The sequence below is a fragment of the Oncorhynchus gorbuscha genome, unplaced genomic scaffold (assembly GCF_021184085.1).
Source record: "Oncorhynchus gorbuscha isolate QuinsamMale2020 ecotype Even-year unplaced genomic scaffold, OgorEven_v1.0 Un_scaffold_2606, whole genome shotgun sequence".
Classification (NCBI taxonomy): domain Eukaryota; kingdom Metazoa; phylum Chordata; class Actinopteri; order Salmoniformes; family Salmonidae; genus Oncorhynchus; species Oncorhynchus gorbuscha.
In genome coordinates this window covers 1-60,000 of record NW_025747070.1, presented here as the reverse complement: position 1 = coordinate 60,000, position 60,000 = coordinate 1, and the positions used below count along the sequence as shown (strand labels likewise).

At 44.7% G+C, this 60,000-nt stretch overlaps 1 long non-coding RNA gene across 1 annotated transcript; it reads left to right on the top strand.

Moving 5' to 3' along the window:
* The first annotated feature begins 32,955 nt into the window (after positions 1-32,955).
* On the top strand, positions 32,956-33,535 carry LOC124026116. Its single transcript, XR_006837260.1, has 3 exons — positions 32,956-33,008; positions 33,371-33,422; positions 33,488-33,535. It is a non-coding gene; the product is annotated as an uncharacterized LOC124026116 (long non-coding RNA).
* The last annotated feature ends 26,465 nt before the right edge of the window (positions 33,536-60,000 follow it).

Below are 60,000 nucleotides of genomic sequence, written 5' to 3'. Positions count from 1 at the left end.
CTGTAACCCTACCCTGACCAACCTGTACCCCTACCCTGACCTAACCTGTACCCCTACCCTGACCTAACCTGTACCCCTACCCTGACCTAACCTCTATCCCTATCCTACCCTGACCTAACCTGTAACCCTACCCTGACCTAACCTGTACCCCTACCCTGACTTAACCTGTACCCCTACCCTGACCTAACCTGTACCCATACCCTGACCTAACCTGCATCCCTACCCTGACCTAACCTGTACCCCTACCCTGACCTAACCTGTACCCCTACCTTGACTTAACCTGTAACCCTACCCTGACCTAACCTGTACCCCTACCCTGACCTAACCTGTACCCCTACCCTACCCTGACCTAACCTGTACCCCTACCCTGACCTAACCTGTATCCCTACCCTACCCTACCCTGACCTAAACCTGTACCCCTACCCTGACCTAACCTGTATCCCTACCCTACCCTACCCTGACCTAACCTGTACCCCTACCCTGACTTAACCTGTACCCCTACCCTGACCTAACCTGTACCCCTACACTGACCTAACCTGTACCACTACCCTGATCTAACCTGTAACCCTACCCTGACCTGACCTATCCCTACCCTACCCTGACCTAACCTGTACCCCTACCCTGACCTAACCTGTACCCCTACCCTGACCTAACCTGTACCCCTACCCTGACCTAACCTGTACCCCTACCCTGACCTAACCTGTATCCCTACCCTACCCTACCCTGACCTAACCTGTACCCCTACCCTGACTTAACCTGTACCCCTACCCTGACCTAACCTGTACCCCTACCCTGACCTAACCTGTACCACTACCCTGATCTAACCTGTAACCCTACCCTGACCTAACCTACACCCCTACCCTGACCTAACCTGTAACCCTACCCTGACCTAACCTGTAACCCTACCCTGACCTAACATGTACCCCTACCCTGACCTAACCTGTACCCCTACCCTGAACTAACCTGTACCCCTACCCTGACTTAACCTGTACCCCTACCCTGACCTAACCTGTACCCCTACCCTGACCTAACCTGTAACCCTACCCTGACCTAACCTGTATCCCTACCCTGACTTAACCTGTACCCCTACCCTGACTTAACCTGTACCCCTACCCAGACCTAACCTGTACCCCTACCCTGACCTAACCTGCACCCCTACCCTGACCTAACCTGCACCCCTACCCTGACCTAACCTGTAACCCTACCCTGACCTAACCTGCACCCCTACCCTGACCTAACCTGCACCCCTACCCTGACTTAACCTGTAACCCTACCCTGACCTAACCTGTACCCCTACCCTGACCTAACCTGTACCCCTACCCTACCCTGACCTAACCTGTACCCCTACCCTGACCTAACCTCTATCCCTATCCTACCCTGACCTAACCTGTTCCCCTACCCTGACCTAACCTGTACCCCTACCCTGACCTAACCTCTATCCCTATCCTACCCTGACCTAACCTGTACCCCTACCCTGACCTAACCTGTACCCCTACCCTGACCTAACCTGTAACCCTACCCTGACCTAACCTGTACCCCTACCCTGACCTAACCTGTACCCCTACCCTGACTTAACCTGTAACCCTACCCTGACCTAACCTGTATCCCTACCATACCCTACCCTGACCTAACCTGTACCCCTACCCTGACCTAACCTGTACCCCTACCCTGACCTAACCTGTACCCCTACCCTGACTTAACCTGTAACCCTACCCTGACCTAACCTGTATCCCTACCATACCCTACCCTGACCTAACCTGTACCCCTACCCTGACCTAACCTGTACCCCTACCCTGACCTAACCTGTACCCCTACCCTGACCTAACCTGTAACCCTACCCTGACCTAACCTGTACCCCTACCCTGACTTAACCTGTACCCCTACCCTGACCTAACCTGTACCCATACCCTGACCTAACCTGCATCCCTACCCTGACCTAACCTGTACCCCTACCCTGACCTAACCTGTACCCCTACCTTGACTTAACCTGTAACCCTACCCTGACCTAACCTGTACCCCTACCCTGACCTAACCTGTACCCCTACCCTACCCTGACCTAACCTGTACCCCTACCCTGACCTAACCTGTATCCCTACCCTACCCTACCCTGACCTAACCTGTACCCCTACCCTGACCTAACCTGTATCCCTACCCTACCCTACCCTGACCTAACCTGTACCCCTACCCTGACTTAACCTGTACCCCTACCCTGACCTAACCTGTACCCCTACACTGACCTAACCTGTACCCCTACCCTGACCTAACCTGTACCCCTACCCTGACCTAACCTGTACCCCTACCCTGACCTAACCTGTACCACTACCCTGATCTAACCTGTAACCCTACCCTGACCTAACCTGTACCCCTACCCTGACCTAACCTGTACCCCTACCCTGACTTAACCTGTACCCCTACCCTGACCTAACCAGTACCCCTACCCTGACCTAACCTGTACCCCTACCCTGACCTAACCTGTACCCCTACCCTGACCTAACCTGTATACCTACCCTACCCTACCCTGACCTAACCTGTACCCCTACCCTGACTTAACCTGTACCCCTACCATGACCTAACCTGTATCCCTACCCTACCCTACCCTGACCTAACCTGTACCCCTACCCTGACCTAACCTGTACCCCTACCCTGACCTAACCTGCACCTCTACCCTGACCTAACCTGTACCCCTACCCTGACCTAACCTGTACCCCTACCCTGACTTAACCTGTAACCCTACCCTGACCTAACCTGTACCCCTACCCTACCCTGACCTAACCTGTACCCCTACCCTGACCTAACCTGTATCCCTACCCTACCCTGACCTAACCTGTACCCCTACCCTGACCTAACCTGTATCCCTACCCTACCCTACCCTGACCTAACCTGTACCCCTACCCTGACCTAACCTGTACCCCTACCCTGACCTAACCTGTACCCCATACCCTGACCTAACCTGTACCCATACCCTGACTTAACCTGTTCCCTTACCCTGACCTAACCTGTACCCCTACCCTGACCTAACCTGTACCCCTACCCTGACCTAACCTGTACCCCTACCCTGACCTAACTTGTACCCCTGCACATTGACTTCGTACCGGCGTCTCCTAGTACATTGACTTGGTACCAGCGTCTCCTAGTACATTGACTTGGTACCGGCGTCTCCTAGTACATTGACTTGGTACCAGCGTCTCCTAGTACATTGACTTGGTACCGGCGTCTCCTAGTACATTGACTTGGTACCGGCGTCTCCTAGTACATTGACTTGGTACCAGCGTCTCCTAGTACATTGACTTGGTACCAGCGTCTCCTAGTACATTGACTTGGTACTGGCGTCTCCTAGTACATTGACTTGGTACTGGCGTCCCCTAGTACATTGACTTGGTACCGGCGTCTCCTAGTACATTGACTTGGTAACAGCGTCTCCTAGTACATTGACTTGGTACCAGCGTCTCCTAGTACATTGACTTGATACCAGCGTCTCCTAGTACATTGACTTGGTACCAGCGTCTCCTAGTACATTGACTTGGTACCAGCGTCTCCTAGTACATTGACTTGGTACCAGCGTCTCCTAGTACATTGACTTCATACCGGCGTCTCCTAGTACATTGACTTGGTACCGGCGTCTCCTAGTACATTGACTTGGTACCGGCGTCTCCTAGTACATTGACTTGGTACCGGCGTCTCCTAGTACATTGACTTGGTACTGGCGTCTCCTAGTACATTGACTTGGTACCAGCGTCTCCTAGTACATTGACTTGGTACTGGCGTCTCCTAGTACATTGACTTGGTACCAGCGTCTCCTAGTACATTGACTTGGTACCAGCGTCTCCTAGTACATTGACTTGGTACTGGCGTCTCCTAGTACATTGACTCGTTATTGTTATTTTATTGTTTTACTTTTTATTATGTCTTATTTACTTTCCTTTATTTGGTAAATATTTTCTTAACTCTTTCTTGAACTGCACTGTTGGTTAAGGGCTTGTAAAGTAAAGCATTTCACAGTAAGACCTACACCTGTTGTATTCGGGCACATGTGACAAATAAAGTTTGATTTGATTTGAAACTGAGCTGCACTTTCTAACGTCCTGCCCAATGTAATGACCATATTAGAGATACATATTTCCCTCAGATTACACAGATCCACAAAGAATTTGAAGACAAACCCGATTTTGATAAACTCCCATATCTATTGGGTGAAATACCACAGTGTGTCATCACAGCAGCAAGATTTGTGACCTGTTGCCACAAGAAAAGGGCAAACCAGTGAAGAACAAACACCATCTCAAATACAACCCATATTTATGTTTATTAATTTTCCCTTTTGTACTTTAACAGCGAGAGAGAGAGACTAGAGAGAGAGAGAGAGACTAGAGAGAGAGAAAGACTAGAGAGCAGGAGAGAAAGGAAAAGGGAGAGAAGAGAAAGACTATAGAGAGCAGGAGAGAGGAGGAAAAGGGAGAGAGAAGAGAGACTAGAGAGCAGGAGAGGGAGGGAGGAAAGGGAGAGAGAGAGAAAGACTAGAGAGAGCAGGAGAGAGAGGGAGGAAAAGGGAGAGAGAGAGAGAAAGACTATAGAGAGCAGGAGAGAGAGGGAGGAAAAGGGAGAGAGAGAGAAAGACTATAGAGAGCAGGAGAGAGGGAGGAAAAGGGAGAGAGAGAGAAAGACTATTATAGAGAGCAGGAGAGAGGGAGGAAAAGGGAGAGAGAGAAAGACTACACTATTATGGACTACACTATAGAGAGCAGGAGAGAGGGAGGAAAAGGGAGAGAGAGAGAAAGACTATGAGAGCAGGAATATATTAGATTATGGACTACACTAGACAGTAATATAGAGAGCAGGAGAGAGAGGGAGGAAAAGGGAGAGAGAGAGAAAGACTTATAGAGAGCAGGAGAGAGGGAGGAAAAGGGAGAGAGAGAAAGACTATGAGAGAGGAGGAGAGAGAGGAGGAAAAGGGAGAGAGAGAGAAAAAGACTAGAGAGAGCAGGAGAGAGAGGGAGGAAAAGGGAGAGAGAGAAAAGACTATAGAGAGCAGGAGAGAGAGGGAGGAAAAAGGAGAGAGAGAGAAAGACTATAGAGAGCAGGAGAGAGGGGAGGAAAATGGAATATATTAGAGAGCAGGAGAGAGAGGGAGGAAAGGGGAGAGACATTATGGACTACACTATTATGGACTACACCAAGGCAGTAATATATTACATTATGGACTACACTAAGGCAGTAATATATTACATTATGGACTACAGTAATATATTACATTATGGACTACACTAAGACAGTAATATATTACATTATGGACTACACTAAGACAGTAATATATTACAGTAATATATTACATTATGGACTACACTAAGACAGTAATATATTACACATTATGGACTACACTAAGACAGTAATATATTACACATTATGGACTACACTAAGACAGTAATATATTACACATTATGGACTACACTAAGACAGTAATATATTACACATTATGGACTACACTAAGACAGTAATATATATACACATTATGGACTACACTAAGACAGTAATATATTACACATTATGGACTACACTAAGACAGTAATATATTACACATTATGGACTACACTAAGACAGTAATATATTACACATTATGGACTACACTAAGACAGTAATATATTACACATTATGGACTACACTAAGACAGTAATATATTACACATTATGGACTACACTAAGACAGTAATATATTACACATTATGGACTACACTAAGACAGTAATATATTACATTATGGACTACACAAAGACAGTAATATATTACATTATGGACTACACTAAGACATTAATATATTACACATTATGGACTACACTAAGACATTAATATATTACACATTATGGACTACACTAAGACATTAATATATTACACATTATGGACTACACTAAGACAGTAATATATTACACATTATGACAGTAATATATTACACATTATGGACTACACTAAGACAGTAATATATTACATTATGGACTACACTAAGACAGTAATATATTACACATTATGGACTACACTAAGACAGTAATATATTACATTATGGACTACACTAAGACAGTAATATATTACACATTATGGACTACACTAAGACAGTAATATATTACACATTATGGACTACACTAAGACAGTAATATATTACACATTATGGACTACACTAAGACAGTAATATATTACACACTTATGGACTACACTAAGACAGTAATATATTACACATTATGGACTACACTAAGACAGTAATATATTACACATTATGGACTACACTAAGACAGTAATATATTACACACTAAGACAGTAATATATTACTTACACTAAGACAGTAATATATTACACATTATGGACTACACTAAGACAGTAATATATTACACATTATGGACTACACTAAGACAGTAATATATTACATTATGGACTACACTAAGACAGTAATATAAGACAGTAATATATTACACATTATGGACTACACTAAGACAGTAATATATTACACATTATGGACTACACTAAGACAGTAATATATTACATTATGGACTACACTAAGACAGTAATATATTACACATTATGGACTACACTAAGACAGTAATATATTACACATTATGGACTACACTAAGACAGTAATATATTACACATTATGGACTACACTAAGACAGTAATATATTACACATTATGGACTACACAAAGACAGTAATATATTACACATTATGGACTACACTAAGACAGTAATATATTACACATTATGGACTACACTAAGACAGTAATATATTACACATTATGGACTACACTAAGACAGTAATATATTACACATTATGGACTACACTAAGACATTAATATATTACACATTATGGACTACACTAAGACAGTAATATATTACACATTATGGACTACACTAAGACAGTAATATATTACACATTATGGACTACACTAAGACAGTAATATATTACACATTATGGACTACACAAAGACAGTAATATATTACACATTATGGACTACACTAAGACAGTAATATATTACACATTATGGACTACACTAAGACAGTAATATATTACACATTATGGACTACACTAAGACAGTAATATATTACACATTATGGACTACACTAAGACAGTAATATATTACACATTATGGACTACACTAAGACAGTAATATATTACACATTATGGACTACACTAAGACAGTAATATATTACACATTATGGACTACACTAAGACAGTAATATATTACACATTATGGACTACACTAAGACAGTAATATATTACACATTATGGACTACACTAAGACAGTAATATATTACACATTATGGACTACACTAAGACAGTAATATATTACACATTATGGACTACACTAAGACAGTAATATATTACACATTATGGACTACTAAGACAGTAATATATTACACATTATGGACTACACTAAGACAGTAATATATTACACATTATGGACTACACTAAGACAGTAATATATTACATTATGGACTACACTAAGACAGTAATATATTACACATTATGGACTACACTAAGACAGTAATATATTACACATTATGGACTACACTAAGACAGTAATATATTACATTATGGACTACACTAAGACAGTAATATATTACATTATGGACTACACTAAGACAGTAATATATTACACATTATGGACTACACTAAGACAGTAATATATTACACATTATGGACTACACTAAGACAGTAATATATTACACATTATGGACTACACTAAGACAGTAATATATTACACATTATGGACTACACTAAGACAGTAATATATTACACATTATGGACTACACTAAGACAGTAATATATTACACATTATGGACTACACTAAGACAGTAATATATTACATTATGGACTACACTAAGACAGTAATATATTACACATTATGGACTACACTAAGACAGTAATATATTACATTATGGACTACACTAAGACAGTAATATATTACATTATGGACTACACTAGACAGTAATATATTACATTAATATATTATGGACTACACTAAGGACTACACTAAGACAGTAATATATTACACATTATGGACTACACTAAGACAGTAATATATTACATTATGGACTACACTAAGACAGTAATATATTACATTATGGACTACACTAAGACAGTAATATATTACACATTATGGACTACACTAAGACAGTAATATATTACATTATGGACTACACTAAGACAGTAATATATTACATTATGGACTACACTAAGACAGTAATATATTACACATTATGGACTACACTAAGACAGTAATATATTACATTATGGACTACACTAAGACAGTAATATATTACATTATGGACTACACTAAGACAGTAATATATTACACATTATGGACTACACTAAGACAGTAATATATTACACATTGCAGACTACACTAAGACAGTAATATATTACACATTGCAGACTACACTAAGACAGTAATATATTACACATTGCAGACTACACTAAGACAGTAATATATTACACATTATGGACTACACTAAGACAGTAATATATTACACATTATGGACTACACTAAGACAGTAATATATTACATTATGGACTACACTAAGACAGACAGTAATATATTACACATTATGGACTACACTAAGACAGTAATATATTACATTATGGACTACACTAAGACAGTAATATATTACACATTATGGACTACACTAAGACAGTAATATATTACACATTATGGACTACACTAAGACAGTAATATATTACACATTATGGACTACACTAAGACAGTAATATATTACATTATGGACTACACTAAGACAGTAATATATTACACATTATGGACTACACTAAGACAGTAATATATTACACATTATGGACTACACTAAGACAGTAATATATTACATTATGGACTACACTAAGACAGTAATATATTACACATTATGGACTACACTAAGACAGTAATATATTACACATTATGGACTACACTAAGACAGTAATATATTACACATTATGGACTACACTAAGACAGTAATATATTACACATTATGGACTACACTAAGACATTAATATATTACACATTATGGACTACACTAAGACAGTAATATATTACACATTATGGACTACACTAAGACAGTAATATATTACACATTATGGACTACACAAAGACAGTAATATATTACACATTATGGACTACACTAAGACAGTAATATATTACACATTATGGACTAGACTACACTAAGACAGTAATATATTACACATTATGGACTACACTAAAACAGTAATATATTACACATTATGGACTACACTAAAACAGTAATATATTACACATTATGGACTACACTAAGACAGTAATATATTACACATTATGGACTACAATAAGACAGTAATATATTACACATTATGGACTACACTAAGACAGTAATATATTACATTATGGACTACACTAAGACAGTAATATATTACATTATGGACTACACTAAGACATTAATATATTACACATTATGGACTACACTAAGACAGTAATATATTACACATTATAGCCTACTTTACATACAGTATAGTATCTCTTATTCTTCTTGTGCTGAGACGTTTTTTTCCTCTAGAAGATAAGAGAGAGAGAGAGAGAGAGAGAGAGAGAGAGAGAGAGAGAGAGAGAGAGAGAGAGGAGGGCTCTTTATCGCAGATACAACAGTCCACAGCACTGTGTCTCTGTATAGTACATCATGTCCCGATCTAACTTTGTTTTTAACGAGGTCACGATTCTGGCGCTCTGGAACGCATCGGTATCCAATGGATAAGCAGCTGCAAGACGACACACCCCTTTATGCATGAAGTTGGGCACGCCCCCAGCATGGAAACAGCTTCTCGTCGACTCGGCACATTGACCTGTCACAATGCAGGAGACAACTAGGGAAATATCACTGGGATGGAGTATGTTCATTTGGCTACAGAAAGAAAGAAAAGTTATCATCATTTCATAACTGTTTAATTTCCAAAGACCGGAAAGGGATTCATACTCGACGTGTTTACGTTTAGATTTTATTTTGGGATCTAGGATGGCAATTCCATGGAGAAGCCGGTAACCTGTATTATGTGAGTTGTTTCCTATTGATGGCATACTGAGACCAAAGCTACCTCCATAATCACATAAAGGGATCAAACCCGACTGAAATCCTTTATACCTTGAATGTCACCAATTACGCATCGGTGTTCGGTTTGAAGCGACATGGATCATTTCGCCGCTGAGTGCCTTGTGTCTATGTCCAGTCGGGCTGTCGTTCACCCTAAAGAGAACAGAGAGTTCAAAACAGAACCAGCCTGCTGTCCAAGGAACGACGGAGAAGACGTGGTCAAAGACAACTCCTCTCTTTTCGTGGTGGCGAGGATTCTAGCGGATTTTAACCAGCAGGCACCCACGACCACTAGCGCTATTGCCGAGCAGGCAAAAATAGCAGAAGGGTGCGTATCGCCAGCTCCAGTCACAGAGGATGGGAATACTGCCACACCTATCCTCGTCAGCCCCGCCGCCGACCTCACACAAAGAGGCAGTAAACGTGTCAGAGGTCGATCCGAACCGGAATCGCCTCAGAAAAAGCACAAATGTCATTATTCAGGTTGTGAAAAAGTTTACGGGAAGTCGTCCCACCTCAAAGCGCACCTAAGGACACACACAGGTCAGTTCCCGTTAAAACTATTTACATTCAAATACATTATTTATAGTGACATTAAACTCGCCATTATTTATTTTGTTCAGTTTCACTAGTAGCCTAGTATTGTGAAGAACTGGGTGTGAATAGGGACGAATAGTGACCCTAAATTGGATGTGAGCCAACGCATTGATGCAATGCACAACGTGTCACACATACGGTCGCTCACGGTTAACTATTCTATGGACCCGTTTTGCACATATAAAACGCTTTTAAAAAACACCACATGATCTAACTATTCTGTTAATATACACTTAACCCTGTAAACAATCCTCTCTGAAACAATGTTGAGAGCTGCAGTGAATGAGAGAGCTGCGTTTCATTGTAGCCTTGTCGGTATTTTAGTGGCCGGTGAATAAGTTGAGCGCGTGGAGAAAACACTCAACTCAATGACCTGCTGTATGGTTGATGTAGAACAGCAGGTGCAGCGTAATGGGATTCATACAACTCATCTATACCACTATGGGCTTTGTTTCAGTTGATAGAAAAACACGAGAAACACCGCGAACATGACAACAACAACAAACACTATTGGACTTTTATCAGAAAACGTTTCTGAGAAAGTCAAATCAATGTATTAACTGTAAACTATAAATCCAATAGGAAAGGATGGAGGGAGGGAGAGAAAGAGAGAGAGATAGACAGAGAGGGTAAAGAGAGAAAGAGTGGGAGAGAGAGAGAGAGAGAGATGGTAAGTGTGACTCTAAGCTCTTTGTTTTGCTGTGGGAGGATGTACCACACCCCCTTCACTGGCTCCTCACTAGTTACCACAGCCACAGAGTCATAATTATGGAAAAACCGCGCCTATTTCTGCAATTTATCTCATTAAAATCGGATTTTAACCCCAACCTTAAATTAAGACAAAAATCTATTTTTGTTTTCATGAATTTGTAAAAATATAGGCAATTTTTCACTTCGTGCTTGTGGTAACTAGTGACAACCCCTTCCCTGCCAAAACCAGAGTTCTCTGTCTCAGTCTCTCTCTCTCTGTCTCTCTCTCACCCTCTCTCTCTCTGTCTCTCTCTCAGTCACAGTCTCTCTCTTTCTCTCTGTTTCTGTTTCTCTCTCTCTTTCTCTCTGTTTCTGTTTCTCTCTCTGTCTCTCTCTCTCTTTCTCTCTGTTTCTGTTTCTCTCTCTGTCTCTCTCTCGGCTCCAGGCCCAGCCCCAGACACACACTCTGCCTGCTTTACAGCCGATCTGTCCAGCAACAGACTCAGCTAGCAGAGCTCAGACACAGATGAGTGTTCCCCATAAGATGCTTCATATCATATCATTAGGTGGGACATATAAACTCCACAAGCGTAATCCATGTTATTACCACGTGATAAAGCAGTGTGTCAGAGCTCAGACACAGGGAGTGTTTCCCAGAGGATAAGATGCTTCACGTCATTAGATGGAGAACATAATGTCCTCGATCTGCCATCCTATAGCTTTCTGAGACCCAGCAGTTCATTGTTGTCCTCTCTAGTGGACATGTTGTTTTTCTCTGTGTCCCCGAGGACATACATGTCACTGTGTTGGGACTTGTTGTACCTTTGAGAGGTACATTCTGGGCTTTTCAATGACATCACGTGTGTGAGGCTTCGGTATCTTTTCTTCTCTGTTCTTCAAAATAGCTACCATCACAAGTACCATCACAATTACCATCTCAAATACCATCACAATTACCATCTCAAATACCATCACAAGTATCATCACAATTACCATCACAAGTATCATCACAATTACCAGCACAATTACCATCTCAATTACCAGCACAATTACCACCTCAATTACCAGCACAATTACCATCACAAGTATCATCACAATTACCATCACAAGTATCATCACAATTACCAGCACAATTACCATCACAATTACCATCTCAATTAGCATCACAATTTGCACATTTTATGGTAAGTGTGTGTAATTGTGTAAATATAATTTTTGTGAGTTTGATATTCACATGCTTTCTAACAGGTAAATACCTCAGGAATAGTTTGTTTTCAGAGCAATGTAATCATGTTGTCCCATTGAAATCAGAACTGCCCTCTGTATCTATGTTTTCTACCTACTGACCCAGGTTACAGTAATGTTAAATGTCCACACACACAACCCCCCACCCCATTCCCACACACAACCCCCCCCCCTCCCCTCACACAACCCCCCACACCCCCTCCCCATACACAACCCCCCACCCCTCCCCACACCCAACCCCCCACCCCCTCCCCATACACAACCCCCCCTCCCCTCACACAACCCCCCCCACCCCTCCCCATACACAACCCCCCACCCCTCCCCACACACAACCCCCCCCCCCCCACCCCACACAACCCCCCACCCCCCCCCACACACCCCCCCCTCCCCACACACAACCCCCCACCCCTCCCACACACAACCCCCCACCCCTCCCCACACACTACCCCCCCACCCCTCACACAAACAACCCCCACCCCTCACACAAACAACCCCCTCCCCTCACCCCCTCCCCACATACAACCCCCCCATGTAATTTTCCTCCCAACCCTTATGTTGATGAGGATAGAGCATGTTATGAAGAGGTATTCATCAAATGGATAGCCGGACTGTTTGCATACGCTGCTACTACTCTCTGTTATTATCTATGCATAGTCACTTTAATAACTCTACCTATATGTACATATTACCTCAGCTAACAGGTACCACCTGTACATAGCCTCCACATTGACTCTGTACCGTAACACCCTGAGTATCAGAGATGTGTAGATGGATAGGGTTAGGGTTAGAGGGGAGTATCAGAGATGTGTAGATGGATAGGGTTAGGGTTAGAGGGGAGTATCAGAGATGTGTAGATGGGGTTAGGGTTAGAGGGGAGTATTAGAGATGTGTAGATGGATAGGGTTAGGGTTAGAGGGGAGTATCAGAGATGTGTAGATGGATAGGGTTAGGGTTAGAGGGGAGTATCAGAGATGTGTAGATGGACATAGAGGGGAGTATCAGAGATGTGTAGATGGGGTTAGGGTTAGAGGGGAGTATTAGAGATGTTGGATAGGGTTAGGGTTAGAGGGGAGTATCAGAGATGTGTAGATGGATAGGGTTAGGGTTAGAGGGGAGTATCAGAGATGTGTAGATGGACATAGAGGGGAGTATCAGAGATGTGTAGATGGGGTTAGGGTTAGAGGGGAGTATCAGAGATGTGTAGATGGGGTTAGGGTTAGAGGGGAGTATCAGAGATGTGTAGATGAGGTTAGTGTTAGAGGGGAGTATCAGAGATGTGTAGATGGATAGGGTTAGAGGGGAGTATCAGAGATGTGTAGATGGGGTTAGGGTTAGAGGGGAGTATCAGAGATGTGTAGATGGATAGGGTTCAGGTTAGAGGGGAGTATCAGAGATGTGTAGATGGGGTTAGGGTTAGAGGGGAGTATCAGAGATGTGTAGATGGATAGGGTTGGGGTTAGAGGGGAGTATCAGAGATGTGTAGATGGGGTTAGGGTTAGAGTGGAGTATCAGAGATGTGTAGATGACATAGAGGGGAGTATCAGAGATGTGTAGATGGATAGGGTTAGGGTTAGAGGGGAGTATCAGAGATGTGTAGATGGGGTTAGGGTTAGAGGGGAGTATCAGAGATGTGTAGATGGATAGGGTTAGGGTTAGAGGGGAGTATCAGAGATGTGTAGATGGATAGGGTTAGGGTTAGAGGGGAGTATCAGAGATGTGTAGATGGGGTTAGTGTTAGAGGGGAGTAGCCCTAACCCTATCCTAGTGCCAGGTTAAATAAAGGTTAAATAAAATAACATTTGAAAAACTATCAGATCAGAACATCTGAACAATACTGTAAAGTAAGGATCTCCTGACCTCGGTCCCCAATATCAAGTGAGTGTAGACCTGCAGTCAAAATCCTGAACATAGCACTTTAATGATCAACATTCATATTCTGTGAGTTTGGGTGTGAACTCCTGAAATATAATCGTCCTTCCACTCACTTTGTTATTCTAGTGAGACGACGCTGCACCACACCACGGGGACAATCAGCCATTTTGTCTAGACTGCTGTGCTAAGCTAGTGTTCTACGTGTGGAGAAGAGAGACTGGTCCTTAAGCTGCTGATAGACAGCAGGGGGGGGCATTCATTTTCAATGAAGACTAGACGTGGTTTTGAGGGGGGCAGAGTGGTCGGGGCGGTGCTCGTGCCGATGACTGCCACTCAAGTGAGGCTGAGAAAATAGAAACCTGTCCTATTTATGAAGCAGTGGTGTCATCGTTGACCAATCACGGGAGACGACTCAGTTGGGGCGATACGTCAGCGCCGTACGGCCTTTGACCTCTTTAGCTAGCTGGCTAACACACTATATACAGGGTCAGTTAATACCATACTATATACAGGGTTAGTTAATACCATACTATATACAGGGTCAGTTAATACCATACTATATACAGGGTCAGTTAATACCATACTATATACAGGGTCAGTTAATACCATACTATATACAGGGTCAGTTAATACCATACTATATACAGGGTTAGTTAATACTATATACAGGGTCAGTTAATACCATACTATATACAGGGTCAGTTAATACCATACTATATACAGGGTCAGTTAATACCATACTATATACAGGGTCAGTTAATACCATACTATATACAGGGTCAGTTAGTACCATACTATATACAGGGTCAGTTAATACCATACTATATACAGGGTCAGCTAATACCATACTATATACAGGGTCAGTTAATACCATACTATATACAGGGTCAGTTAATACCATACTATATACAGGGTCAGTTAATACCATACTATATACAGGGTCAGTTAATACCATACTATATACAGGGTCAGTTAATACCATACTATATACAGGGTCAGTTAATACCATACTATATACAGGGTCAGCTAATACCATACTATATACAGGGTCAGTTTAATACTATATACAGGGTCAGTTAATACCATACTATATACAGGGTCAGTTAATACCATACTATATACAGGGTCAGTTAATACCATACTATATACAGGGTCAGTTAATACCATACTATATACAGGGTCAGTTAATACCATACTATATACAGGGTCACTATATACAGGGTCAGTTAATACCATACTATATACAGGGTCAGTTAATACCAGACTATATACAGGGTCAGTTAATACCATACTATATACAGGGTCAGTTAATACCATACTATATACAGGGTCAGTTAATACCATACTATATACAGGGTCAGTTAATACCATACTATATACAGGGTCAGTTAGTACCATACTATATACAGGGTCAGTTAATACCACACTATATACAGCGTCAGTTAATACCATACTATATACAGGGTCAGTTAGTACCATACTATATACAGGGTCAGTTAATACCATACTATATACAGGGTCAGTTAATACCATACTATATACAGGGTCAGTTAATACTATATACAGGGTCAGTTAATACCATACTATATACAGGGTCAGTTAATACTATATACAGGGTCAGTTAGTACCATACTATATACAGGGTCAGTTAATACCATACTATATACAGGGTCGGTTAATACTATATACAGGGTCAGTTAATACCATACTATATACAGGGTCAGCTAATACCATACTATATACAGGGTCAGTTTAATACTATATACAGGGTCAGTTAATACCATACTATATACAGGGTCAGCTAATACCATACTATATACAGGGTCAGTTTAATACTATATACAGGGTCAGTTAATACCATACTATATACAGGGTCAGTTAGTACCATACTATATACAGGGTTAGTTAATACCATACTATATACAGGGTCAGTTAATACCATACTATATACAGGGTCAGTTAATACCATACTATATACAGGGTCAGTTAATACCATACTATATACAGGGTCAGTTAATACCATACTATATACAGGGTCAGTTAATACCATACTATATACAGGGTTAGTACCCTATTAACAATGTACAGGAATACTGGAGTGATGGAGGTAGATGTGTATAGGGGGTAAGGTGACTATGTGTGTGTGTGTGTGTGAGTGGGTGTGTGTGTATGTATGTGTGTGTGTGTGTGTGTGTGTGTATGTGTGTGTATGTGTATGTGTGTGAGTGAGTGAGTGTGTGTGTGTGTGGGTGTGTGTGTGTGTGTATGCATAATATGTGTGAGTCAGCAGATTCTATAAATCATTGTTTTCTAATCTATTTTTTTGGTATCCATCATTTCTGTTGCACGTACAGGTAAATATGTTTTTTTTTAACGCACAGCTGCGGCGCTGTAGGGAGTCAACGTGCGCACGTCGTGTTGTTTATTACGTTGCTATGGTCACCAGTGGCTATGGAGACACCGGCTGCCTGACGAGACGTTGCACTCAGTGGGGAACTCTGCCGTATCCCGGTGGGGGTGTCTGCACACAGGGCTTTATAGTTACCATTAATGGTTAGACTTTTGCCTCTTCGTTCTTTATTAACTGTGCTCGTTGTCTCTGAGGAGTTCTTCAGACTATAGAGTTTAAATTATATGTTGGGCAACAGGGTTTGATCTCGTTTCGCTTCAAGTAAACAAGAGGAGTTGAGTGATTTGTGGCAACGTATTGTAGCCTGCCTGCGCGTGTGTGTGTTTGTGTGCGTGTGCACGTGCACGTGCGCGTGCATGTTTGTGTTTGTGTGTGCGTGTGTGCGTGTGTGTGTGTGTGTGCCACGGGTTACGCCAGGGTACGTGTTGGTCTGAGGTTAGTGGATGTTGTGTTGTCTTAGGTTTCTGTGACAGCGGCCCAGATGGGAACAGCAGATCGTGGAACAGAGCACTGTCTGGTGTGTGTGTGTGTGTGTGTGTGTGTGTGTGTGTGTGTGTGTGTGTGTGTGTGTGTGTGTGTGTGTGTGTGTGTGTGTGTGTGTGTGTGTGTGTGTGTGTGTGTGTGCGTGTGTGTGTGTGTGCGTGTGTGTGTGTGTGTGTGTGTATTTCCTGCTGTTGTTGAAACACACGCCATCCTTTTGTGTCCCAAATGGCTCCCTTTTTCCATTATAGTGCACTACTTTTGACCAGTACCCTGTGGTGAGAAGCCAAAAAGTAGTGCACTATATAACGAATAGGGTGCAATTTGGGACGTATTCTCTTCTTTGAAAAGAGCTTCTATTCTTCCTCATGACATCACTCTCTCGGGTAGTCTATACAACTACCTCCTCCTCCAGGTAGTCTCTACAACTACCTCCTCCACTTTACCTCGGGTAGTCTATACAACTACCTCAGGTAGTCTATACAACTACCTCCTCCACTTTACCTCGGGTAGTCTATACAACTACCTCCACTTTACCTCAGGTAGTCTATACAACTACATCCTCCACTTTACCTCAGGTAGTCTATACAACTACCTCCCTCCTATACAACTACCTTCCACTTTACCTCAGGTAGTCTATACAACTACCTCCTCCACTTTACCTCAGGTAGTCTATAACAACTACATCCTCCACTTTACCTCAGGTAGTCTATACAACTACCTCCTCCACTTTACCTCGGTAGTCTATACAACTACCTCCTCCTCACTTTACCCTCCACTTTACCTCAGGTAGTCTATACAACTACCTCCACTTTACCTCAGGTAGTCTATACAACTACATCCTCCACTTTACCTCAGGTAGTCCTTTTCCTCAGGTAGTCTATACAACTACCACCTGCACTTTACCTCAGGTAGTCTTAGTAAATACAACCACCTCCTCCACTTTACCTCAGGTAGTCTATACAACTACCTCCTCCACTTTACCGCAGGTAGTCTATACAACTACCTCCTCCACTTTACCTCAGTTAGTCTATACAACCACCTCCTCCACTTTACCTCAGGTAGTCTATACAACTACCTCCTCCACTTTACCTCAGGTAGTCTATACAACTACCTCCACTTTACCTCAGGTAGTCTCTACAACTACCTCCTCCACTTTACCTCAGGTAGTCTATACAACTACCTCCTCCACTTTACCTCAGGTAGTCTATACAACCACCTCCTCCACTTTACCTCAGGTAGTCTATACAACCACCTCCTCCACTTTACCTCGGGTAGTCTATACAACTACCTCCTCCGCTTTAACTCAGGTAGTCTATACAACTACCTCCTCCGCTTTACCTCAGGTAGTCTTAGTAAATACAACTACCTCCACTTTACCTCAGGAAAATAGGGACAGTGTTTTATACAATGCCAAACTGTGAGGCCTTATTGGTTCTGTTCATGAAGTAGCTCACGGATAACATTTATCCCCGTGAAGTTTGAACCTGACCTTTCGGGTGAAGAAAGAAAGTGTCAGTTGGTCTTTGTCAATGTTATAGCTGCTAAGCTGAAGCAGACACGTCTGTACCTCTCTCTCAATTCTCTCTCTGTCATTCTGTCCAGTTGGGAACGTTCAACACATGTTGTGTTTGGCTCAGTGTTCACACAGCTGTTTAAGTACACAGAGAAATTATGGCGCATGGAAGTGAAAGCAACAGTTTCCAGTTGTTGGTTAACCCTCTCTCTCTCTCTCTCTCTCTCTCTCTCTCTCTCTCTCTCTCTCTCTCTCTCTCTCTCTCTCTCTCACACACTATTTAGGTCTCTTTCTCCCCCATACTCTCTCTCTCTCTCTCTCTCTCTCTCTCTCTCTCTCTCTCTCTCTCTCTCTCTCTCTCTCTCTCTCTCTCTCTCTCTCTCTCTCTCTCTCTCTCTCTCTCTCTCTCTCTCTCTCTCTCTCTCACACACTATTTAGGTCTCTTTCTCTCTCTCTCTCTCTCTCTCTCTCTCTCTCTCTCTCTCTCTCTCTCTCTCTCTCTCTCTCTCTCTCTCTCTCTCTCTCTCTCTCTCTCTCTCTCTCCGTCTCTCTCTCTCTCTCTCTCTCTCTCTCTCTCTCTCTCTCTCTCTCTCTCTCTCTCTCCTCTCTCTCTCTCTCTCTCTCTCTCTCTCTCTCTCTCTCTCTCTCTCTCTCTCTCTCTCTCTCTCTCTCTCTCTCTCTCTCTCTCTCTCTCTCTCTCTCTCTGTCTCTCACACTATTTAGGTCTCTTTCTCCCCAATACTCTCTCTCTCTCCTGGCTCTTGACTGCTCAGCACTGCAACTGGCTCGGTCAGATAATGTTTTCGTCTCGCTCTCCTCTCGTTGGGTAATCAGAGAATGTGGGTTATTTGAGTTCAGCTCTGGCTCAGCCAACACAGTTTGTCCCCGAAGTAGCTCTCTCTCTCTCTGTCTCTCTGTCTCTCTGTCTCTCTGTCTCTGTCTCTGTCTCTGTCTCTCTCTCTCTCTCTCTCTCTCTCTCTCTCTCTCTCTCTCTCTCTCTCTCTCTCTCTCTCTCTCTCTCTCTCTCTCTCTCTCTCTCTCTCTCTCTCTCTCTCTCTCTCTCTCTCTCTCTCTCTCTCTCTCAGGACCTTTCTCACCACTCCAGTGTGTAGCAGCAGAGCAGAGAGAACAGGGAGTTCCCTCTTAGCGTGAAGCCGTTTAAGTACTAGGAACTCCCTATCTTTTTAAAAGCTTTTTTTTGCGTGTCAAATGTCAATGAAAGCTGGTTTGTGTCTATTTACCTTTATTGACTTCATTGACATTTGACTTTAAAATGTATTTTGACTCGTAAGAACCTGACTGAACTTGAAATGTAAACGTTGCAGTGAATCGGTTAACATCGCTATGCTGATTAATGTCCAAATGTATAAAAATAGTCACGGAACACAGCTGAGAGCCAATGGAATAGTGTTGGACTAGTAACCAGCAGTCTTCTGTTCTATGTGCCCTCCAGTCACGGAACACAGCTGAGAGCCAATGGAATAGTGTTGGACTAGTAACCAGCAGTCTTCTGTTCTATGTGCCCTCCAGTCACGGAACACAGCTGAGAGCCAATGGAATAGTGTTGGACTAGTAACCAGCAGTCTTCTGTTCTATGTGCCCTCCAGTCACGGAACACAGCTGAGAGCCAATGGAATAGTGTTGGACTAGTAACCAGCAGTCTTCTGTTCTATGTGCCCTCCAGTCACGGAACACAGCTGAGAGCCAATGGAATAGTGTTGGACTAGTAACCAGCAGTCTTCTGTTCTATGTGCCCTCCAGTCACGGAACACAGCTGAGAGCCAATGGAATAGTGTTGGACTAGTAACCAGCAGTCTTCTGTTCTATGTGCCCTCCAGTCACGGAACACAGCTGAGAGCCAATGGAATAGTGTTGGACTAGTAACCAGCAGTCTTCTGTTCTATGTGCCCTCCAGTCACGGAACACAGCTGAGAGCCAATGGAATAGTGTTGGACTAGTAACCAGCAGTCTTCTGTTCTATGTGCCCTCCAGTCACGGAACACAGCTGAGAGCCAATGGAATAGTGTTGGACTAGTAACCAGCAGTCTTCTGTTCTATGTGCCCTCCAGTCACGGAACACAGCTGAGAGCCAATGGAATAGCAGCAGACTGTCTGCTGATAAGTGCTCAACGTAATAATGAGTGTCTGAGTATCTTCAAGGTGTGTCTGCTGTAAGAGACAGTCACAACAACCCCGAGGAGCGCAGGGCTTCGGGTACTTAGACACTTGAGGTGTCAGTTAAGAATTAACGACGGCCCAGCAACCCTCCCCTTCCCTTTCAGGATCTAAAGACAAGGAACTACATCCCAAATGGCACCCTATTCCCTACATAGTGCACTACTTTGGTGCCCTGGTCAATAGGGCTCTGGTCAAAAGTAGTGCACTATATAGGGAATAGGGTGCCATTTGGAAAGGTAAACAGGGAGAACTCTAATCTTGAGAACAAGTTTAAATGGCTGACACTGGAACATAGCGTATCCTTTGTGGACTTTAAAGGGATACTTCACCCATTTTAAACATCGTATATATCTCCACTATCTTCAGTAACTTACCAGTGATACAGGACAGGATGTTGCAATAGGGATTGGTTTGAAACATACTGCTCTCCTTTGGAAACAGAGAGAGAGAGCTAACAGGAGCCTCTCTCAGAGGGGGATTGTGGGAACAATTGTGATGTTCACTGTTTTTCTCTTGTTTAACTCCTAAAGCACATGTTGATACCCGGCTTATTGAGTCAGAGGTTTCCCTTTGTAAGGTAGTACAGTCTGTACTATAGTAGAGTAGTCAGTCTTCAGTCTGTACTATAGTAGAGTAGTCAGTCTTCAGTCTGTACTATAGTAGAGTAGTCAGTCTTCAGTCTGTACTATAGTGGAGTAGTCAGTCTTCAGTCTGTACTATAGTAGAGTAGTCAGTCTTCAGTCTGTACTATAGTGGAGTAGTCAGGCTTCAGTCTGTGCTATAGTGGAGTAGTCAGGCTTCAGTCTGTACTATAGTGGAGTAGTCAGTCTTCAGTCTGTACTATAGTAGAGTAGTCAGTCTTCAGTCTGTACTATAGTGGAGTAGTCAGGCTTCAGTCTGTGCTATAGTGGAGTAGTCAGTCTTCAGTCTGTACTATAGTAGAGTAGTCAGTCTTCAGTCTGTACTATAGTGGAGTAGTCAGGCTTCAGTCTGTACTATAGTGGAGTAGTCAGTCTTCAGTCTGTACCATAGCACAGTAGTCAGTCTTCAGTCTGTACTATAGCACAGTAGTCAGTCTACAGTCTGTACCATAGCACAGTAGTCAGTCTACAGTCTGTACCATAGCACAGTAGTCAGTCTCCAGTCTGTACCATAGCACAGTAGTCAGTCTCCAGTCTGTACCATAGCACAGTAGTCAGTCTCCAGTCTGTACCATAGCACAGTAGTCAGTCTCCAGTCTGTACCATAGTACAGTAGTCAGTCTACAGTCTGTACCATAGCACAGTAGTCAGTCTTCACCATAGCACAGTAGTCAGTCTCCAGTCTGTACCATAGCACAGTAGTCAGTCTCCAGTCTGTACCATAGTACAGTAGTCAGTCTGTACCATAGCACCGTAGTCAGTCTCCAGTCTGTACCATAGCACAGTAGTCAATCTTCAGTCTGTACTATAGTGGAGTAGTCAGGCTTCAGTCTGTGCTATAGTGGAGTAGTCAGTCTTCAGTCTGTACTATAGTAGAGTAGTCAGTCTTCAGTCTGTACTATAGTGGAGTAGTCAGGCTTCAGTCTGTACTATAGTGGAGTAGTCAGTCTTCAGTCTGTACTATAGTGGAGTAGTCAGTCATCAGTATGTACTATAGTGGAATAGTCAGTCTTCAGTCTGTACTATAGTGGAGTAGTCAGTCTTCAGTCTGTACTATAGTAGAGTAGTCAGTCTTCAGTCTGTACTATAGTGGAGTAGTCAGTCTTCAGTCTGTACCATAGTACAGTAGTCAGTCTACAGTCTGTACTATAGCACAGTAGTCAGTCTTCAGTCTGTACTATAGTACAGTAGTCAGTCTGCACCATAGCACAGTAGTCAGTCTTCAGTCTGTAACATAGCACAGTAGTCAGTCTTCAGGCTGTACTATAGCACAGTAGTCAGTCTGTACCATAGCACAGTAGTCAGTCTACAGTCTGTACTATAGTACAGTAGTCAGTCTACAGTCTGTACTATAGCACAGTAGTCAGTCTTCAGTCTGTACTATAGTACAGTAGTCAGTCTGCACCATAGCACAGTAGTCAGTCTTCAGTCTGCACCATAGCACAGTAGTCAGTCTCCAGTCTGTACCATAGCACAGTAGTCAGTCTACAGTCTGTACCATAGCACAGTAGTCAGTCTCCAGTCTGTACCATAGCACAGTAGTCAGTCTCCAGTCTGTACCATAGCACAGTAGTCAGTCTCCAGTCTGTACCATAGTACAGTAGTCAGTCTACAGTCTGTACCATAGCACAGTAGTCAGTCTTCACCATAGCACAGTAGTCAGTCTCCAGTCTGTACCATAGCACAGTAGTCAGTCTCCAGTCTGTACCATAGTACAGTAGTCAGTCTGTACCATAGCACCGTAGTCAGTCTCCAGTCTGTACCATAGCACAGTAGTCAATCTTCAGGCTGTACTATAGCACATTAGTCAGTCTGTACCATAGCACAGTAGTCAGTCTGTACCATAGCACAGTAGTCAGTCTCCAGTCTGTACCATAGCACAGTAGTCAGTCTGTACCATAGCACCGTAGTCAGCCTACAGTCTGTACCATAGCACAGTAGTCAGTCTGTACCATGGCACCGTAGTCAGTCTACAGTCTGTACCATAGCACCGTAGTCAGTCTACAGCCTGTACCATAGCACAGTAGTCAGTCTCCAGTCTGTACCATAGCACAGTAGTCAGTCTGTACCATAGCACAGTAGTCAGTCTGTACCATAGCACCGTAGTCAGTCTACAGTCTGTACCATAGCACAGTAGTCAGTCTGTACCATAGCACCGTAGTCAGTCTCCAGTCTGTACCATAGCACAGTAGTCAGTCTGTACCATAGCACAGTAGTCAGTCTCCAGTCTGTACCATAGCACAGTAGTCAGTCTCCAGTCTGTACCATAGCACAGTAGTCAGTCTGTACCATAGCATAATAGTCAGTCTCCAGTCTGTACCATAGCACAGTAGTCAGTCTCCAGTCTGTACCATAGCACAGTAGTCAGTCTCCAGTCTATACCATAGCACAGTAGTCAGTCTGTACCATAGCACAGTAGTCAGTCTCCAGTCTGTACCATAGCACAGTAGTCAGTCTGTACCATAGCACAGTAGTCAGTCTGTACCATAGCACAGTAGTCAGTCTCCAGTCTGTACCATAGCACAGTAGTCAGTCTGTACCATAGCACAGTAGTCAGTCTGTACCATAGCACAGTAGTCAGTCTGTACCATAGCACAGTAGTCAGTCTGTACCATAGCACAGTAGTCAGTCTGTACCATAGCACAGTAGTCAGTCTGTACCATAGCACAGTAGTCAGTCTGTACCATAGCACAGTAGTCAGTCTGTACCATAGCACAGTAGTCAGTCTGTACCATAGCACAGTAGTCAGTCTGTACCATAGCACAGTAGTCAGTCTGTACCATAGCACAGTGCACGGTGGAGGCCAACATCAGCAGGGTTCAGGTTACAGAGGACCGTCACCAGACAGGCATTTCCAGGAAAATGAGGAGGTTCTTCCCTGTGGAGCTACACACACACACACACACACACACACACACACACACACACACACACACACACACACACACACACACACACACACACACACACACACACACACACACACACACACACACACACACACGGAATAATGCAGCTACAGCAATCTTTTATCTCACCTTCATTTGACCAGGAAGTCTCTTGAGGTTTGAATTGTTCGTCTCACCAGGAAGTCTCTTGAGGTTTGAACCATACGTCTCACCAGGAAGTCTCTTGAGGTTTGAATTGTTCGTCTCACCAGGAAGTGTCTTGAGGTTTGAACTGTTCGTCTCACCAGGAAGTCTCTTGAGGTTTGAATTGTTCGTCTCACCAGGACGTCTCTTGAGGTTTGAATTGTTCGTCTCACCAGGAAGTCTCTTGAGGTTTGAATTGTTCGTCTCACCAGGAAGTCTCTTGAGGTTTGAATTGTTCGTCTCACCAGGAAGTGTCTTGAGGTTTGAATTGTTCGTCTCACCAGGAAGTGTCTTGAGGTTTGAACTGTTCGTCTCACCAGGAAGTGTCTTGAGGTTTGGGTTTAGGTTCAATAAGCATCCTAAGGATAGGTTCTACTTCTGTAATTTACAATCAGCTCTCCAATTGACTGGCCGACTCTGGTATTTTCCTGCGAGAACCCATCAAGTCATAGGCTACATATATTTCACACAAAACTACTATTAAAACCCTTTCCTGTCCACAGTGTCCAGTCTCCTAGTCTCCATTACTATGTAGCACAGTGTCCAGTCTCACAGTCTGCCACTACTAGGTAACACAGTGTCCAGTCTCCTAGTCTACTAGGTAACACAGTGTCCAGTCTCCTAGTCTCCACTGCTAGGTAGCACAGTGTCCAGTCTCCTAGTCTACTAGGTAACACAGTGTCCAGTCTCCTAGTCCCCACTGCTAGGTAGCACAGTGTCCAGTCACCTAGTCTCCACTGCTAGGTAGCACAGTGTCCCGTCTCCCACTGCTAGGTAGCACAGTGTCCAGTCTCCCACTGCTAGGTAACACAGTGTCCAGTCTCCCACTGCTAGGTAACACAGTGTCCAGTCTCCTAGTCTACTAGGTAGCACAGTGTCCAGTCTCCCACTGCTAGGTAACACAGTGTCCAGTCTCCTAGTCTACTAGGTAGCACAGTGTCCAGTCTGCCACTGCTAGGTAACACAGTGTCCTAGTCTCCACTGCTAGGTAACACAGTGTCCAGTCTCCTAGTCTCCACTGCTAGGTAACACAGTGTCCAGTCTCCTAGTCTACTAGGTAACACAGTGTCCAGTCTCCCAGTCTTCCAGGTAACACAGTGTCCAGTCTGCCACTGCTAGGTAACACAGTGTCCAGTCTCCTAGTGTACTAGGTAACACAGTGTCCAGTCTCCTAGTGTACTAGGTAACACAGTGTCCAGTCTCCTAGTGTACTAGGTAACACAGTGTCCAGTCTCCCAGTCTTCCAGGTAACACAGTGTCCAGTCTGCCACTGCTAGGTAACACAGTGTCCAGTCTCCTAGTCTACCACTACTAGGTAACACAGTGTCCAGTCTCCCAGTCTACCACTACTAGGTAACACAGTGTCCAGTCTCATAGTCTCCCAGTCTACTAGGTAACACAGTGTCCAGTCTCATAGTCTCCCAGTCTACTAGGTAACACAGTGTCCAGTCTCCCAGTCTACAAGGTAACATAGTGTCCAGTCTCCCAGTCTCCTAGGTAACACAGAGGGACAATCCTTCCTCTCTAACACTTTAAACTCCCCTTCCCTCCGCCCCCTAATCACACACAGAAACTGCTACATACAGAAGTCCTGCTACGTTGACCAATGAGGTAATACCATAGGGCTGATTCTCACTCTATAGAGTTATCGGGACAACATTTACATAATATTTACATACAGAAGTCCTGCTACGTTGACCAATGAGGTAATACCATAGGGCTGATTCTCACTCTATAGAGTTATCGGGACAACATTTACATAATATTTACATACAGAAGTCCTGCTACGTTGACCAATGAGGTAATACCATAGGGCTGATTCTCACTCTATAGAGTTATCGGGACAACATTTACATAATATTTACATACAGAAGTCCTGCTACGTTGACCAATGAGGTAATACCATAGGGCTGATTCTCACTCTATAGAGTTATCGGGACAACATTTACATTTACATAATATTTACATACAGAAGTCCTGCTACGTTGACCAATGAGGTAATACTATAGGGCTGATTCTCACTCTATAGAGTTATCGGGACAACATTTACATAATATTTACATAATATTTACATACAGTTTTCAATTCACAGTAGCGACGGGAACGTTCAGCTCATTGGCTGAAAAGTATTCCTAGTTATCTACCAATAACCTTGTACCCCTGCCCATCGACTCGGTAATGGTACCCCGTGTATATAGCCAAATGATTGTTACTCATTGTGTAGTTATCAAGTAATGTTGGCCTATCAGAAATGAACTCTTACCCCTCTAATACGAATATAAAATACAGCAGGTCTGCTTTACAACATTACAACAAACCAGGCTTCTTTTCTATCAATATCATGCAAAACATTAGGCCAGGAACCAGCAGGTAGTCTAGTGGTTAGAGCGTTGGACTAGTAACCAGCAGGTAGTCTAGTGGTCAGAGCATTGGACTAGTAACCAGCAGGTAGCCTTGTGGTTAGAGTGTTGGACTAGTAACCAGCAGGTAGTCTAGTGGTTAGAATGTTGGACTAGTAACCAGCAGGTAGACTAGTGGTTAGAGCGTTGGACTAGTAACCAGCAGGTAGTCTAGTGGTCAGAGCATTGGACTAGTAACCAGCAGGTAGCCTTGTGGTTAGAGTGTTGGACTAGTAACCAGCAGGTAGTCTAGTGGTTAGAATGTTGGACTAGTAACCAGCAGGTAGACTAGTGGTTAGAGCGTTGGACTAGTAACCAGCAGGTAGCCTAGTGGTTAGAGTGTTGGACTAGTAACCAGCAGGTAGCCTAGTGGTTAGAGTGTTGGGCCAGTAACCAGCAGGTAGCCTAGTGGTTAGAGCGTTGGGTTAGTAACCAGCAGGTAGCCTAGTGGTTAGAGTGTTGGACTAGTAACCAGCAGGTAGAATAGTGGTCAGAGCGTTGGGCCAGTAACCAGCAGGTAGACTAGTGGTTAGAGTGTTGGACTAGTAACCAGCAGGTAGCCTAGTGGTTAGAGTGTTGGACTAGTAACCAGCAGGTAGTCTAGTGGTTAGAGCGTTGGACTAGTAACCAGCAGGTAGCCTAGTGGTTAGAGTGTTGGACTAGTAACCAGCAGGTAGACTAGTGGTTAGAGCGTTGGACTAGTAACCAGCAGGTAGTCTAGTGGTTAGAGCGTTGGACTAGTAACCAGCAGGTAGCCTAGTGGTTAGATTTTAACCAGGAGTTTAACCGGGAGTTTAACCAGGAGTTTAGCCAGGAGTTTAGCCAGGAGTTTAACCAGGAGTTTAGCCAGGAGTTTAGCCAGGAGTTTAACCAGGAGTTTAGCCAGGAGTTTAACCAGGAGTTTAGCCAGGAGTTTAGCCAGGAGTTTAACCAGGAGTTTAACCAGGAGTTTAGCCAGGAGTTTAGCCAGGAGTTTGTTTAGCCAGGAGTTTAACCAGGAGTTTAGCCAGGAGTTTAACCAGGAGTTTAGCCAGGAGTTTAGCCAGGAGTTTAGCCAGGAGTTTAGCCAGGAGTTTAGCCAGGAGTTTAGCCAGGAGTTTAAAACCATATGACCTAGTTAGAAACAATCTGGTCCCATCAACTGATGTGTTACTATGTTGTACCCAGAGTTTTCCCTGGTTAGCTTAGCCTGCCAGAATAGGGAAAACTCTGGGCCCCAGGAAAACACCCCAGCCCCCAGCAATCTGGGACCTGTGGTGCCACCTCTGAGATCACCAGACAATGTTACACATGAGAAAACATATTCTGTTTGAATGATCTCATATCTCAACATGTTGACTTAGTTTGACTTGTGTATCTAAACATTTTTGACTAACATGTCTCGACCATTTTTGAGCTTCCATAGATTTACGTGGCTCAGTGCAGCCGGCAGGCAGGCGGCAGCTACTGCGACAATTTCAGAAAGTACAGTAACAGGCTCTTACTGTATTTTCAGAATGTACAGTAACAGGCTCTTACCCTAATTTCAGAATTTACAGTAACATGCTCTTACTGTAATTTCAGAATGTACGGTAGCAGGCTCTTACTACAATTTCAGAATGTACAGTAACAGGCTCTTACTGTAATTTCAGAATGTACAGTAAAAGGCTCTTACTGTAATTTCAGAATGTACAGTAACAGGCTCTTACTGTAATTTCAGAATGTACAGTAACATGCTCTTACTGTAATTTCAGAATGTACAGTAAAAGGCTCTTACTGTAATTTCAAAATGTACAGTAACAGGCTCTTACTGTAATTTCAGAATGTACAGTAACAGGCTCTTACTGTAATTTCAGAATGTACAGTAACAGGCTCAGGGAAAAACTAAATAAAAAAAGACTCAAATGTAGGGAAAATGTCTATTACATTTCAGCTGTTTCAAAAAGCTTCGCTCTGCTATTACAATTTTCACTGAAAACGCGTGTTGATCGGAACAAGACAATTCTGTTTCCAACGCCCTGCTCGGCGGCGGGGAGCAACTGTCTGGCGAGTGTGGTGCTCGACCTCCGGAGGTAGCTCTCCAGACGTTTACACGACAGTATTGTCTCTCTGAAGAACCTCTAGAAAATGTCCCTTTACTCTCGTCAATAGTCCGCCCCCCCCCCCCCCCCGTTGCCCAACTCCCTCCCTCTCTCCCAGCCCTCCAAGACACAGACCAGTTGGGGGACATACATTTAAGCCCCTAGCAGCTTTATTAATTAAGAGCATTAGAGACGGAAAAGTACCAGCCTTGAGTCCAAAATTGGCACCCTGTTCCCTAACACAGTTTTTGAGGGATTCCCTATGGGCCTGGGTCAAACGTTGTGCACTATATAGGGAATAGGCTACCATTTAGCACGAATCCCCAGCCTCATCCACCCTCCTCCATCTCCAGAAGGGATGAATCAGCATAGTTTTTACTCAGCAACAGGCAGCAGTAGCCAGGCTTTAGCAAAGTGGGGCGGCGTCCCCAACGGCATCCTATTCCCTATATAGTGCACTACCTTTGACCTGGGACCATAGAGCTCTGGTCAAAAGTAGTGCACTATGTAGGGAATAGGGGGGCCGTTAGGGATATAGTTTAGATGTCTGACTGCCAAATCCACATTTTCACTCGCTCTGAATAGTGTGTGTCGTCCATCTCCTCCCATCTGTCTCTCCCAGCTCTCTCTCTCTCTCTCTCTCTCTCTCTCTCTCTCTCTCTCTCTCTCTCTCTGTCTCTCTGTCTCTGTTTCTCTGTCTCTCTGTCTCTCTCTCTCTCTCTCTCTCTCTCTCTCTCTCTCTCTCTCTCTCTCTCTCTGTCTCTCTCTCTCCCAGTCTCTCTCTCTTTCTTCTCTGGTCTTTCTCTCTCTCTCTCTCTCTCTCTCTCTCTCTCTCTCTCTCTCTCTCTCTCTCTCTCTCTCTCTCTCTCTCTCTCTGTCTCTGTCTCTGTCTCTCTCTCTCTCTCTCTCTCTCTCTCTCTCTCTCTCTCTCTCTCTCTCTCTCTCTCTCTCTCTCTGTCTCAGTCTCTCTCTCTTTCTTCTCTGGTCTTTCTGTCTCTCTCTATCTCTGTCTCTCTCTCTTCTGTCTCTCTCTTTATGTCTCTCTCTTTTTCTCTCTGTCTCTGTCTCTCTCTCTCCCTCTCTCTTCTGTCTCTCTCTTTATGTCTCTCTCTCTGTCTCTGTCTCTGTCTCTGTCTCTCTCTGTCTCTGTCTCTGTCTCTGTCTCTGTCTCTGTCTCTGTCTCTGTCTCTGTCTCTCTCTCTCTCTCCCTCTCTCTCTCTTCTGTTTCTCTTTCTTCTTTGGTCTTTCTGTCTCTCTCTCCCTGTGCATCTCTCTCTTCCTTTTCCTCCCCCTGTAGACACCATGCCAGGTTACAGATGCAGAAAGTCCAACGTTCAGTCAGAAGGTCAGTGTGTGTTCCTTCACTCTGTTGGCAGGCCACATGACAGACAGATTGATACTCACTGTGAGTTCTGGCTGTAGAGAGCGGGGGTGAGGATGTGTGTTGGGCTAACCCAGGTGTTTTACAATCCCTAGTGTTATCCTCCCTGACTCCCCTCTCCTCTCCATGGAAACAAACCCAACCCTAGTGTTATCCACCCTGACTCCCCTCTCCTCTCCATGGAAACAAACCCAACCCTAGTGTTATCCACCCCGACTCCCCTCTCCTCTCCATGGAAACAAACCCAACCCTAGTGTTATCCACCCTGACTCCCCTCTCCTCTCCATGGAAACATGTGTTTGTCCTCTGTTGTTACTAGATCTCTAGACCGTGGACTAGGATCCACTACTCTGTTGTTACTAGATCTCTAGACCGTGGACCAGGATCCACTACTCTGTTGTTACTAGATCTCTAGACCGTGGACCAGGATCCACTACTCTGTTGTTACTAGATCTCTAGACCGTGGACCAGGATCCACTACTCTGTTGTTACTAGATCTCTAGACTGTGGACCAGGACCAGGATTCACTACTCTGTTGTTACTAGATCTCTAGACCGTGGACCAGGATCCACTACTCTGTTGTTACTAGATCTCTAGACCGTGGACCAGGATTCACTACTCTGTTGTTACTAGATCTCTAGACCGTGGACCAGGATTCACTACTCTGTTGTTACTAGATCTCTAGACCGTGGACCAGGATTCACTACTCTGTTGTTACTAGATCTCTAGACCGTGGACCAGGATCCACTACTCTGTTGTTACTAGATCTCTAGACCGTGGACCAGGATTCACTACTCTGTTGTTACTAGATCTCTAGACCGTGGACCATGATCCACTACTCTGTTGTTACTAGATCTCTAGACCGTGGACCAGGATTCACTACTCTGTTGTTACTAGATCTCTAGACCGTGGACCAGGATCCACTACTCTGTTGTTACTAGATCTCTAGACCGTGGACCAGGATTCACTACTCTGTTGTTACTAGATCTCTAGACCGTGGACCATGATCCACTACTCTGTTGTTACTAGGTTTAGACCATGTCCCAGGATCCACTACTCTGTTGTTACTAGATATAATAATAATAATATATAATATATGCCATTTAGCAGACACTTTTATCCAAAGCGACTTACAGTCATGTGTGCATACATTCTACGTATGGGTGGTCCCGGGGATTGAACCCACTACCCTGGCATTACAAGCGCCATGCTCTACCAACTGAGCTACAGAAGGACCACATCTCTAGACCGTGGACCATGATCCACTACTCTGTTGTTACTAGTGCTGAGACAGCTCCATACCGGCTGACCATCCATTCTGAGACGGTACAACAATGTGACAACAGAGTACAGTAGAGCCCCATCACATGTAATACGGTTACCTCAGTCAGTATTCTCATCAGGTAAACTCATCAGGTTAACTCAGTCAGTATTCTCATCAGGTAAATTCATCAGGTTAACTCAGTCAGTATTCTCATCAGGTAAACTCATCAGGTTAACTCAGCCAGTATTCTCATCAGGTTAACTCAGTCAGTATTCTCATCAGGTAAACTCATCAGGTTAACTCAGCCAGTATTCTCATCAGGTTAACTCTGCCAGTATTCTCATCAGGTTAACTCAGTCAGTATTCTAATCAGGTTAACTCATCATGTTTACTCTGTCAGTATTCTCATCAGGTTAACTCAGTCAGTATTCTCATCAGGTAAACTCATCAGGTAAACTCTGTCAGTATTCTCATCAGGTTAACTCAGTCAGTATTCTCATCAGGTTAACTCAGTCAGTATTCTCATCAGGTTAACTCAGTCAGTATTCTCATCAGGTTAACTCATCAGGTTAACTCAGCCAGTATTCTCATCAGGTTAACCCAGCCATTATTCTCATCAGGTTAACTCAGTCAGTATTCTAATCAGGTTAACTCTGTCAGTATTATCATCAGGTTAACTCTGCCAGTATTCTCATCAGGTTAACTCAGCCATTATTCTCATCAGGTTAACTCAGTCAGTATTCTAATCAGGTTAACTCTGTCAGTATTCTCATCAGGTTAACTCAGTCAGTATTCTCATCAGGTTAACTCATCAGGTTAACTCTGCCAGTATTCTCATCAGGTTAACTCAGTCAGTATTCTCATCAGGTTAACTCAGTCAGTATTCTCATCTGGTTAATTCATCAGGTTAACTCAGTCAGTATTCTCATCAGGTAAACTCTGCCAGTATTCTCATCAGGTTAACTCTGTCAGTATTATCATCAGGTTAACTCTGCCAGTATTCTCATCAGATTAACTCAGCCAGTATTCTCATCAGGTTAACTCATCAGGTTAACTCAGTCAGTATTCTCATCAGGTTAACTCTGCCAGTATTCTCATCAGGTTAACTCAGCCAGTATTCTCATCAGGTTAACTCATCAGGTTAACTCAGTCATTATTCTCATCAGGTTAACTCATCAGGTTAACTCAGTCAGTATTCTCATCAGGTAAATTCATCAGGTTAACTCAGTCAGTATTCTCATCAGGTTAACTCTGCCAGTATTCTCATCAGGTTAACTCAGTCAGTATTCTAATCAGGTTAACTCATCATGTTTACTCTGCCAGTATTCTCACAGGTTAACTCAGTCAGTATTCTCATCAGGTTAACTCATCAGGTTAACTCAGTCAGTATTCTCATCAGGTTAACTCAGTCAGTATTCTAATCAGGTTAACTCATCATGTTTACTCTGCCAGTATTCTCACAGGTTAACTCAGTCAGTATTCTCATCAGGTTAACTCAGTCAGTATTCTCATCAGGTTAACTCATCAGGTTAACTCAGTCAGTATTCTCATCAGGTAAACTCTGCCAGTATTCTCATCAGGTTAACTCAGTCAGTATTCTCATCAGGTTAACTCAGTCAGTATTCTCATCAGGTTAACTCTGTCAGTATTATCATCAGGTTAACTCAGTCAGTATTCTCATCAGGTTAACTCAGTCAGTATTCTCATCAGGTTAACAAAGTCACTATTCTCATTAGGTTAACTCATCAGGTTAACTCAGTCAGTATTCTCATCAGGTTAACTCAGTCAGTATTCTCATCAGGTTAACTCTGCCAGTATTCTCATCAGGTTAACTCAGTCAGTATTCTCATCAGGTTAACTCATCAGGTTAACTCAGTCAGTATTCTCATCAGGTTAACTCAGTCAGTATTCTCATCAGGTTAACTCAGTCAGTATTCTAATCAGGTTAACTCAGTCAGTATTCTCATCAGGTTAACTCTGCCAGTATTCTCATCAGGTTAACTCAGTCAGTATTCTCATTAGGTTAACTCATCAGGTTAACTCAGTCAGTATTCTAATCAGGTTAACTCTGTCAGTATTCTCATCAGGTTAACTCAGTCAGTATTCTCATCAGGTTAACTCTGCCAGTATTCTCATCAGGTTAACTCAGTCAGTATTCTCATCAGGTTAACTCATCAGGTTAACTCAGCCAGTATTCTCATCAGGTTAACCCAGCCATTATTCTCATCAGGTTAACTCAGTCAGTATTCTAATCAGGTTAACTCTGTCAGTATTATCATCAGGGTAACTCTGCCAGTATTCTCATCAGGTTAACTCAGCCATTATTCTCATCAGGTTAACTCAGTCAGTATTCTAATCAGGTTAACTCTGTCAGTATTCTCATCAGGTTAACTCAGTCAGTATTCTCATCAGGTTAACTCATCAGGTTAACTCTGCCAGTATTCTCATCAGGTTAACTCAGTCAGTATTCTCATCAGGTTAACTCATCAGGTTAACTCAGTCAGTATTCTCATCAGGCAAACTCTGCCAGTATTGTCATCAGGTTAACTCAGTCAGTATTCTCATCAGGTAAACTCTGCCAGTATTCTAATCAGGTTAACTCAGTCAGTATTCTCATCAGGTTAACTCAGTCAGTATTCTCATCAGGTTAACTCTGCCAGTATTATCATCAGGTTAACTCATCAGGTTAACTCAGTCAGTATTCTCATCAGGTTAACTCAGTCAGTATTCTCATCAGGTTAACAAAGTCAGTATTCTCATTAGGTTAACTCATCAGGTTAACTCAGTCAGTATTCTCATCAGGTTAACTCAGTCAGTATTCTCATCAGGTTAACTCTGCCAGTATTATCATCAGGTTAACTCATCAGGTTAACTCAGTCAGTATTCTCATCAGGTTAACTCAGTCAGTATTCTCATCAGGTTAACAAAGTCAGTATTCTCATTAGGTTAACTCATCAGGTTAACTCAGTCAGTATTCTCATCAGGTTAACTCTGCCAGTATTCTCATCAGGTTAACTCAGTCAGTATTCTCATCAGGTTAACTCATCAGGTTAACTCAGTCAGTATTCTCATCAGGTTAACTCAGTCAGTATTCTCATCAGGTTAACTCAGTCAGTATTCTAATCAGGTTAACTCAGTCAGTATTCTCATCAGGTTAACTCTGCCAGTATTCTCATCAGGTTAACTCAGTCAGTATTCTCATTAGGTTAACTCATCAGGTTAACTCAGTCAGTATTCTAATCAGGTTAACTCTGTCAGTATTCTCATCAGGTTAACTCAGTCAGTATTCTCATCAGGTTAACTCTGCCAGTATTCTCATCAGGTTAACTCAGTCAGTATTCTCATCAGGTTAACTCATCAGGTTAACTCAGCCAGTATTCTCATCAGGTTAACCCAGCCATTATTCTCATCAGGTTAACTCAGTCAGTATTCTAATCAGGTTAACTCTGTCAGTATTATCATCAGGGTAACTCTGCCAGTATTCTCATCAGGTTAACTCAGCCATTATTCTCATCAGGTTAACTCAGTCAGTATTCTAATCAGGTTAACTCTGTCAGTATTCTCATCAGGTTAACTCAGTCAGTATTCTCATCAGGTTAACTCATCAGGTTAACTCTGCCAGTATTCTCATCAGGTTAACTCAGTCAGTATTCTCATCAGGTTAACTCATCAGGTTAACTCAGTCAGTATTCTCATCAGGCAAACTCTGCCAGTATTGTCATCAGGTTAACTCTGTCAGTATTATCATCAGGTTAACTCTGCCAGTATTCTCATCAGGTTAACTCAGCCAGTATTCTCATCAGGTTAACTCATCAGGTTAACTCAGTCAGTATTCTCATCAGGTTAACTCTGCCAGTATTCTCATCAGGTTAACTCAGCCAGTATTCTAATCAGGTTAACTCATCATGTTTACTCTGCCAGTATTCTCACAGGTTAACTCTGCCAGTATTCTCATCAGGTTAACTCTGCCAGTATTCTCATCAGGTTAACTCAGTCAGTATTCTCATCAGGTTAACTCATCAGGTTAACTCAGTCAGTATTCTCATCAGGTAAACTCTGCCAGTATTCTCATCAGGTTAACTCAGTCAGTATTCTCATCAGGTTAACTCAGTCAGTATTCTCATCAGGTTAACTCTGCCAGTATTATCATCAGGTTAACTCATCAGGTTAACTCAGTCAGTATTCTCATCAGGTTAACTCAGTCAGTATTCTCATCAGGTTAACAAAGTCAGTATTCTCATTAGGTTAACTCATCAGGTTAACTCAGTCAGTATTCTCATCAGGTTAACTCTGCCAGTATTATCATCAGGTTAACTCATCAGGTTAACTCAGTCAGTATTCTCATCAGGTTAACTCAGTCAGTATTCTCATCAGGTTAACTCAGTCAGTATTCTCATCAGGTTAACTCATCAGGTTAACTCAGTCAGTATTCTCATCAGGTTAACTCAGTCAGTATTCTCATCAGGTTAACTCAGTCAGTATTCTCATCAGGTTAACTCAGTCAGTATTCTCATCAGGTTAACTCAGTCAGTATTCTAATCAGGTTAACTCAGTCAGTATTCTCATCAGGTTAACTCTGCCAGTATTCTCATCAGGTTAACTCAGTCAGTATTCTCATTAGGTTAACTCATCAGGTTAACTCAGTCAGTATTCTCATCAGGTTAACTCTGTCAGTATTCTCATCAGGTTAACTCAGTCAGTATTCTCATCAGGTTAACTCTGCCAGTATTCTCATCAGGTTAACTCAGTCAGTATTCTCATCAGGTTAACTCATCAGGTTAACTCAGTCAGTATTCTCATCAGGTTAACCCTGCCAGTATTCTCATCAGGTTAACTCTGCCAGTATTCTCATCAGGTTAACTCAGTCAGTATTCTCATCAGGTTAACTCTGCCAGTATTCTCATCAGGTTAACTCAGTCAGTATTCTCATCAGGTTAACTCATCAGGTTAACTCTGCCAGTATTCTCATCAGGTTAACTCAGTCAGTATTCTCATCAGGTTAACTCATCAGGTTAACTCAGTCAGTATTCTCATCAGGCAAACTCTGCCAGTATTCTCATCAGGTTAACTCTGTCAGTATTATCATCAGGTTAACTCTGCCAGTATTCTCATCAGGTTAACTCAGCCAGTATTCTCATCAGGTTAACTCATCAGGTTAACTCAGTCAGTATTCTCATCAGGTTAACTCTGCCAGTATTCTCATCAGGTTAACTCAGCCAGTATTCTAATCAGGTTAACTCATCATGTTTACTCTGCCAGTATTCTCACAGGTTAACTCTGCCAGTATTCTCATCAGGTTAACTCTGCCAGTATTCTCATCAGGTTAACTCAGTCAGTATTCTCATCAGGTTAACTCATCAGGTTAACTCAGTCAGTATTCTCATCAGGTAAACTCTGCCAGTATTCTAATCAGGTTAACTCAGTCAGTATTCTCATCAGGTTAACTCAGTCAGTATTCTCATCAGGTTAACTCTGCCAGTATTATCATCAGGTTAACTCATCAGGTTAACTCAGTCAGTATTCTCATCAGGTTAACTCAGTCAGTATTCTCATCAGGTTAACAAAGTCAGTATTCTCATTAGGTTAACTCATCAGGTTAACTCAGTCAGTATTCTCATCAGGTTAACTCAGTCAGTATTCTCATCAGGTTAACTCTGCCAGTATTATCATCAGGTTAACTCATCAGGTTAACTCAGTCAGTATTCTCATCAGGTTAACTCAGTCAGTATTCTCATCAGGTTAACAAAGTCAGTATTCTCATTAGGTTAACTCATCAGGTTAACTCAGTCAGTATTCTCATCAGGTTAACTCTGCCAGTATTCTCATCAGGTTAACTCAGTCAGTATTCTCATCAGGTTAACTCATCAGGTTAACTCAGTCAGTATTCTCATCAGGTTAACTCAGTCAGTATTCTCATCAGGTTAACTCAGTCAGTATTCTCATCAGGTTAACTCAGTCAGTATTCTCATCAGGTTAACTCAGTCAGTATTCTAATCAGGTTAACTCAGTCAGTATTCTCATCAGGTTAACTCTGCCAGTATTCTCATCAGGTTAACTCAGTCAGTATTCTCATTTGGTTAACTCATCAGGTTAACTCAGTCAGTATTCTCATCAGGTTAACTCTGTCAGTATTCTCATCAGGTTAACTCAGTCAGTATTCTCATCAGGTTAACTCTGCCAGTATTCTCATCAGGTTAACTCAGTCAGTATTCTCATCAGGTTAACTCATCAGGTTAACTCAGTCAGTATTCTCATCAGGTTAACCCTGCCAGTATTCTCATCAGGTTAACTCTGCCAGTATTCTCATCAGGTTAACTCAGTCAGTATTCTCATCAGGTTAACTCTGCCAGTATTCTCATCAGGTTAACTCAGTCAGTATTCTCATCAGGTTAACTCATCAGGTTAACTCTGCCAGTATTCTCATCAGGTTAACTCAGTCAGTATTCTCATCAGGTTAACTCATCAGGTTAACTCTGCCAGTATTCTCCATTGATGAAGGTGATCTGTTCTCCATCTGAAAAGAGTTAACCATATTGGACTTCACGTGAAGGAAAGCAAACGGGCGTTTGATGTGTCAAAGCCAGTCAGACCCAGCCCTGCGTCTGGTAGGTTGAATATGTCCTTACTAATAAAACAACTGTAATGTATATGAGCTGTGTGATACAGACTGACTGAAACAGAGAGGTCTTTCTCCCTGCTGACCCACCATATTGACTTTGTACTGGGAGGTTTGTACGGTTCCGAGACTGTACACACACACACACACACACACACACACACACACACGCAGGCACGCACACACACACACACACACACACACGCACGCACGTAGGCACACACACACACACACACACACACACACACACACACACACACACACACACACACACACACACACACACACACACACACACACACACACACACACACACACACACACACACACACACACACACACACACACACACACGTAGGCAAGCATGCATGCACACTCACACTGAGAGTAATGAATCAGATGGTCTGGGCTCCATGTCACCACGGAAGAAAAGGAGCATTCAGCAGATGGAGGAGAGGAGGGATGGAGGGGGAGAGGAGAGATGGAGGGGGCAGGGGGTGAGGAGAGAAGGAGGGGGCAGGGGGTGAGGAGAGAAGGAGGGGACAGGGGGTGAGGAGAGATGGAGGGGGCAGGGGGTGAGGAGAGAAGGAGGGGGCAGGGGAAGAGGAGAGGAGGAAGGGGAGGAGGAGGGGGAGGGAGAGAGGAGAGGAGAGGAGGGATGGAGGGGGAAAGGAGAGATGGAGGGGGCAGGGGGTGAGGAGAGAAGGAGGAGGCAGGGGGTGAGGAGAGAAGGAGGGGGCAGGGGAAGAGGAGAGGAGGAAGGGGAGGAGGAGGAGGAGGGAGAGAGGAGAGGAGGGCTTGAGGGAGGAGGGGGATAGGAGAGATGGAGGGGGCAGGGGAGAGGAGAGATGGAGGGGGCAGGGGGAGAGGAGAGATGGAGGGGGCAGGGGGAGAGGAGAGATGGAGGGGGCAGGAGGTGAGGAGAGAAGGAGGGGGCAGGGGGTGAGGAGAGAAGGAGTGGGCAGGGGGTGAGGAGAGAAGGAGGGGGCAGGAGGTGAGGAGAGAAGGAGGGGTTGGCAGGGGGTGAGGAGAGAAGGAGTGGGCAGGGGGTGAGGAGAGAAGGGGGGCAGGAGGTGAGGAGAGAAGGAGGGGGCAGGGGGTGAGGAGAGAAGGAGTGGGCAGGGGTGAGGAGAGAAGGAGGGGGCAGGGGGTGAGGAGAGGGGGAAGGGGAGGAGGAGGGGGAGGGAGAGAGGGAGGATGGGGATAGGAGAAGAGAGATGGAGAGGAGGAGGGGGCAGAGGGTGAGGAGAGATGGAGGGGGCAGAGGGTGAGGAGAGATGGAGGGGGCAGGGGGTGAGGAGAGAAGGAGGGCTTGAGGGAGGAGGGGGATAGGAGAAGAGAGATGGAGAGGAGGAGGGGGTACTGTTGTGTGTCTCTGAGCCCTGTTCCTCATTGTCACCAACACCACTCCCAGGCTGTTGTGTCTCTGAGCCCTGTTCCTCATTGTCACCAACACCACTCCCAGGCTGTTGTGTCTCTGAGCCCTGTTCCTCATTGTAACCAACACCACTCCCAGGCTGTTGTGTCTCTGAGCCCTGTTCCTCATTGTAACCAACACCACTCCCAGGCTGTTGTGTCTCCTCTGAGCCCTGTTCCTCATTGTAACCAACACCACTCCCAGGCTGTTGTGTCTCTGAGCCCTGTTCCTCATTGTAACCAACACCACTCCCAGGCTGTTGTGTCTCCTCTGAGCCCTGTTCCTCATTGTCACCAACACCACTCCCAGGCTGTTGTGTCTCTGAGCCCTGTTCCTCATTGTAACCAACACCACTCCCAGGCTGTTGTGTCTCCTCTGAGCCCTGTTCCTCATTGTCACCAACACCACTCCCAGGCTGTTGTGTCTCCTCTGAGCCCTGTTCCTCATTGTAACCAACACCACTCCCAGGCTGTTGTGTCTCCTCTGAGCCCTGTTCCTCATTGTAACCAACACCACTCCCAGGCTGTTGTGTCTCTGAGCCCTGTTCCTCATTGTAACCAACACCACTCCCAGGCTGTTGTGTCTCCTCTGAGCCCTGTTCCTCATTGTAACCAACACCACTCCCAGGCTGTTGTGTCTCCTCTGAGCCCTGTTCCTCATTGTCACCAACACCACTCCCAGGCTGTTGTGTCTCCTCTGAGCCCTGTTCCTCATTGTAACCAACACCACTCCCAGGCTGTTGTGTCTCCTCTGAGCCCTGTTCCTCATTGTCACCAACACCACTCCCAGGCTGTTGTGTCTCCTCTGAGCCCTGTTCCTCATTGTCACCAACACCACTCCCAGGCTGTTGTGTCTCCTCTGAGCCCTCTGTGAGAGCCAGTTTCATCAAAACATCAGCGTTGGCGAGGCCTCTGGCCTCTGGGACTGGTGCCATTGTGCATCCGATGGCGTCGTTCATTAAAGCTTTGTGTTGTCAACAGCACCACAGTTGAGCGTTTTGTCACATTAATGTATAATGTGTTCTGGGTAAAACTCTTTGGATTAATAATATATGCCATTTAGCAGACACTTTTATCCAAAGCGACTTACAGTCATGTGTGCATACATTCTACGTATGGGTGGTCCCGGGGATCGAACCCACTACCCTGGCATTACAAGCGCCATGCTCTACCAACTGAGCTACAGAAGGACCACTAAAGAGTCCATGGTACTTATCATATGAGTAGGGGTGTTAACCCTGGTGGCCTGACTCTCTGTGGACACTAAAGAGCCCATGGTACTTGTCATATGAGTAGGGGTGTTAACCCTGGTGGCCTGACTCTCTGTGGTCAATAATAATAATAATAATATATGCCATTTAGCAGACGCTTTTATCCAAAGCGACTTACAGTCATGTGTGCATACATTCTACGTATGGGTGGTCCCGGGGATCGAACCCACTACCCTGGCGTTACAAGCGCCATGCTCTACCAACTGAGCTACAGAAAGATTAAATCATCTCTGAGCCCCAGTACTATCATGGTATTATGGTGATTGCTAGCAGCGTCCGTTGGGGTTAACTGTTTACTAGCTGTGTTAACCTTCTCCTCCTTGTAGCGTTAACTAGCGTTTACTAGCGTTAACTAGCGTTTACTAGCGTTAACTAGCGTTTACTAGCGTTAACTAGCGTTTACTAGCGTTAACTAGCGTTGAAGAGACTAAGGCCGGGGTTACATTAACATAACACTGCTTTTAAAAGGGCTTTTCCCATTGGGCGGTATTTACTGTGACTACGGTCTCCACAAACACTGCTTTTAAAAGGGCTTTTCCCATTGGGCGGTATTTACTGTGACTACGGTCTCCACAAACACCGCTTTTAAAAGGGCTTTTCCCATTGGCCGGTATTTACTGTGACTACGATCTCCGCAAAAACACGTAAATATCGCTTTTAAAAGGGCTTTTCCCATTGGGCAGTATTTACAGTGACTTCGATCCCCGCAAAAACACGTAAACATCACTTTTAAAAGCTGCATTGTGGACAGCGCTCCAAGGGTTGAATCCTAGCCATGAAGTGGCCACAGCAGAGAAGAACAGGGTGAGGTTAAAGACTAGACGAGAGCAGAGTGGAGCCGGGTTAAGATGAGTTAGACCAGACTAGACGAGAGCAGAGCAGAGCCAGGTTAAGATGGGTTAGACCAGACTAGACGAGAGTAGAGCAGAGCCAGGTTAAGATGAGTTAGACCAGACTAGACGAGAGCAGAGCAGAGCCAGGTTAAGATGAGTTAGACCAGACCAGACTAGACGAGAGCAGAGCAGAGCCAGGTTAAGATGAGTTAGACCAGACTAGACGAGAGCAGAGCAGAGCCAGGTTAAGATGTGTTAGATAGACTAGACGAGAGCAGAGCAGAGCCAGGGTAAGATGAGTTAGAACAGACGAGAGCAGAGCAGAGCCAGGTTAAGATGAGTTAGACCAGACTAGACGAGAGCAGAGCAGAGCCAGGTTAAGATGAGTTAGACCAGACTAGACGAGAGCAGAGCAGAGCCAGGTTAAGATGAGTTAGAACAGACTAGACGAGAGCAGAGCAGAGCCAGGGTAAGGTGAGTTAGACCAGACTAGACGAGAGCAGAGCAGAGCCAGGTTAAGATGAGTTAGACCAGACTAGACGAGATCAGAGCTGTGCCAGGTTAAGATGAGTTAGACCAGACTAGACGAGAGCAGAACAGAGCCAGGTTAAGATGAGTTAGACCAGACTAGACGAGAGCAGAGCAGAGCCAGGTTAAGATGAGTTAGACCAGACTAGACGAGAGCAGAGCCAGGTTAAGATGAGTTAGACCAGACTAGACGAGAGCAGAGCCAGGTTAAGATGAGTTAGACCAGACTAGACGAGAGCAGAGCAGAGCCAGGTTAAGATGAGTTAGACCAGACTAGACGAGAGCAGAGCTGTGCCAGGTTAAGATGAGTTAGACCAGACTAGATGAGAGCAGAGCAGAGCCAGGTTAAGATGAGTTAGACCAGACTAGACGAGAGCAGAGCTGTGCCAGGTTAAGATGAGTTAGATAGACTACTAGAGGGCAGAGCCTATTGATCATGGGACTGTTTCATGTGTTCACAGTGATTACACAACTGCTACTCCATTAAAGAAAGGACTTGTGTTGAGGTTAGACTGATGTGTAAACAGAGCTGTGCCTTGTTGACGTGAGTTTGTTGTTGTTCGACGAGAGCTGTTCCTCAGCCATTGGTTTTGAGTTAGCCAGACTATATGTGACAGAGCTGTGCAGTGTTTAACTAGCTGAGTTATATGTGACTATAATGGACATAAACAGTGTTTAACTAGGTACAGTATATATGTGACTGTAATGGATATAAACAGTGTTTTAACTAGCTACAGTATATATGTGACTGTAATGGATATAAACAGTGTTTTAACTAGCTACAGTATATATGTGACTGTAATGGATATAAACAGTGTTTTAACTAGCTACAGTATATATGTGACTGTAATGGATATAAACATTGTTTTAACTAGCTACAGTATATATGTGACTGTACTGGATATAAACAGTGTTTTAACTAGCTACAGTATATATGTGACTTACTGGATTGAACAGTGTTTTAACTAGCTACAGTATATATGTGACTATAATGGATATAAACAGTGTTTTAACTAGCTACAGTATATATGTGACTATAATGGATATAAACAGTGTTTTAACTAGCTACAGTATATATGTGACTATACTGGATATAAACAGTGTTTTAACTAGCTACAGTATATATGTGACTGTAATGGACATAAACAGTGTTTTAACTAGCTACAGTATATATGTGACTGTAATGGATATAAACATTGTTTTAACTAGCTACAGTATATATGTGACTATAATGGATATAAACAGTGTTTTAACTAGGTGCAGTATATATATATATAGCTACTATATATATATATATATATATATATATATTTATATATATGTGACTATTTAGTATTTAGTATTTTAGTCAGCAGCTACTCTTCCTGGGGTTTATTAGGATCCTCATTAACTGTTGCCATAGCAGCAGCTACTCTTCCTGGGGTTTATTAGGATCCTCATTAACTGTTGCCATAGCAGCGGCTACTCTTCCTGGGGTTTATTAGGATCCTCATTAACTGTTGCCATAGCAGCAGCTACTCTTCCTGGGGTTTATTAGGATCCTCATTAACTGTTGCCATAGCAGCAGCTACACTTCCTGTGGTTTATTAGGATCCTCATTAACTGTTGCCATAGCAGCAGCTACTCTTCCTAGGGTTTATTAGGATCCTCATTAACTGTTGCCATAGCAGCAGCTACTCTTCCTGGGGTTTATTAGGATCCTCATTAACTGTTGCCATAGCAGCAGCTACTCTTCCAGGGGTTTATTAGGATCCTCATTAACTGTTGCCATAGCAGCAGCTACTCTTCCTGTGGTTTATTAGGATCCTCATTAACTGTTGCCATAGCAGCAGCTACTCCTCCTGTGGTTTATTAGGATCCTCATTAACTGTTGCCATAGCAGCAGCTACTCTTCCTGGGGTTTATTAGGATCCTCATTAACTGTTGCCATAGCAGCAGCTACTCTTCCTGGGGTTTATTAGGATCCTCATTAACTGTTGCCATAGCAGCAGCTACTCTTCCTGTGGTTTATTAGGATCCTCATTAACTGTTGCCATAGCAGCAGCTACTCCTCCTGTGGTTTATTAGATCCTCATTAACTGTCCATAGCAGCAGCTACTCTTCCTGGGGTTTATTAGATCCTCATTAACAGTTGCCATAGCAGCGGCTACTCTTCCTGGGGTTTATTAGGATCCTCATTAACTAGGTTGCCAAGCAGCGGCTACTCTTCCTGGGGTTTATTAGGATCCTCATTAACTGTTGCCATAGCAGCAGCTACCTTCCTGGGGTTTATTAGGATCCTCATTAACTGTTGCCATAGCAGCTTACTCTTCCTGGGGTTTATTAGGATCCTCATTAACTGTTGCCATAGCAGCGGCTACTCTTCCTGGGGTTTATTAGGATCCTCATTAACTGTTGCCATAGCAGCTAACTACTCTTCCTGGGGTTTATTAGGATCCTCATTAACTGTTGCCATAGCAGCGGCTACTCTTCCTGGGGTTTATTAGGATCCTCATTAACTGTTGCCATAGCAGCGGTACTCCTCCTGTGGTTTATTAGGATCCTCATTAACTGTTGCCATAGCAGCGGCTACTCTTCCTGGGGTTTATTAGGCCCTCATTAACTGTTGCCAGTTTATTAGGATCCTCCATTAAGAACAGACTCTTCCTGGGGTTTATTAGGATCCTCATTAACTGTTGCCATAGCAGCAGCTACTCTTCCTGGGGTTTATTAGGATCCTCATTAACTGTTGCCATAGCAGCAGCTACTCTTCCTGGGGTTTATTAGGATCCTCATTAACTGTTGCCATAGCAGCAGCTACTCTTCCTGGGGTTTATTAGGATCCTCATTAACTGTTGCCATAGCAGCAGCTACTCTTCCTGGGGTTTATTAGGATCCTCATTAACTGTTGCCATAGCAGCAGCTACTCTTCCTGGGGTTTATTAGGATCCTCATTAACTGTTGCCATAGCAGCGGCTACTCTTCCTGGGGTTTATTAGGATCCTCATTAACTGTTGCCATAGCAGCGGCTACTCTTCCTGGGGTTTATTAGGATCCTCATTAACTGTTGCCATAGCAGCGGCTACTCTTCCTGGGGTTTATTAGGATCCTCATTAACTGTTGCCACCAGCAGCTACCTTCCTGGGGTCCACATAGAACATGACATAATACATAACATTTGGAATAGACAAGAACAGCTCACAGGACTGAGCACCCTATTCCCTACATAGTGCACTACTTTAGACCACGGTCAGTAGGATTCTGGCACCCTATTCCCTACATAGTGTACAAAAAGACCTGGTGACAGTTACTCTACACATGAGTACAGGTCCATATTTTTTAAAATTTCACCTTTATTTAACTAGGCAAGTCAGTTAAGAACAAATTCTTATTTTCAATGGCGGCCTGGGAACAGTGGGTTAACTGCCTGTTCAGGGCAGAACAACAGACCTTGTCAGCTCGGGGATTTGAACTTGCAACCTTTCGGTTACTAGTCCAACACTCTAACCACTAGGCTACCCTGTCGCCCCTCCACTCTAACCACTAGGCTACCCTGTCGCCCCTCCACTCTAACCACTAGGCTACCCTGTCGCCCCTCCACTCTAACCACTAGGCTACCCTGTCGCCCCTCCACTCTAACCACTAGGCTACCCTGCCGCCCCTCCACTCTAACCACTAGGCTACCCTGTCGCCCCTCCACTCTAACCACTAGGCTACCCTGTCGCCCCTCCACTCTAACCACTAGGCTACCCTGTCGCCCCATATGCCTCAGAGTTAATTAGGTCTGATAGAGGAGAGGTGTTGTGATGTGTTTTATTCATTTTTTAAAGCTCATTTAGCTGTTTGCTTGAGTAATCTGAGATGGAATGGAGTTCCATGCATTCAGGGCTCTATATAATCCTGTGAGTTTCCTTGAATTTGTTCTGGATTTGGGGACTGTGAAGGGTGGCCTGTCTGGTGGCCTGTCTGGTGGCCTGTCTGTTGACCTGTCTGGTGACCTGTCTGGTGACCTGTCTGGTGACCTGTCTGGTGACCTGTCTGGTGGCCTGTCTGTTGACCTGTCTGGTGACCTGTCTGGTGGCCTGTCTGGTGGCCTGTCTGTTGACCTGTCTGGTGACCTGTCTGGTGACCTGTCTGGTGACCTATCTGGTGGCCTGTCTGTTGACCTGTCTGGTGACCTGTCTGGTGGCCTGTCTGGTGACCTGTCTGGTGGCCTGTCTGGTGGCCTGTCTGGTGACCTGTCTGGTGGCCTGTCTGGTGACCTGTCTGGTGGCCTGTCTGGTGGCCTGTCTGGTGACCTGTCTGGTGGCCTGTCTGGTGACCTGTCTGTTGACCTGTCTGGTGACCTGTCTGTTGACCTGTCTGGTGACCTGTCTGGAGGCCTGTCTGGTGGCCTGTCTGTTTGCCTGTCTGGTGACCTGTCTGTTGACCTGTCTGGTGACCTGTCTGGTGGAGTAACTATGTCTGTCAGAACTACGGTATATGTAAATCGATTGTACAGTCAATTTGGAATTTTCAACACAAGAAAATTTTCTCACAATTGAACAAGAATTGATGCAGTCAATCTCTCCTCTCAACTCTGACCCAAGAGAGGCTGACATGCATACTGCTGACATTAGGTCTCTGTGTCCATCAAAGAGCAAGAGCTGATTCTCTGTTGCAGATTTTCTAGGTCCTTCTTTGTAGCACTTGGCCAATATCACCCGACAATAGTCAAGATGAGATAAAACTAGAGCCTACAGAACTTGTTTGGTGCTGAGCATCTCTTTAAAACCGCCACCTCTGTGTTTGACCTCTCTAACAGTGTTATAATCTGTGTGTTTGACCTCTCTAACAGTGTTATAATCTGTGTGTTTGACCTCTCTAACAGTGTTATAATCTGTGTGTTTGACCTCTCTAACAGTGTTATAATCTGTGTGTTTGACCTCTCTAACAGTGTTATAATCTGTGTGTTTGACCTCTCTAACAGTGTTATAATCTGTGTATTTGACCTCTCTAACAGTGTTATAATCTGTGTGTTTGATCTCTCTAACAGTGTTATAATCTGTGTGTTTGATCTCTCTAACAGTGTTATAATCTGTGTGTTTGAACTCTCTATGAACTAACAGTGTTTTAATCTGTGTGTTTGACACCTCTAACAGTGATATAATCTGTGTGTTTGACACCTCTAACAGTGATATAATCTGTGTGTTTGACCTCTCTATGAACTAACAGTGTTATAATCTGTGTGTTTGACACCTCTAACAGTGTTATAATCTGTGTGTTTGACACCTCTAACAGTGTTATAATCTGTGTGTTTGACACCTCTAACAGTGTTATAATCTGTGTGTTTGACACCTCTAACAGTGTTATAATCTGTGTGTTTGACACCTCTAACAGTGTTATAATCTGTGTGTTTGACCTCTCTATGAACTAACAGTGTTATAATCTGTGTGTTTGATCTCTCTAACAGTGTTATAATCTGTGTGTTTGACCTCTCTAACAGTGTTATAATCTGTGTGTTTGACCTCTCTAACAGTGTTATAATCTGTTTGTTTGACCTCTCTAACAGTGTTATAATCTGTGTGTGTGACCTCTCTAACAGTGTTATAATCTGTGTGTTTGACCCATGGGACCTCCTGTCTCCCCTGTCTCTCCTGTGTCCCCCGTCTTTCCTGTCTCCCCTGTCTCCTCTGTCTCTCCTGACTACCTGTCTCTCCTGTCTCTCCTCTCCCCTGTCTCCCCTGTCTCCCCTGTCTCTCCTGTCTCTCCTGTCTCCCCTGTCTCTCCTGTCTCCCCTGTCTCCCCTGTCTCCTCTGTCTCTCCTGTCTCTCCTGTCTCCCCTGTCTCTCCTGTCTCTTCTGTCTCTCCTCTCCCCTGTCTCTCTTGTCTCCCCTGTCTCCCCTGTCTCTCCTGTCTCTCCTGTCTCTCCTGTCTCCCCTGTCTCTCCTGTCTCCCCTGTCTCTCCTGTCTCCCCTGTCTCTCCTGTCTTCCCTGTCTATCCTGTCTCTCCTGTCTCTCCTTTCTCCCCTGTCTCTCCTGTGTTCCCTGTCTCTCCTGTCTCTCCTGGCTCCCCTGTCTCCCCTGTCTCTCCTGTCTCCCCTGTCTCTCCTGTCTCCCCTGTCTCTCCTGTCTCTCCTGTCTCTCCTGTCTCTCCTTTCTCCCATGTCTCTCCTGTGTTCCCTGTCTCTCCTGTCTCTCCTGGCTCCCCTGTCTCTCCTGTCTCCCCTGTCTCTCCTGTCTTCCCTGTCTCTCCTGCCTCCCCTGTCTCCCCTGTCTCCCCTGTCTCTCCTGGCTGTGAATGAGGGTGTTTACATAAGAGAGCAGCTACTGTGACATAATGAGAGTTAGGGCCTGAGGGGAGATTCTGCTGTTTGGCCACATATGTACTGGAGCTACTGTACACACACACACACACACACACACACACACACACACACACACACACACACACACACACACACACACACACACACACTACACACACACACATACAGGTCTTATGTCACACACACTCACAGTTATACACACACACACACACAGGATTGACGTAACGGCCTCACAATAGAAGTGGGTCAATGTGTTCATTGTAACGAATGAAATCGTCCCTGATTACCACTGGCTCTCCCATTCCCAGAAAGGGTGTGTGTTTGCCTGTGGCAGAACACCAGAGAAGGGCCACTTATCAGGAAGTTAAGAAGGCATCACGGAGCACTGTGCCCTAACGACTAGGAACACGCACACAGAGGTCACACAAGGCAAAAGACATGGGTCTGAAATAAATATTTGTTTTCATATTCCGGCATGAATCAGTTGTAGTCTATGACTGTTAGCATCGTCTAGCATGAATCAGTTGTAGTCTATGACTGTTAGCAGCATAGCATCATGAATCAGTTGTAGTCTATGACTGTTAGCAGCATAGCATCATGAATCAGTTGTAGTCTATGACTGTTAGCAGCATCTGGCATCATGAATCAGTTGTAGTCTATGACTGTTAGCAGCATAGCATCATGAATCAGTTGTAGTCTATGACTGTTAGCAGCATAGCATGCCTCATGCTAGTTTTGTTTGTCCTGGAACAATCAGCCCACTTGACTGTAAGTTCATCCCAAATGGCACCCTATTCCCTTTATAGTGCACTACTTTTGACTAGGACCCATTGCCTACATAGTGCACGATACAGGGAATAGTGTGCCATTTGGAACAGAGGCTGTGGCTTCCCTCATTGTTTCCCTCTTTAAGGACAAAGAGCTGTTCTCAAAGCGTCTCCCTCCACAGCGCCGTTCTGTTTCTACCATCCTGACCAGGAAAACAACCCCTGCGTGTGTGTGTGTGTGTGTGTGTGTGTGTGTGTGTGTGTGTGTGTGTGTGTGTGTGTGTGTGTGTGTGTGTGTGTGTGTGTGTGTGTGTGTGTGTGTGTGTGTGTGTGTGTGTGTGTGTGTGTGTGTGTGTGTGTGTGTGTGTGTGTGTGTGTGTGTGTGTGTGTGTGTGTGTGTGTGCCTGTTCTTGTTTTGTTACCAAAACAGCCAGTACAACCCAGGCCAAGCCTGACCTTATGTCAGGGTGACTAGTTCTCTGTAGTTATAGCAGGTCTTATGTCAGGGTGACTAGTTCTCTGTAGTTATAGCAGGTCTGACCTTATGTCAGGGTGACTAGTTCTCTGTAGTTATAGCAGGTCTTATGTCAGGGTGACTAGTTCTCTGTAATTATAGCAGGTCTTATGTCAGGGTGACTAGTTCTCTGTAGTTATAGCAGGTCTTATGTCAGGGTGACTAGTTCTCTGTAGTTATAGCAGGTCTGACCTTATGTCAGGGTGACTAGTTCTCTGTAGTTATAGCAGGTCTTATGTCAGGGTGACTAGTTCTCTGTAGTTATAGCAGGTCTTATGTCAGGGTGACTAGTTCTCTGTAGTTATAGCAGGTCTGACCTTATGTCAGGGTGACTAGTTCTCTGTAGTTATAGCAGGTCTTATGTCAGGGTGACTAGTTCTCTGTAGTTATAGCAGGTCTTATGTCAGGGTGACTAGTTCTCTGTAGTTATAGCAGGTCTGACCTTATGTCAGGGTGACTAGTTCTCTGTAGTTATAGCAGGTCTGACCTATGTCAGGGTGACTAGTTCTCTGTAGTTATAGCAGGTCTTATGTCAGGGTGACTAGTTCTCTGTAGTTATAGCAGGTCTTATGTCAGGGTGACTAGTTCTCTGTAGTTATAGCAGGTCTTATGTCAGGGTGACTAGTTCTCTGTAGTTATAGCAGGTCTTATGTCAGGGTGACTAGTTCTCTGTAGTTATAGCAGGTCTGACCTTATGTCAGGGTGACTAGTTCTCTGTAGTTATAGCAGGTCTTATGTCAGGGTGACTAGTTCTCTGTAGTTATAGCAGGTCTTATGTCAGGGTGACTAGTTCTCTGTAGTTATAGCAGGTCTTATGTCAGGGTGACTAGTTCTCTGTAGTTATAGCAGGTCTTATGTCAGGGTGACTAGTTCTCTGTAGTTATAGCAGGTCTTATGTCAGGGTGACTAGTTCTCTGTAGTTATAGCAGGTCTTATGTCAGGGTGACTAGTTCTCTGTAGTTATAGCAGGTCTTATGTCAGGGTGACTAGTTCTCTGTAGTTATAGCAGGTCTTATGTCAGGGTGACTAGTTCTCTGTAGTTATAGCAGGTCTTATGTCAGGGTGACTAGTTCTCTGTAGTTATAGCAGGTCTTATGTCAGGGTGACTAGTTCTCTGTAGTTATAGCAGGTCTTATGTCAGGGTGACTAGTTCTCTGTAGTTATAGCAGGTCTGACCTTATGTCAGGGTGACTAGTTCTCTGTAGTTATAGCAGGTCTGACCTTATGTCAGGGTGACTAGTTCTCTGTAGTTATAGCAGGTCTTATGTCAGGGTGACTAGTTCTCTGTAGTTATAGCAGGTCTGACCTTATGTCAGGGTGACTAGTTCTCTGTAGTTATAGCAGGTCTTATGTCAGGGTGACTAGTTCTCTGTAGTTATAGCAGGTCTTATGTCAGGGTGACTAGTTCTCTGTAGTTATAGCAGGTCTGACCTTATGTCAGGGTGACTAGTTCTCTGTAGTTATAGCAGGTCTGACCTTATGTCAGGGTGACTAGTTCTCTGTAGTTATAGCAGGTCTGACCTTATGTCAGGGTGACTAGTTCTCTGTAGTTATAGCAGGTCTGACCTTATGTCAGGGTGACTAGTTCTCTGTAGTTATAGCAGGTCTTATGTCAGGGTGACTAGTTCTCTGTAGTTATAGCAGGTCTTATGTCAGGGTGACTAGTTCTCTGTAGTTATAGCAGGTCTTATGTCAGGGTGACTAGTTCTCTGTAGTTATAGCAGGTCTTATGTCAGGGTGACTAGTTCTCTGTAGTTATAGCAGGTCTTATGTCAGGGTGACTAGTTCTCTGTAGTTATAGCAGGTCTGACCTTATGTCAGGGTGACTAGTTCTCTGTAGTTATAGCAGGTCTTATGTCAGGGTGACTAGTTCTCTGTAGTTATAGCAGGTCTTATGTCAGGGTGACTAGTTCTCTGTAGTTATAGCAGGTCTTATGTCAGGGTGACTAGTTCTCTGTAGTTATAGCAGGTCTTATGTCAGGGTGACTAGTTCTCTGTAGTTATAGCAGGTCTTATGTCAGGGTGACTAGTTCTCTGTAGTTATAGCAGGTCTTATGTCAGGGTGACTAGTTCTCTGTAGTTATAGCAGGTCTTATGTCAGGGTGACTAGTTCTCTGTAGTTATAGCAGGTCTTATGTCAGGGTGACTAGTTCTCTGTAGTTATAGCAGGTCTTATGTCAGGGTGACTAGTTCTCTGTAGTTATAGCAGGAACACATAAACATCATTCAGACATTTCCAGCTTGTTGGCTTTTACTGTTATTGTTCCCGAAGCAATAACACTTATGATGTGGGCGGGGCTGGAGCCACGGGCTGTATGGAGGACAGAGTTATGATGTGGGCGGGGCTGGAACCACGGGGCTGTATGGAGGACAGAGTTATGATGTGGGCGGGGCTGGAACCACGGGGCTGTATGGAGGACAGAGTTATGATGTGGGCGGGGCTGGAGCCACGGGGCTGTATGGAGGACAGAGTTAGCCCTGAGTCCCAAATGACACTCTATTTCCCTATGTAGTGCACTACTTCTGTCTACAGTAGTGGACTATAAGGAGTAGGGTTCCATTTGGGTCACAATCATAGCGTGTCACAACCATAGCGTGTCACAATCATAGCGTGTCACAATCATAGCGTGTCACAATCATAGCGTGTCACAATCATAGCGTGTCACAGCAGCATGACAGAACAATAGTCCATAGTTCAGTATGTTTCTATAGCAACCACTCTCCTCTCTCCTCCTTTCTAGAACCAGAGGGCCGTAGTTACAGGCTTTGTGTGGGTTTCACTAACTGTTCTCCAGAACCAGAGGGCCGTAGTTACAGGCTTTGTGTGGGTTTCACTAACTGTTCTCCAGAACCAGAGGGCCGTAGTTACAGGCTTTGTGTGGGTTTCACTAACTGTTCTCCAGAACCAGAGGGCCGTAGTTACAGGCTTTGTGTGGGTTTCACTACTGTTCTCCAGAACCAGAGGGTCGAACCAGAGGGCCGTAGTTACAGGCTTTGTGTGGGTTTCACTAACTGTTCTCCAGAACCAGAGGGCCGTAGTTACAGGCTTTGTGTGGGTTTCACTAACTGTTCTCCAGAACCAGAGGGCCGTAGTTACAGGCTTTGTGTGGGTTTCACTAACTGTTCTCCAGAACCAGAGGGCCGTAGTTACAGGCTTTGTGTGGGTTTCACTAACTGTTCTCCAGAACCAGAGGGCCGTAGTTACAGGCTTTGTGTGGGTTTCTGACATGTGGGTGTGTCTGACCATGTGGGTGTGTCTGACCATGTGGGTGTGTCTGACCATGTGAGTGTGTCTGACCATGTGGGTGTGTCTGCCCATGTGGGTGTGTCTGGCCATGTGCTTGTGACCATGTGGGTGTGTCTGGCCATGTGGGTGTGTCTGCCCGTGTGGGTGTGTCTGGCCATGTGCTTGTGACCATGTGGGTGTGTCTGGCCATGTGGGTGTGTCTGCCCGTGTGGGTGTGTCTGGCCATGTGGATGTGTCTGACATGTGGGTGTGTCTGCCAGTGTGGGTGTGTCTGCCCATGTGGGTGTGTCTGCCCGTGTGGGTGTGTCTGCCCATGTGGGTGTGTCTGTTTATAGGCAGTCTGTAGCCACAGCTCAGTAGAAACTAGTCAGAACTCAGAACTAATTACTGGGTATCCCGTGTCACCAACCACCATTTTGTGAAAGCACATTGGGTTAAGGACTGAGTTGGACACAGTCATTCATGCTAGAATCTAGATTATGGATTCCAGTAATGACATTTCCTTCTGAGTGAACTATCTAGCTAAATACAGATAGCCCAAGTGTCCTTAACAGATAGAGTACTGTTAGTGTATTCTAGTGTTGTTGTCATCACTATAGTGTATGTTCAGAGAAACCATTCTGATTACAGTACTTGTAGTGAACACGATGGGAGACTGGTTTCAAGCGCAGGGCGCAGCTGGTGTTTATTGTAGAGGACCACAGGAGGAGGCAGGTAGCTGGGTCCAGGGGCAGGCAGAAGGTCATACACAGGAGGAGGCAGGTTGCTGGGTCCTGGTGCAGGTAGCTGGGTCCAGGTGCAGGTAGCTGGGTCCAGGTGCAGGTAGCTGGGTCCTGGTGCAGGTAGCTGGGTCCAGGTGCAGGTAGCTGGGTCCAGGTGCAGGTAGCTGGGTCCTGGTGCAGGTAGCTGGGTCCAGGGGCTGGTAGCTGGGTCCAGGGGCAGGTAGCTGGGTCCTGGTGCAGGTAGGGGCTGGGCTGGGTCCAGGTAGCTGGGTCCTGGTGCAGGTAGCTGGGTCCAGGTGCAGGTAGCTGGGTCCAGGGGCAGGTAGCTGGGTCCAGGGGCAGGCAGAAGGTCATACACAGGAGGAGGCAGGTAGCTGGGTCCAGGGGCAGGTAGCTGGGTCCAGGGGCTGGTAGCTGGGTCCAGGGGCAGGTAGCTGGGTCCAGGGGCTGGTAGCTGGGTCCAGGGGCTGGTAGCTGGGTCCAGGGGCAGGTAGCTGGGTCCAGGGGCAGGCAGAAGGTCATACACAGGAGGAGGCAGGTAGCTGGGTCCAGGGGCAGGTAGCTGGGTCCAGGGGCAGGTAGCTGGGTCCAGGGGAAGGCAGAAGGTCATACAACGTAACAGTACAGGCAGGGAAAAGGCTAGTAACGTCGTCCGGGAGATCAGGCAAGAGGTTGACGACAGGAAATCGTATCAAATGTACAGGCAGGGAATCGGCAAACAGGTGTCGTTAGTGAGGATGGCCAAAAACTACGACACACAGGAGGAGTAATATGGAAATAAACAGAGTTCTGAATAGAATGTGGATCAAGACAAACAAGACCTCACAGTGACGAGGTGCAAAGAACTGAACTAAATAGTGTGTGATAATGACATACAGGTGTGTGAACAGGTGATCAGAATTCAGGTGATTGGGATCTGGAGAGTGAGCTGTGTTCGGGGGGGGTCTATGTGTTGGAGAGTGAGCTGTGTTCGGGGGGTCTATGTGTTGGAGAGTGAGCTGTGTTCGGGGGGTCTATGTGTTGGAGAGTGAGCTGTGTTCGGGGGGTCTATGTGTTGGAGAGTGAGCTGTGTTCGGGGGGTCTATGTGTTGGAGAGTGAGCTGTGTTCGGGGGTCTATGTGTTGGAGAGTGAGCTGTGTCTCGGGGGGGAGCTGTGTTCGTCTATGTGTTGGAGAGTGAGCTGTGTTCGGGGGGGTCTATGTGTTGGAGAGTGAGCTGTGTTCGGGGGGGTCTATGTGTTGGAGAGTGAGCTGTGTTCGGGGGGGGTCTATGTGTTGGAGAGTGAGCTGTGTTCGGGGGGGTCTATGTGTTGGAGAGTGAGCTGTGTTCGGGGGGTCTATGTGTTGGAGAGTGAGCTGTGTTCGGGGGGTCTAGGTGTTTCAGAGTGTACTGTTCAGAGAAATCATTCTGATTACCAGCAGCCTCCTCTCCACTGTGTTGATACTTGATGTCTGTTGAGTCATGATATCCCAGCAGCCTCCTCTCCACTGTGTTGATACCTGATGTCTGTTGAGTCATGATATCCCAGCAGTCTCCTCTCCACTGTGTTGATACTTGATGTCTGTTGAGTCATGATATCCCAGCAGCCTCCTCTCCACTGTGTTGATACCTGAAGTCTGTTGAGTCATGATATCCCAGCAGCCTCCTCTCCACTGTGTTGATACCTGATGTCTGTTGAGTCATGATATCCCAGCAGTCTCCTCTCCACTGTGTTGATACCTGATGTCTGTTGAGTCATGATATCCCAGCAGCCTCCTCTCCACTGTGTTGAACCCTGAAGTCTGTTGAGTCATGATATCCCAGCAGCCTCCTCTCCACTGTGTTGATACCTGATGTCTGTTGAGTCATGATATCCCAACAGTCTCCTCTCCACTGTGTTGATACCTGATGTCTGTTGAGTCATGATATCCCAGCAGTCTCCTCTCCACTGTGTTGATACCTGATGTCTGTTGAGTCATGATATCCCAGCAGCCTCCTCTCCACTGTGTTGATACCTGATGTCTGTTGAGTCATGATATCCCAGCAGCCTCCTCTCCACTGTGTTGATACCTGATGTCTGTTGAGTCATGATATCCCAGCAGCCTCCTCTCCACTGTGTTGATACCTGATGTCTGTTGAGTCATGATATCCCAGCAGTCTCTCCTCCACCACTGACAGCTCCCAGATCCAGTCACCTCTGAAAAGCTGTTAAATATTGAAGCACTGTGATACTTTACCCTCTGCTGCTTTGTAACTGGGGCTGCTTCCCAAACGGCACTCTATTCCCCATATAGTGCACTACTGTTGACCACGGGCAAATAGGACTAGTTGTTGCGCTAAGTAGGTAATAGGGTGTTGTTTGGGAAGCAGCCCTTGAGGTCACATGAACAGATGTAGTTTGTAATTCAGCTCATCTCAACAGTAAATCCCCAGCAGGCTCTTTGTGTTGCTAGGATCAGTCAGGTAGGATTATAAAGACAGTGTCTGTAGGTAGAGTTAGTCAGGTAGGATGATAAAGACAGTGTCTGTAGGTAGAGTTAGTCAGGTAGGATGATAAAGACAGTGTCTGTAGGTAGAGTTAGTCAGGTAGGATTATAAAGACAGTGTCTGTAGGTAGAGTTAGTCAGGTAGGATGATAAAGACAGTGTCTGTAGGTAGAGTTAGTCAGGTAGGATGATAAAGACAGTGTCTGTAGGTAGAGTTAGTCAGGTAGGATGATAAAGACAGTGTCTGTAGGTAGAGTTAGTCAGGTAGGATGATAAAGACAGTGGCTGTTGGTTTGTGTTGGTAGAGTTAGTCAGGTAGGAGGTGAAAGATGACATTGTCTTGGGAGTGCTACTGGGCGGTAGTCATTTAGACAGGTGACCTTGGCTCTCTTGGGCACAGGGACTATGGTGGTCTGCTTGAAACATGTAGATATTAAAGACTGGGTCGGTAAGAGGTTGAAAATGTCAGAGTACGTGTCCTGGTAATCCGTCTGGCCCTGCGGCCTTGTGAATGTTGACCTGTTTAAAGGTCTTACTCACATCGACTATGGACAGCGTGATCACACAGTCTTCCGGGAACAGATGGCGCTCTCACGCATGGTTCAGTGTTGCTTGCCTCGAAAGCTAGCATAGAAGGCATTTAGCTCGTCTGGTAGGACATATTCTAGTCTGTGCTAGCGAAACAGTCCTGTAGCTCAGGGGCTCTTATTTCCTGCAATTATACACATTTTTATCATGGGGTGCAAAGAACGTTTTGCAGTTTTAAAGCAAATTATTTTCTTGCAATTTTATACATTTTGCCATGGGGTAGGGTGGAGTGTATAGTGGAGGGTGGAGTGTATAGTGGAGGGGGAGGGTGGAGTGTATAGTGGAGGGTGGAGGGGAGTGCATGGGAGGGGGAGGGTGGAGTGTATAGTGGAGGGGAGGGTGGAGGGTGGAGTGTATAGTGGAGGGGGAGGGTGGAGTGTATAGTGGAGGGGAGGGTGGAGTGTATAGTGGAGGGGGGAGGGTGGAGTGTATAGTGGAGGGGAGGGTGGAGTGTATAGTGGAGGGGGGGTGGAGGTATGGTGGAGTGTATAGTGGAGGGGAGGGTGGAGGGTGGAGTGTATAGTGGAGGGGGAGGGTGGAGTGTATAGTGGAGAGGGTGGAGGGTTGAGTGTATAGTGGAGGGGGAGGGTGGAGGGTGGGAGTGTATAGTGGAGGGGGAGGGGGAGGGTGGAGTGTATAGTGGAGGAGGGTGGAGTGTATAGTGGAGGGGAGGGTGGAGTGTATAGTGGAGGGGGAGGGTGGAGTGTATAGTGGAGGGGGAGGGTGGAGTGTATAGTGGAGGGGGAGGGTGGAGTGTATAGTGGAGGGTGGAGTGTATAGTGGAGGTGGAGGGTGGAGTGTATAGTGGAGGGTGGAGTGTATAGTGGAGGGGGGAGGGTGGAGTGTATAGTGGAGGGTGGAGTGTATAGGGAGTGGGGAGGGTGGAGTGTATAGTGGAGGGGGAGGGTGGAGTGTATAGTGGAGGGGAGGGTGGAGTGTATAGTGGAGGGTGGAGTGGGTGGAGGGGAGGGTGGGAGTGTATAGGGGAGGGGGAGGGTGGAGTGTATAGTGGAGGGCGAGGGTGGAGTGTATAGTGGAGGTGGAGGGTGGAAGGTGGAGTGTGGAGTGGAGGTGGAGGGTGGAGTGTATAGTGGAGGGGAGGGTGGAGTGTATAGTGGAGGGGGAGGGGAGAGTGGAGTGTATAGTGGAGGGCGAGGGTGGAGTGTATAGTGGAGGGCGGAGGTGGAGGGTGGAGTGTATAGTGGAGGGCGAGGGTGGAGGGTGGAGGTATAGTGGAGGGTGGAGTGTATAGTGGAGGGTGGAGTGTATAGTGGAGGGGAGGGTGGAGGTATAGTGGAGGGGGGGAGGGTGGAGGGTGGAGTGTATAGTGGAGGGTGGAGTGGAGGGTGGAGGGTGGAGTGTATAGTGGAGGGGGAGGGTGGAGTGTATAGTGGAGGGTGGAGTGTATAGTGGAGGGTGGAGGGTGGAGGGTGGAGTGTATAGTGGAGGGTGGAGGGTGGAGTGTATAGTGGAGGCAGTAGTTTCTACTGTACCGTGTCAGTTGATAAGAGCATGGCAGAACAGGAACCAGGAGTGCTGGTTCAGAGATCATTATCATGTGCGTTTCCAGGAGCCATTTCTATCGAACTGCACTATAAGTCTGCCATTGAAAACCTCTACTGGAGACGGCTTTGAAACTGCTATGGAAAGGTTTATTATGGGGTTTATTATGGAAAGGTTTATTATGGGAAGGTTTATTATGGGAAGGTTTATTATGGGGTTTATTATGGGAAGGTTTATTATGGGAAGGTTTATTATGGGGTTTATTATGGTGTTTATTATGGGGTTTATTATGGAAAGGTTTATTATGGGAAGGTTTATTATGGGAAGGTTTATTATGGGGTTTATTATGGGAAGGTTTATTATGGGAAGGTTTATTATGGGGTTTATTATGGTGTTTATTATGGTGTTTATTATGGGGTTTATTATGGGAAGGTTTATTATGGTGTTTATTATGGGGTTTATTATGGGAAGGTTTATTATGGGGTTTATTATGGGAAGGTTTATTATGGGGTTTATTATGGGGTTTATTATGGGAAGGTTTATTATGGGGTTTATTATGGGAAGGTTTATTATGGGAAGGTTTATTATGGGGTTTATTACAGGAAGGTTTATTATGGAAAGGTTTATAATGGGGTTTATTATGGGAAGGTTTATTATGGGAAGGTTTATTATGGGGTTTATTACGGGAAGGTTTATGATGGGAAGGTTTATGATGGGAAGGTTTATTATGGGAAGGTTTATGATGGGAAGGTTTATTATGGGAAGGTTTATGATGGGAAGGTTTATTATGGGAAGGTTTATTATGGGAAGGTTTATTATGGGAAGGTTTATTATGGGAAGGTTTATTATGGGGTTTATTATGGGAAGGTTTATTATGGGGTTTATTATGGGGTTTATTATGGGGTTTATTATGGGAAGGTTTATTATGGGAAGGTTTATTATGGGAAGGTTTATTATGGGAAGGTTTATTATGGGAAGGTTTATTATGGGAAGGTTTATTATGGGGTTTATTATGGGAAGGTTTATTATGGGGTTTATTATGGGGTTTATTATGGAAGGTTTATTATGGGAAGGTTTATTATGGGAAGGTTTATTATGGGAAGGTTTATTATGGGAAGGTTTATTATGGGAAGGTTTATTATGGGGTTTATTACAGGAAGGTTTATTATGGAAAGGTTTATAATGGGGTTTATTATGGGAAGGTTTATTATGGGAAGGTTTATTATGGTGTTTATTACGGGAAGATTTATTATGGAAAGGTTTATAATGGGGTTTATTATGGGGTTTATTATTAGGAAGGTTTATTATGGGAAATGGTTTATTATGGGGTTTATTA